General features: G+C 40.4%; 1 pseudogene; it reads left to right on the top strand.

Moving 5' to 3' along the window:
* Nucleotides 1-17,323: 17,323 nt before the first annotated feature.
* On the top strand, nt 17,324-65,060 carry LOC109049104 (annotated as a pseudogene).
* The last annotated feature ends 7,029 nt before the right edge of the window (nt 65,061-72,089 follow it).

The raw sequence follows: 72,089 nt of genomic DNA, 5'->3' as shown, positions 1-72,089 counted from the left end.
GGAGTGTTACTCATGTCAGTGAGACCGATCAGCTTTGAATCAAATCGTGCCTACATCGTAATGCAGCTCTCCCCTGATCTAATGTCACATTGCTTTTTAATTCATGTAGATTGATATGAAACGCACTCTTCTGGCATTTATAGTTACGACGTGATGTCCTCATATATTCGCTGATGTCCTCTTTTTAGTCAAAATGAGCTTTCCCACATACACAGTGTGTACACTGCATAATCTCTCCGTTTTCCATATTTATCAGCCTTTATAGCATATCAGATCACTGTTTAATATGAAGACAGGAAAAATATTTTTTTTTTCCATGTCCATTTGCATGTAGCCAAGAATTTAATATCTTTGTCAATTAAATCTACAGGTAAAAAGCAAGAACATGGCATACCTCTGCAAAGACAAAATTGCACGACCGGATAGCTGATCTCCCTCTTTGATTGCATTGACAGACTTTGGGACACATGATAAAGACTGTATATGGAACATTGTAAAATAACATATATATAAAACTTGAGTCAAAAGAGGGGGTTTGTAGTGTGGTGGCCATGTCGGTGCCTTTTATGGATGTGGAAAAGTACATGATACATCACTGGTATCTGAGGGGTTGCAGTCGATCAACTGCCAGCCAGAGAAATTATCAGGCAGAATCAGGCTCTTCATGTTACACCCTTCCAGCCGTGGAAAAGTTCCTGGTGAACTACAGAGAATGCTCTAAACATATGACTAAACCCAAGCTGGACAATGGTATTATATGGCTTCATAGAATATCCTTAATTTTTTTTTTTTTATAAATAGTAAAAAAGCCTCCATCTGTCTAAGTCTGCATTTACACTGGCACAAAAATATAAAAATAAATGCAGAGAATAAATCTGACGTATTTACTCTCACAAGGACAAGGATCAAATATTGCTGCACGTGTACATAAAAAACCCGCACACAGGATCTGGTTTTTTACATCCCGCTCTGAGCCGCTTTAATCAGATACATATCCAATATCTGGACATCTGGCCTATGTCTGAAACGCATAAACTGATTCCCATTTGAATTCCAAGCCATCACAAGGCGAGGGAGACGCATTTTGCCCACAAAATATAACTTCTTTATTTCTTTGTCAAATTATGAAGCAGATGTTGCCTGTATGCACTGGAACACAAAAACTCAGCTTCTTTATTAAGTGAGTTGATCAGGAGTGCAGAAACTTGTTTTGAGAGTATTTGACTATTTGATTAAAGTCAAAGAACCACCTGATGTGAACTAATATTTTCATTTACGACTGTTCAAAACTCAATGGTCTACTGAGTCTCTGAAAGTGATCACCAATGGAACTGGTCTAGTTTTGGAGGGATTCATGTAAACACAGATATCAGGTACTAGTTGTGCTCTAAGTGAATGTAAACAGATGGGACAAAATTAGAAATGGTCAAAAGATCAGATCTGTGCATTAAGCCTCGGTGAGTGTAAACACAGCTTGTTATTTCCAACCAAGGCACCGATTTTCTGCAATAAAGAATTGTGGACCTCTTGGATGTAACCTTGTTTAGGGAATCTCACCAGACTGAATCTTTTGTCCGGCTTCGGTCTAATTTCCCATCTTCATCCAGCACAATGTCTGTCTTCAAGTTGCCCGTGTTGTCAACAGCAGAGCGGAAAGTGGTGATGGCCCGTGTAGGGATCCAGAGACCACGATAACCTGGGTGGGCCATTGTACAGTTGTTGCAAAAAATGACGAAGAATTTTGATGTTCACATAATGTTTTAAATTATCATGAAGAAAATGTTTTAAAAGGACGCCCCACAGAACGTGTCATCGCCATACTCACAAGTGTTCATCACACCGGCAAACACCCAGCACTGCGCAAAGCGCACAGGCTCATAACCCTCATTGATATATTTGAGCAGGATTTCAGGGCTCCCGGTCCAGGCAGTGGGTGCTGTGCCGCGGAGTAGTCACCACTCCAGTTGCCAACCATGACACCTTTATCGTCTTGGGAGTTCAGCTGAAAATATACCACCAAATATAAAATGGTTACTTGTTCATGGAATTGTCCATACTTTAATTCTTTTTATGAAATCATACCAGAGCTGATGCTTGCCGAACTACTTGAGTGGCATTCCCACGGTACATTAGCGGTACTTTCCCAGCATCCATTATCATAAGACAGGCATCCAGAACCCCCTCTTCAAACTGTAGTAAACCACATAGGAAGTTAATTCAGGGGTGTCCAATCCTGTTCTTTGGGGGTTCACCTTCCTGCAGAGTTTAGCTTCAACACTAATTAAACACACTTGGAACAGCTAGTAAAGGTATTTCTTACTTCTCGTTGATTCGGGTGTACCTCATGGCCTATGTTGCATGAGTGCCATGCTACTGGCAGAACCCTTGCAAAGGGTTGTTCACTTGGAATATGCTATGGTGATGATTTGCTATTTACATGTTACTATTTACATTGAGGTGGGGGTCAAGTTAAGCACAATTTGCTGTGTCACTATCCTGTTGCATTGTGGTATATTGAGTTTCCTGAAGTGTACATATGAATAGTCTCCGCTCCCTCAGTCAAAGTCGAGGTGTTTAGGGTCTATCCATATAAATTTCCCTCCTCTTGATGAAGTGGAAAGTACCTCAAAATGTTAGCAGGGATTCCCCAAAGGGGAAGTGCTCCGGGAAGTTCGCATGTATGTCTAAGTGCGAAGTGGAACGCACTCCAGGATGTTTCTCAATTGGAAGGCTGCATCCTAGTGAGGCTGTGTCCTTCATAGACCAAGTCTTTCTCAGCTTCTAGGCTTGAGTCCTCCTCAGCACTGAACACTAGAATGAGATGGTCTAGTAAGTCCCCCATGGAAATGTCGTAAAGGTTAATGGTTATGGGTTCATTATGAAAACTCAGTATGCTATGATTTTCCATCTTGTGTGTGTGTGTGTGTGTGGTTTGGCATGTGTACAAAGGATTGTGGGTAATTGGAAGAGCAACAAGAGGTGTTGTAGCGAGTTGAAGGCATCTTGAACGCAAGGATCATTCTAAATTGAGAGGGGCTTTGACCGTCTTGATGATTGTAGGGCGACGCATGAGGTATGCAACCGTTACTAAGATGCAGCTTATGATTCAGAAAAACACCACCTATAAATTTCCAGGGAGGTGTGTTTGAAGGTAGGCGGGAGCTCTTACTGTAGGAAGGTGGCCCTCTAGGAGTCAAGATTGGAACACCGCCTAGGTTAGACAGTACATGCGGCCATGAGAACAGTGGGAGGGAATTTTTTATGCCTGAGAGAAGATGAAGGCAACTATCTCTAGATTGTGCTGAGGTTCCCAGCGAGCCCAGAAGCGTCTTACCATGAAAAGGATGGTTATGTTGTTGAATTTACATCGTAAATGTTCCCTACATCAGTCATCACCATAATCCTGTATGTGTTGCCTCTGTGTCCATGTACACTTTGATCCGAGGAGGTAAGCCACACATACAATCTGAATGGGTCATTACGTTGTAGTAAGCAAATACTGGTACAGTGTCCAAGCCAAATGTCACAGCACGTATCAAAGATTCGATTGTTTGATAAAATTTCAGGCTAAAAGACTATTTAAGTTTCGATTTCCAGTGTGTTGAGGTGTACTCAGCCAGAGGTGATAAATCAGTGAGGTTCAGGGTTAATCAGTGTATGGATCCTCGGATCCGTGTTTTTCTACACAGAATGCATGTCAATACTGGCTCCACATAAAAGATGTACGGAAGCGGCCAATGATGCAGCGGGCGTCAGGTGTTCATGCCACACTGTCATTCAGTAATCTTGCGTGCAAATGCACTTCGGGCGGGCGGTCCATTTTCTCACGAGTCGGTCCGCACGGTTTCTCTCCCCCAACACACCCACCGGAACCAACTGGGGGTAGAGTTTAGGTTGCCTTGTTTACAATAAGGTGAATTGCCTGTGATGGTGGACAATCAGCAGACTTTTAACCGGTCGGTTAAGGTTATGGGAGCTCATTTCACTATACTGCATCTTTATTACAGATGTTTATGTAGATGTTGATTATGCAACACAACGTGTGCGATGCATAGTAATCGCCCGAAGATCCCACAATCATGAACTCCCAGCTGCCCATTATCCTGAACGTAGCACTGAAGGCCCGGGTTTAGTTTGATGATGAGGGTGGAACAGACGTTATTCCTGCGCAAAAGGAGAGACTGGAAACTTCGTGGACTGGGCAACCATGGACTGGAACTTCTGTACTCGTGGTCCGCCACAAGTAGGTCAACACTCAACTTCCGAGAGAACGCCAGGTTTTTTGTTTGGGGTTTTGAAAGACAATTTGACTTACTTAACACAAATACTGTGGCAAATGTTTGAAGATTTTATGTGCAGAATGGCGACACATAAATGCAAACCCCAATGAGTAGGACTGTTACCCTGCACATCTTGGGGTCCCTTGGCCCCCCAGCACCCATTCAACGAGCCTTCATGAAGCAGGGGGGTTTGTAGACTCATACATGAGTTTGAGTTTGGGCAACAGGGAAATACGGGGGAGCGGGGGGGGGGACCGTGTTGGTGTTTTCACTTTTCTGGGGCAAGTGACATGAGTGGCACAAAATGTGTATTGACGAGTTTACCTAGGGATGACGATTAATGTTGTAGAAAAAATAAACCCATACACACAGTTTAGGTAGGGACTAGGAATCAACTCAATCTTGCTTTCCACGTGTTTTGGGGATCCAGGAATCAATTCTCGCAACATCCTCAAACACCTTGGAAGCAAGAAAGGGATTCCAAAACTTGGGGAAAGGGTTGCCTTTTTCCACGTCAATAGAGCTTGCTTTAAGTTAATGAGGTTTTGTAGTCAACTGTGTACTTCTGTGACATGTCAGCATTCGACTGACAAGTATTTAATGCGCCTACGACTTGGACAAGTTTCCTACACTGAGGTGTGGAACCTAAAATACACAATTTCAGACACCTGGTGCACAACTGTGAATAGGGATGATTTAGCTTAAAAAGGTGAAACTGTCCGACAATGGAAGGTTTTGAGCGACGCTTTGGACTACATAAAGAGATCATGCGGATAAGAATCAGTGAATTTTTTTTTACAAAGGGCATTGGAAACAGTTGATTCAAGAACCATAAATCGGAGTCATTTGCCAAAAATTTCTGAAACAAACATTCCTACACTTGTGAGAATGCATCAGCTAAGGCACGGCTGGGGGAAAAAAAAAAAACTGTGTGGTACTTATGTCACAAAAACTAAACCTGCCTATGTATATAAAATTGCTAAAAGTGTGCAGAAATACAGTTGAAAACTGTCATTAAAAAGGTGTGAACTCACCGGTCTGTGTAGAAGAGTAGAGGGTCTGCTGCAGAAGCTCCATGCAGATGTTCCAATGATGAGAGCCCCCAGGCTGATTTAATATACGCTCAGGACTTCCTCTTACACTGGAGGAAAAACACACGTCCAAACAACCAGAGCCTCCAAAGTCAAGAGCAATCCACGATTAGGGCAGTCTGACACACAAGTCTGTGGTACCTGGACTTTCTGATTCTTGATGACAACAGAATATTTCAGACCAATCACTGACGAACAGATGATATGATTACATAAGCATAATATATGATGGTCTTAAATTAAAGGCCATAATTTCATTAAAGTAAAAGATGTACTACTCCATAATTTCAAGTATTACCTGAATTGAAAAATAAAGGAAAAATACTCATAAACTGATTGGTAGAACTCACATTAACAATCATCAGCAGTTCACATAAAATGATAGATGTTAGTCTCGTCAGTCAAAATTTCAAATGATAGTGACAGTTCAAAGCAAGCATCATCATATAAAATGAAATACAGATGAATACATGTGGACCATTGTATTTGTGAACACCAGAATATGCGCATCACATATTCTTTCTTCCTTCAGAAGGAATTGTTTTATTGATTAGTAGTGCGCCGGTCCAAATCCACAGCATGAAGGATCGTTAAGCAGTGTTTTGGAACCAACAAACCACATGCCGGAATATGTGAAGTTAGTTCACAATCATTATGGATATGATGGATAGATCTGTGTATGCATATGCTGATCACTACTGACTCGAACTACTAAAGTCATTCTTTAAAACATCAACAGATGTTTAATTATTTTTATCATACTGTACTTCCAAAAGCCAGTTTTTAGTATACTCATGCTTTACATGTATTGTCTTATTAAATCTAATTTAATCTCCATTGTATATGGAGAGCTTAAATTGCAGTGTCAGCCAAACACAGTTTTACTGTAGCCTAACTTTGGTATTTTCTTGGGGGGGGGGTGTCATATTTTTAAGGCAAAACAACAAAAAACCTACTTATATCCGGATGATACCTCATAAATGTGTCCGGTCCCATAGCAAGCAAAGCCAAGACCATTACGTGGGATCCCCAAGGATGGATCAAATGCCAGGGCAGAACTTACTGGGGTTTTTTAATAGCAAAAATGCCCCCCAAATCTTTAAAAATGTTCATACGTAATCTCATAATTGTGTTTATTGCATTGTACTGTGATTGTAAATGGATAGATGCCGGGTCTGTCGAGATGCATTTTTACTGATGCTGATTTGTTTTTAACTGTATAGTGTATTATATTCATATTTATTGATCTTGAATTAGATTGAAATCAAATAAAAAGTAACACATTATCTGATATGGTTGTTAGAGAAAAAATTCTTTAGAAACGCTCTAATAAAATGACCCATAGAAATCAATTTAAAGTGGCAAATATTCCCCTTAATGGAAAAATATATATAATTTTTGGTATCTGAGCAAAATGTAGGACGATACCTTCAATGAACTCGAGGGTCAGATTAAAACCCTCAGGTGTTATGGGAGATGATGCATTGCGGGTTGGTGTTACATTTTTTATCCATATAAAGTTCAAACCTGTTTCCTATGGTTTTGCTCATCATACTCTCTTGATCCCTAAGAGTAATATATAAATTGATACGGATAGTTACCAGCATAAGCAGTCCGAAAACAATGACTGTATCTAAAAAAGAGAGAATGGCTAGAAAAAGTGCTTTTCTTACCTCCTATTCCCCACACTGAGTTAATGTCATAAATAAAAATAAATAAGTTTTGTACCTTAAATAATAAAATTCTTAGTTCTAAAACGAACAGACTAGCAAATAAAAATGACTGAAACTGAACTCGGAAATATTACAATATTGTTATTCATTATAGAAGGTACTGACATGAAAACAGAAGTTGGAAAAACGGTGAATGAATATATGATTTGATTGTGAGGCTTTTTTAAAGTGAAACTCTATACATGAAGGCCCATCAAAATAGAAGTTCAGGGTGGATGGAGATGCTGTTCTTACAGGAGTGGTCATAATTGAGGTACTATTACAAATGTATTTTACATAAATACATCTTGTTGTACGGGATATAAGGAAGTGGCCTCAAGGGCATGACAATAAATTTTGTAGTGACATGAAGATTCAGGGGAAGTGAAAACTTGTATGGTTTTGACCTTAATGAGAAGTGAAGAAGTTGCCCTGTTCCACGTATTTCACCTAAAACTCACGAGAAGGTTAGTCAGACTCGGGTTCGAAAGCAACCTGAATGCTATGAAGACACGACCGTGTGACAGTATGGTGTTGGTTCTGGTTCTGAGGCCTGGTTCAGATGAGTCGAGGTTCACTCTCAGGATCCTTCAATGGGCCGCTTCACACAGTCTGCGACTCTGAAAGAATCCACGGTGACCTACAGGAGCTGCGGTGAGATCGGGTGACTGCACTTCTGTTCAACCGTTTGGGGTCAGTAAGATATATATTTTAAGAAATTCAGCCATTTTGATTCTTAGAATGATTGCTGAAGGATCATGTGACACGGAAAGACTGGAGTTATGATGCTGGAAAATTCAGCTTTGATCAGTACATTTCACAATATAATACCATAGAAATTCAATGATATTAAATTGTAGTAAGTATTCCACAGTTTGACTGTATTTTTGATCAGAGAAAGGGCATGAAGAGGCTTCCTTTTTTTCTACCGACCCCAAGCTTTTTAAACAGTATAGTGGTATAAATATTTAGTTTTTTTTGGGTGTTTCCGCTTTGTTTGTGTTGTTGTGATTGAGAGATGTCAAGTGCATTTACAGGAACTGTGACCAATTGTCAGTTTAAATTTAATTCAGTCATTTAATCGATTTTTACCCTTCTTTTATTACCCTTCCTCCTAAAAATATATAGTGAATGCTTATTTTTCCCACTTTTCCTCGGTATCAGACCTTTACAGGATAGAGGTTCACTCTCTGCCTTGTCCTGAGAGGTTAACGATTTTATAAAAATTCAGATTGGCCTTGATTCTGAGTGAGTTTTCATCTTTCGCACATTCATATTACGTCGTTTCAGATAAATGACATGAAAAGCCGCAAGGCCAAATAAGATGTCTGTGTTTTACGCAGGGGCCATCCCCCCAGGACCATCGATTGAGCTTTATTCATCAGAGAGATGTGGCTACACCGGGCAAAACGGCCATCTTTGAATCGGGACGAGCCACTTCGTCTTCATCCTTTCCCACGTTTCAAGTTGGTGGAAGCAGGAGAGGAGGTGCGCACAGGAAGAGAAGGTTTATAATAAACAGATTGCAATTTTCCTGGGAATAAAACAATTCGAATGTTGATTTCTCACGAAATGATCCAACGTTGAAGAAGCATGGAGGTCAGAAACTAATAGTGCCTCTAAAGGGGTGGTTGGTGGTATTTCCATTTAAACAGCGAGGCTTTTGAGTCACGGTTGATCCGGATGTCTACCGTGTGATTTTGTCACAGGCTAATGTGTGATCTGAAACTACGGGCAATAAAGCACGATGGCTTCCTGATTGCCGGTGTGAATGCAACGCGCATCTTGTCATTGATCCTTGAAGAGTCAGAGGACAAGTGCTTGCAGCGGTAACTCCATTACAGGAGGTGCATTATAAACAGAGTGGGGGAACTCAGGGGTTGGGCGGAGGACACGAACTGGTTGTTGTTTTCGTCAAAGGTGAAATGTCGCAGGGGGGGAGGAGTTATTTTTGATGCTTGTGGATGAGGGTATAGGATCGGTAACACTTTGTCTAAAAGCTAGAAAAAGCCAATGCAAAAGAACGAAGGAAAACAAAGAAAGGAATAATTACATTGAAAAACTATATTTGAGGGTGCTTTGCCAGTAAACGCAAAAGTTAGGGAGCATGCAACTGAACAGAAAACCCGTGGATAGATGGGGTCCATTACAATTTATTGTCCATCTCCACATCCCTTACAGTATATTACATGTGATCTGTGAATACCATACCATATCTTTATTATGTTTTATTTTCAATCAAAGCTTTGTAATTTCCGCAAATGATGGAAAAAATTTGAAAAATATTATTAAATTATATCAGTCATTGCACAATGTTAAAAGTTTTTCATCACAGAATGCTGTTAATACCAACGCACAATTTGAGTTATGGTTGTGGGAAATGACACGGTGTTAGAAATTTTCCTGACTTTACAGAAAAGTAACAGCTAACAGAGTTAACTTGAGCCAATATAAAATTAATATTAAAAAACTTTGTCATCAGAAGCACTTTACCTTATATTGTTTTTTATTTTATATTTATTTATTGTATTATGGCATATTGTCTACAAATATCAACAGTTAAAGGTCATTTGGTCAGACTGGCTGGTTTTAGACGGGACTGATACTGAGACACAAAACGAAAACCATGAAAAAAAAAAAAATGTTGCTTGGTAATAAATGAGGGTTAGATCAAAGGGAGAGTTCACCCAAAAATTTAAATCCTGTCATAATTTACTCACACCTAAATTGCTTCCAAACCTGGATGAGTTTATGACAAGATACATGGTAACCAAACAGTGTGCTGGAAGCCATTGACATTTTTTCCACAGTAGTTTTTTCCTTCACTATGAAAGTCAATGGCTACCAGCACACTGGTTGGGTTACTAAGCATTCTTCATAATTCTTGTGTGTTCAACAGAATAGAAGAAATTCGATGCAGGGATTGGAACAACCTGAGGGTGAGTAAATTATGATATATTCATTGTGGAATTGAACTATAATTTAATATAAAATTAAATATAAAAGGTTTTATTCCCGCTATTTGCCAAGGCAAAATTTATGTTTTTAGTTCAGTTTAACTGTGATGTACTAAAATACAACCTAAATATAAATACAATTAAAACCAAAATAAAATTAATAAAAACCTAGAATAGATAAAATGAAAAACTACTACTTCTACTACTAAAAATTGCAAAAAACACATCACCAAAGTGGACGAACTTATAAATTAACTTTAGCTAGCTAAAATTAAAATAAAAACACGAAATTAATAAAAAAAAAAGATTTTCAGGGGAAAATAAACAGTATATTAGTATGGAAAATGAACACTGCTTCACACACAAGTCGGCTATGAATGTGGACACAGCGGGGGCATCCTGTCTGTCAGCAGTAGATGGCGGCATTAAAGTTTCTGCTACAGTCCGCTGGGCTTCACTCGCATCCGGCTCACACGCAGACGATGCACTGGATGCTCCCTTAAGAAAAACACACACACACAAAAAATCCATTTTTGAGTTCTATTGTTTTCGACGTTTTAGATTTTGCCGTAAGACCATATGCAAACAAAAAAAAAATTGATTGTATACTGAATGAAGAGGTTAAACTTTTTTAATTGTAGAAAATATCAGACACCATATTTAATTGCAAACAACACAAAGTACAAAGTTCTTTCCCATTCATAATGACAGCACATACATTTGTGTCACATAGCCTACCTTCCATTCACGAGCAGTGATGAGGCCTGATGATCTAGAGACAAACAGTCCCTAATGTACACAGGAAAATTCAACAGGCAGATCTGGTTGGAAGTGTCCGAAGTGTCTTCTCACGACCCTCCAGAGATTAGATCTGCCTCCTTCCGTATTTCAAATACATTTGGGGCTTACTCAATTTTCGCTTCATACGACCATACAACTTCGACCATGAACTTCCATCACGAAAGAATTGCATAATCATTCTGAGCTATACATCCACATGCTATATTACATCAGTGTTTCTATCAGGTAAACTGTTCACTTTTTTGAGAAAATGAAAGTCTAGTCCAGGCGGGGGGAATTGCACGTTTGGGGCGGTGCTTGAAAGGGTTTCAGCAACAGTTGTTCGGATTCGTAACACAAGGTGAGGCAGTTTAGTGTATGTGGTCAAACGGGAATCACAGAACATCAACATTAGAAAGATCAAAAAATAAGTTCTGAAGATCCCATTTAAAGACATCTAAGATGGAAAGTCTTTGTAGAAACAAGGGGTTTGTATTTTGTTTGTAAATGTTACGACTTGTTGTTCGGAACGTTCAGAGAACATTCAAAAGACCTACAGTCGCATAATACATTATGCCAATTGCTAAAAGGGAAGTTGGTGCAGGAAAGGGAAAGAAAAAATAAGCGCGCACGGGGAGGGCAGGAGGTGAAAAAGACCACGATTAAAACCCCAAGAAAAAAAAACAGTTGGTGTTCAAAAGTGGAAGAGAACAACGCAGAAAGACGGGGGCATAACGAGAACAGAACCAAACGGCCCGCAAGAAACACAGGGGGAGGAGGCGGGAGGAAAGGGAACAGCATTCGCATGTGGAGCAACGTGGTGCGTGTGGGGAACAGGAGGGTGGTCATACAAACGGACTCCCACGCTAAGATCGGTGTACAGCTCAATTAAATGACCCTTTGTGGAATGGAAAAACGGGTCAACACAGGCTGAGCAGGCATGTGATTTTACGGTAATAGTACAATGAGGAGAACCACAGATGAGTGAAGGGCGGAGAATTATTAAGGTGGTTTTTATTAAAACGGGAGGCAAATGTTCAGGCCGACACAGTAACCCAAAAGCAACAGAAAGGGAGCAGCAGCACTAAACACGTTTCGCCAGGAATCATCCATCACCAAGGGAAACCTGTGTGGGTGCACGTCTTCTTCAACCAGGGCCTATCGTTGAAGAAACGAACGAGTCTGCGGGAAGCAACAATGCTTAGCATGTCGTAGGGAAAAACGGCCGGGGGGGAACATGCGTTGGCCACAGTCAACAGGTTTGGGCCGCGAAGCCAGGCAGCGTGAGACGGTGCTCTAATTCCACTACATGAAATCATGAGAACCCTTGCATTAAGTCTATTACAATGATTAATTTTTAAAACTGACACGAGTGACTGGGTACGCGTGGTGGGTTGGGATGGAGCGGCTGCAGGGCAGGGGGGGATGGCAGAGGGATTCTGTCAGGCCGCGTTCACCGAGGATAAGACACCTGTTGTTGCCGTGAAGCGGGCGCCCTAGCACAGGGTGCCTTTGGAGCCGAGGTAACGGGCAATGAAATAACATCACTCCAAGGGTTGCGGGCGAGGGGGGAGAGGGAGGGCGCGCTGCATCTTGTCTTCACGTTGAGTAGATGTTGTAGGCCTTTCAGTACGCGCTTCCAACCTGTCAGCCGGTGTAGGTGTATTTACATCATAATGGAAGAAACAAACCATCACTTTAATTTTGCTAATTAGCATAGGTGACTCATAAAGTTACTTGCAAATGACTCTGTAAAGAGGCAGGACTTGAACGCCCAACAGCCATGCAGACTTTGAAATGATAAACTGCTCTACCAAGTTATTCATTGAGACCAAATAGTGAACTCCTCAAAGCTCCTGAAAAACCGTTTCAGCTAGAGGGAAACGAGTCAGTATGGAAATGCCACACTGTATGTTTTTGTTTGATACGGAGCAAGACACACAGCTGGGGTTTTGGTAGTAATTGATCAGAATCACAGAATGATAAAGTTCTCAGTGGTCAGGCTCGTAGCACGATGGAAACAGGCAGCGGGTGGCCGCGGGGGCCGGTGTTGGTCAGTCCAACCAGCCGGAGCGGGACCTGGGAGGTTCTAATTAGCCTGCGATCATGCAACCACGAGGAGCTTGCCGCGGGAAACACGGGACAACAGGCAAAACCGCACAAGCTGATAAACACTGCCAAAATTCAGCCATCAGTCAGCTCTCCGCCGCGCCTGACAGGTGTACGACTTTTGACCGACATTGGTTATTTCCTCAGGGCAGCCTGTTGCACACCAAAACAACCCTTTTATTAATGTCATATTCAAATTCAGTCCTTAAACGGTCTTTTATTTTTCGTTTCATTGTCCTCTCTACATTTTCTCTTTTTTAAAAGTTGTTTTGCACTACTTTGTGTGCAGCAAAGACGCTTTAGCAATATGAATCCGCAAATATTTGCCATGCCAATAAAACACTGAATTATAAAATCAATTAATACAAGTGTAACTAATAATAATCATTCGTATTTTTTTTAGATTTTATTTATTTACAGTATTTTAAATTGTACTGTTATTTAATGAATTATTTTTTGTGACTATTTTTTTCATTTTATATTAATAATAACAATTTGTATTCTATATATTTTATGTGGCTTTTTTATTGATGTTGTTTTTTAATTAATTATTTGTTCTTTTGTGTTTTCCTAACCATATAGTATAATGTTAATACAGATAATTTGCCAAAATTTACTATCTGGGCTTGTTTGAGCGTTCAGAGAACATTCAAAGGTACATCCTCATAATATTTAGCAAATTCTAAAATGGAATTTTCATAACTTTCAAGAGAAAAAAAGACTTTTGAGCATTATTGTAAAAAAAAACCATAAAAAAACACAAAAAAAACAGATTGTTTTCAAAGTGTATATAACACGTCAGAAAGTAAATGTTTTAATAACTAGGACACACGCAAACAGTCCTCAGAATACATTATTTTTATTAGCGTTTAGTGACCAGGGAACAGCTCGTCATTTTTTAGCCACGTTTGCTTATATTAAACAGTGATCACACACAGACTTACGCCCCGCTAAGTACCTGCGTTAGGGTTCGTTAGATAGCTAAAGTTAATTTACTTTTGTAAAGCTTAAAAACCTGTTCAATCAGGGTCGTAGCAGGCATGTTATCTCTACTTATCGATTTCCATGAGGAAGCACCACAGATGTTTAAATTGCTGATATTATTAATGTGGTTTATTAAAACTGTGCAGTCAAACTGTCAACCTACGACTGTAACCTCAGGAAGCAACATAAAGGTAGCAGCCGCACAAACGACCTGTTGACAAGAATCATCCTCACCAGGGAAACTGTTGTTCTCTGTCACGTTCTTCTCCAACCACCGTATCTTTGAAGAAACTAACAGTCTGCTGGGGAAGCAACAAATGCATTAGCATTGCTAATATTTTAAAAACCTGGTCCATGGTTATAACATGCTTTTGCCACATTCAGAACTAGTTATCTGCTCACCATTGGAAAATTCCATGCATGCGTTATCTTTTACTCCGTAATGATTCACTCAATCGGCTAACATGAGAATCGAATGAGAACTCCTTCCATTAAAGTCCTGAGTGTACAATGATTAATTTGTTACTGACAACTAATTGAATGTGACGGGTGTGTCTGTGAGAGCAGCGCCTGCAGTGCAAGTGTGTGGATGGCAGAGGGATTCTTTGCAGGCTCGTTCACGACGAGATAAAGGAAACCTTTTTTGATTCATCGTCCGTGCGTCTTGTTGTGAAGCGTTCTGCTACCCTCGCAACAGGTTTGCATTTGACGGAAGCCTATAGAGTCAGAGCGCGTCAATAAATATGCTCCACTCCAGATCTCCCATCAAGTGTTTTCCGTGCTCTAGTTTTGTAGAGAGGAGAGTCCGCGCAGCTCTTCGTCTACGTTTACGTAGAATTTGTAGGCTTTCAGTACGGTGGGGTACGCGCTGTCAATGCCTGTCATCCAGATGTAGGTGTAAGTTTACATCATAATGAAGAAACAAATCCATCACTTTACATTTGCTAATTTAGCATATTTGACTCTAAAGTGACTCTGGCAAATGAACTCTGTAAAGAGCAGGACTTGAACGCACCAACAGCCCCGTGCAGACTTTTGAAATGATAAACTGCGCTACCAGTTTATTCATGACCAATAGGTGAGGCTCCCTCAAAGCTCCTCACTTAAAACCGTTTGTCAGGCTAGAGGGAACGGTCAGTATGGAAATGCCAACACGTGTTAAATTGTTGTTTGTTGATAGCAGCAGACACACAGCTGGGTGTTTTGTGTAGTAATTTGATCAGAATCACACAGAATGATAAAGTTTCAGTGGTCAGGCTCGTATCACGCGTGGAAACGCAGCGGGTGTCGCAGGGGGCGCTTTGGTCAGTCCAACCAGCCTGAGCTGGACGGGAGGGTCTAATATCCTGCTATCAGCACCACGAGGAGCTTGCAGCTTTAACCACTGACAACAGTCAAAACCTCACAGCTGATAAAACCCCTGCCAATTTCAGCCATCATTCAGCTCTTTCCGCCGCGCCTGACATTTACGACTCTTAAAAAACCGACATTGTTATTTCTCAGGGCCGCCTGTTGCACACCCAAAAAAACCCTTTTATTAATGTTATATTCAAACTTCAGTTTCTTTAAAGGTGCTTTTTATTTTTCGTTGTCATTATTTACCTCACATTTTCTCTTTTTAAAGTTTGTTTTGCACTACTTTGTGTGCAAGCAAAGACGCTTTAGCAATATGAATCTTGCAAATATTTGCCATGCCACTAAAAACACGAATTATAAAATCATTAATACAAGTGTAACTAATAATAATCATTCATATATTTTTTTTTTTTTTTTATTTCACTAGTATTTTAAATTGTGCTGTTATATTTATGAAATATTTTTTGTGACTATTTTTTGTGTTTTATTTCATATATAATAATAACAATTTGTATTCTATATATTTTATGTGGCTTTTTTATTGATTCGTTTTTTTTTATAGTAATTATTTGTTTATTTTTGCGTTTTCCTAACCAATAGTATAATGTTAATACAGATAATTTGGCAAAAATTTACTATGCTTATATATATTATATATATATCTATATATAATATATATATATATGATATATATATATATATCTATAATATATGAGATATAATAAATATATGTTATTTTTTAAAATGTTTTTTTTTTATAATAATAATTTGAATAGTTTGGTTGTATTTTAAACAAACAAAAACAACAATAATAACAATTTGTATTGCTTATATTTTTATTTACGTTTTTATTAGTGTTATTTAAATATTTTACCTGGGATAATGATCATCAGATTTTTTTATCTTTATGTCTAACTCATTTTACATCCAATGGGCCTTTCTTTGTTAATGTTTTTGTCTTTTATTTTTTGAAACGGATCTTTTTGTGTGTGTCCACATGGCGCACAGATAAGAGTGCACTTCTCGGTGTTGTTTCAGAAGAGTTTGTGAAGTAGTTGTGTGCGGGATGCTTGTGTGTGTCTGCAGCTTCAGTAACGCGCGTCCCCTTGGAGACTAGAGCAGATCAACACGTGATACTCCGCCTTACTTATCAGCTTTAGAGGAGAGAGAGAGAGAGAGAGAGAGAGAGAGAGACGCAGTGGGAGGAAAACGAATGAGCGTTTTCCTCTCTCCTCCCTAAAGCATCTCGGCGTGGGTCGGTCGCAATCTGGGAGAGTGGGTGAACTCAAACGCAAAGTTGACGAACTTTGCCATCTTTTACAAACGCCATCTGATTCCTCGCCGGAACAACTTTTGCAGCTTCTTTCTTTCGTTCTTTTTTTTTCTTTCTCTCTCTCTCCTCAGCTCATCATCACCATCATCATCATGTCTCGGCGAAAGCAACCCAACCCCAACAAAGTCAAGCGTAAGTTACTCGGCCCTCCTGAACACTCTCGCGCGGGCCTGCTTGCTTTGGTTGGTGTGTTTTTTATTTTGATGCTTTCCACGTTACTACTCGGAGTTTAGTGAGTCAGTAAGAAGTTAACGCGGAGTAAGAGGTCACTTTTTTTTCCCAACTTCACTGCCCTCCTCGTTGCGCGAGGTCAGACCTGATGCTCGCAAACCTGCTCCAAACAGCAGCGTTTCTCGAGACATCGCGGCGATCGGCGTGTTTCTTGGGCATGTTTTATGTTGTCGCAACTGTGCGGTCATCTTTACTAACTTTTTAGAGCTGTGTGGGGAAGTTGTTGCATCGAATGATGGGGTTGAAAGTCGGTGGCTGTTAGCGCGTTAAGCTAACGCGCCGCTGTCGCGCGCGGAGCATCACATCTCGCGCGTGCACTTTGATCGCCTCGTCCTCGCGCTTCGGTCGGTGTAGATCAACGAAAGTGTCGTTTTTGATATATACATCGATCGCTTTGCATGCACTTTTGTTGTTGTTGTTGGTTTGTTTGTTATTTTTGTTTGGTAGTTCGACAACAACCTGTTGCGTCACAAAAGTTGTGTTTTATCTCTTTAAGGTTGGCCTGTTTTTGATCACGTTCAGGTAGCTGTCGAGGTAGTTTGAGTAAGTTACAGAAAATCCGGTCGGTTGTGATTCTGTCACAGTTTTAGTCGCTGGTTGAGAATTGGTTAAGATGTGCATCATCAAATCAAACGCGTTAGGTGTTTACATGTTGTTTTAAAGTGTTTGTGTAAGTTGTATTGAAGAAGTTTGTCGTTGTGAACTGAAGGAATGGATGAGTCCGCTCGGTCTCTCGGGAGACGCAGCAGAGCTCGAGAGCTGCTCAGATAATGGTTGCTAGGCACTTGTGTTCCGTCTTTTTTCCGCCCCTCCTCGGCGAGGAAGAAAACTTCAGGAGAGACGAAGGTAAACGTGGCAAGTTCACCTCGCTCGCCACATTTTGTGCATCCTCCGGTGTCTGTATGGTTTTTAAGGCTTTGTTGTGTATCTTAGTAGTACTTTAAAGCAAGGGGTAGGCCTCTGGCAACCTTTGATAAAAATACTGCAGCTGCATTATTTTGTGAGTGATATTGCTCGATCAATATCAAGTTACTTACCCAGACAGCACAGATACTCTGTTAAAGATCGCTTCATCTGGAAAGCCTCTGCTGTGCACAAACATCTGATAGACGTCTTTAAGATGTCAAATCATTATCATATAATATATCTGTGTCTGTATCAGTAAGCAAGAGCAAGTTTTGAAGCGAATTGGTGCTTATCGCTTAACTTTCAGTTTCTTCACATTTAGTTGTGGTACCATGGTTAAATAAGTTGGTAGAAATTAATAATTTTTTTATCATTTTTTTTTAATGTATCCTAGTTATTTGGGTTTATTGTTCACAATATAATTCCTTTTTTGTTTAGACTACTTCCAGGTTATGTTTCCATCTTGAATTTGTGACATGCCCTAGTAACAAGCACAGTATTCAGAGGAGCAAGTTTCCCAAGTGCCAAAATTAAGCCAAAGCATCAAGTTTTGAGTGTCACCAAGTAACACCCAAACAAAAAGACTGTCTGGAACAGCAACAGAGATTTCTCTAATCTCTTGCCTCCAGTTCCACTCCGGGTTTTCCATTGTGCACTCTTCCAGTGAAACATCTTTGACTTCCCAAAAACACCATTCCACGCTCCGCTCCGCTTCCACTTCACACTTCAACAACACCGCTTACATACTCCGGTTTTGGAGTGAACTGGTGCAAATAATACCCAGTCCCAGTACTGCTCGACCAGTTGCACTAGATGACAGGGTCATGGCAGATAAAGAAGTTTCCCCTTGCCTTTTTTTTTTTTTTTTTTTTCCAAGGCAGGGAGGAGAGGACGGATCCGGATGAGCAGTTCACATTCCATTACGAAATTCAACACTGGAGACGAGCAGAGTCTCATGCTGCAGCAATGCACTATCACTACACGCACCATCATGCCTCTCTCCATCTCTAAATATAAGATCTTATGTGATCTCTTAAAATAAAAGCCCAACCTGATGTATTTAGCTGGACCATAATGATGACAGTAAACACATTTGCTGTGCCTTTCCCTCAAATCAGTGATGTCAAAGTTTGGCAGAGACCTGCCATGTTTATGAGTAGGACCATACGCAGGCCTTGCGGCCAGTCTTAACGGATCAGCTTGATGGTGTTGTGGCTAAAGAAGGAGGATGTTTCCATGTAGTTTTGTTTGTTTCCTCTTTGGCTAAGGCTAATAGGAAAGTATGCTCTCATGTTTGTTATTTTTTTATTTTTAAAGGCGGTTCTAGTCTGCAGTCTAAAGTATGCACAAAGCACATATTTTGATCTTTGAGCTTCGCTTATGGAGTTTGTGAAGAGTCTAGTGTTTTCACATGTGAGATATAGTGAATTAAATCCCAAAGGAAATGAAGAATTGATGCTGAACTGTCAGGGAAGTTTTTCAGTGAATAGAAACCCATGCATACAGTACCAATCTGGTGTCCAGTCCCTCTAGGGATTTTTTTCCAGGGCTAATTAAAAGTATATCACCCTCCCTCGGGTCTCAGTGAGTGTCCGGGGTATTGACATTATCTAAATTCATTATAGTAATAATTCCCAAGATACCTACACAGCAGGCCACAGTTGTGGCTGCCAAATGATAAACACTTTACACTTCTGCTTTGCATCAGTGACCTTCTCAGATTTACATTTAATTTTATTTGATTTTCTGTCTTCGAATTACCATCTTCCTTGAAATGCATTGTAAATAATTGATCCCAGATTCAATTGCATGAGGTGCATTTGAAATACTGCATTTTGTTATACCTTTTTTAGCTACTGATGTTAGGCAGCTGTACCTGGTTTATGCATTCTTCATCCATTCATTCAAGATGTTTTGCTTAGTGGTCTTAATGGTTACTAATGCAGTTGAAGTCTAAATGAGACCTTGAAAATGTGCAACTTGATGGAGAGGGACCTGCTTTTGGCCCTAGGGCAAGATGGGTTGGCCCTTTGGCTCCCAGGCTATATTTATCCTGCCTTTTTTAGATAAGATTATATTCCATCCCTCCGTAAGGCATATAGCGGAGACAGGAACACAGCGGGGGAACAGCTTTGAGTGAGAGATGGAGGAAAATGAGGCCTAAGGTGTATTTGTTGGTTCCCCAAATTGGACGATAAAAAAAAATTAAGATGATGATGTACAACAACACAAAACAATAAACTGACCAACTCATTCAAGAATGGCAACAGTTAGTTGGAGATGCAGAGTTGTGGGTTTAATTGTTGTAGGGGTTTGTTAATTTTATTAGCGCACAGATTATCTGGTGTTTTATTAAACCTTTGGTATATTTCAGTGACACAGGCATGCTTCTGTCTGGACGTCCGTACTAGAATAGTGTTGGGTGCTGACACTTTAGCCTCAGCTATATTTGTGGTTGTCCTGGTTGAAGTCTCTCATTGCCTACTGTTTGTTAACGCAGTAAGAAGAATGCAGACGTTTCATGAATGCTGCTTTACCTCCGTGGCTCATTATTGTTAACAGACTAGATGTGTCATTCATATATGGGATTGAAGCCTTAACCTCAAAAATTCAGCCAGTCCTCTCTGTGATTGCATGGCCCACACAGGCAGCACTTATCTTTGGCTGTGAAAACACGAAAAACATGTTTGGTTCAGAAACATGAAGCTGCTGGAGAACTAGCAGTTGCAAAAGATGTAGTTCAAAACAATTCTGATGCTTTACTGATCTATCCGTGAATCATTTGCAGGTTGCTTTGGATAAAAGTGTACGATAAATTCACAAATGTAACTGTTTTGGCTTTTCAAAACCTTACTTATTGAACTTTGTGTGCTTTGTATGATGCATTAGATCATGGCCTGATGAGGGTGAGAAGTTAACTTTTCAAAGGGTTTATCTAACTCACAAATAAAATAAAGAAATAAAAATCCCATAGACTTGCAATAAAGGATGGACTCAAGTCATATCTAGAGACCAATTCTGTGTGAAAACCCTGGACTTGGCAACCACATAATAATGTGTTCAGTAAGTGTAATCTGAATCTGGTTTTATAGTTGAACAGCTTTTATTTTAAACCGTTTCATTGTAAGGATTGTCTTGCTTTTAAAGTCTGCAGCTATAGGATTGTTGAGAACCTTTCATCAGAGTGCTGACCCAATCATCTGCCCTGATGATCAGGATAATGGCTAATTTCGACTTTTGACGATGCCTAACAAACACGTCTGAAGCCCTGTTACCGCGGCCCGTCTTATCACCTTTCCCCGCTTCTCCCCCGAGCCGCTCCAACCAGCAAATAATGTTGGTATTTGCTAAGAGTTCAAAGTCTAACCCAACGGCTATCACCGATGTGAAAGAATGCCACAAAGGAGGAGAGGACAGGAGGGAGGCAGGGCAGGGAAGGAAAAAAATGGAGCTCTAGCAAGCCGAGATGAGAGGAAATACAGGAAGCGAAACTTGCCTCTTCTCTGAGGTGGAGGGGGAAGAGATGAAGGAAGTGTTCGAACAATAGCGAGTTAGTCGCACGACTGTTTTCCCTCTCTGAGATTCAGACAGCTCGACAGACAGACCCACTAGTGCTTTTGACACCACATGCCCCATTTTTATTACTTTTTTCTTTTCTTTTTTTTTTTTTAGAACTCTCACTTCTTGTTTCCTCAAGATAAGTGTCAAGGCTGAACCTAAAGCGTTATTATTTTTTATTTTTTTTAGTGTGGGCCCACTATGCATGGCTCTCGTTTGCTCTCTCAAGCCTGAAGCTCGCTCTCTCCCTCCCTGCTTGCCCTGCCTCTCTCTTGCTGACTAAACAGTTTTGTCAGCTGGCAGTTGCTCGCAGGATTTGCGATAGCTTCTGGAGGCTGGGACGAGGGGGAGGGGTGGTACTCACAGGCAGCACTTGTTGCTCAGTGGAGCTGGCCGAGAGAGAATAAGAGGGAGGGAGGGAAGAAAGGGTGGAACAGACAAGACGCGAATGGTTGCAGAAAGAAAAAAAGAGGCCAACAGCATCGCACAACTAGAGAGAGAGCACGCTGGAACTGGAGAGAGCGTGCAAATGATACAGTTGCACTAATCGTCGTCTTGAGCTGGAGTTGGGACACCAGAAAGGGTATTTTGTCGTTGCATGTTCTGCATCTGACACGTTTGAGGACATGCAGACAGGCCTTCGTGTAAACGGCACAAATCTGGTCGTCTTATGTCTGGCGCTAATCGAAAGCCGAGAGGTGGCCTTTTGCTTCCGTCTGCTCCGCTGGTCTGCCACTCGACGGATAACAAATATAGCCCGCGAGGATGAGCTGCCTTAATGACATGCTACCTGGCGGCTGCAGTGCATGCTGGGAAAAGATGTAATCCTGGCTGGGATGCAGCTCAGTAAATATGAGATGTTGACCGCAGCAGATCTGTTTATGGTCTTTATTGTGTCATTTTTGGGTTGCTCCTTTATACTGTGGAAGATAAATATTGAGTGTGATTATCATTAAGTCAATATGTTGTTTACCAAATTAAATGTTAATTTATATTGTCACTGTACTAAAGTAAATTATGAAAATATTATCTTGAAAAAAATTTAATATTGTGTAAAATCAACATATTTGTTTTTCATTAAACATTAAATCAATATCTTAAGTTAACATTAACTTAAAAATTCTTAAAAAATGTTTTACTCACATTGATTCACCCTTTTTGTTTTTTACCCTCATTTAGCCCTGGTTTAAAAAACCCTTCTTTAAATCATGTGGCTTGAGATGTGGAATTACTGGCAGACAGTAATATAGTGATGCATCTAAATTTTGTGGCCGAAATAGCAAAAAAATAAAAGGAATTTTTGGTTTCATTCTAAATAGTGAGGTTTAATTATCGCTTCTCTGAAGATGCATTTTGACCGTGTCATTGACTATTTTGTGCATGCTACAATTATTCAAATTACCCTATTACTCAATTACCCCAACTTTATTTTCTTTTTTGGCTAAATGAAAACTTCAGTTTTGGTTTCAGTACAACATTTGTTTTAGTGCCTCACAACTAGCAGTCTTCCATGTTGAACTTAAGTTATCAAGCTTCCCTGTAGCTGTTTATGCATTTTAAGTTGTGCTTTGTTTTCAGTCCATCCCTCGTTCTTATTTGAAGTCCCTCCATGTTGAACTTAAGTTATCAAGCTTCCCTGTAGCTGTTTATGCAGTGATGGATAAGAAGCAGATAATTCAAGTGCATAACAACCTTCACAGTCAGTCATCCAGTTCTTCAAAACCGAACCATACACATACCCATCCGCATCCACACACACACACACAATGTCCAGTCATCTCATGAGCTGAAAAGGTATTGTTGTTTGTTCTGCAAACACAGGACACACCTCGTATCCACAGAGACTGGAGAACATGCCCCTAGTCCTGCTGAACCTCAGGCTCGTAAAGAAGTGAGACACACACACCTTGCAACCTCTTGTGCAAACATACGGGCCTCCACCTGAGAGCATCCCATTGCACAGCTGCTATGAGTGTAGGGGGGAAGGGAGGATGGGATTACTGGACTGGCCTTGGGATGGAGGCGGAGACACAAGGAGTGAATGAAGTCAAGGAAGGGAGGAAGAACTCAAGGCTTTAAAACGCCACCAGCATTCCTGGTTCACAATTTGTTTAAGAAACTGGTCTTGCATCCGCAAGTTCAGACAAAACGATTGGTCACATTTGACATTTCCACCAGACGCTTTCCAGTCAGGACGGTCTGACTAAGATGTGTATCAGTGTTACTAAGATGAAAAACTCTTCCTGAAAGCCACACCCGGTCCACTCAGAAAAATCTCCCAGAGTCGTCACACCGGGAGAAGAATCACACTCCTCGACAACATGAAATAGCACCAGGCCACGCTCCGTCTGTTTAGGGATATCAGCATTAAAAAAGATAGGAGATGCTGATATGCTGGCTGCTGTTTCCAAAATAAATGCATCTTTGTGATGGAGCCGGCTGAAATGATGTGGGAGGGGGGTTGGGTTAGAGAGGTCTAGGGCTCCAAAGTGGGCGTTCAAGCACGATTTTTGGGCTGCGAATTCGAATGGTCAGGTGAAAGGTAAAGGTGTGTCTGTCTCACTGGTCTGGGGTTAATGGTACACCGTCTAGCTCCCTTGGGAAACAAGGAGTCAATGGGGCAGGCTCTGCTGACGCACCCCTGAGTAGACGCCACAAAAGACAACGAGCAAGGTTCTTTCTTTCCCTGAAACCTGGCCTTTCCCCATCAGGGGCTGTGTACACAATGAGCAGACCGATACGCTGCCCTCCTTCAACACCTACTTCACAGCAAGACTACACGCTTGGATATTTCTGAGTGACCCACCCAGAACACATGTGGAAAACCATGAGGTCTAATCAGTAATGTAAAAGTTACAGTGGATTACCCAAATTACCCAAAAAAAAAAAAAAAAAAAAAAAAAAAAAATATATATATATATATATATATATATATATATATATATTATATATATATAAATATATATATATAAATATAAAATATGTATATATATATATATATATATTATATATATATTGGCCAAAAAAAAATGTTCGTGAACTGTTTTAGGACTAGGGCTGGGCAATATGGCCAAAAAACCAAATGCGATATGCAGTATATACAGTGTATATATATATATATATATATATATATCGGTATTTTCTATTTGGATTTTAAAAAAATTGTTTAAATAAGTATTTATTTATTTAACATCCTGCCCAATATTGTCCAGTTAAACAATGTTCATATTAAAGGCAAAGAAATGTAGTGAAAGTAGGCTATGCTTTTCATTATGTGCAAAAAAGGGGCTAACATCACATTCCATTCTAACATTGTAACGTTAAAAATAATGCTTTTTAAAGCAGTAGTTCAGTTCGCTAAACTAAAAATGAATGTGGACAAACACAAGATGAATTGCATTACATTTTGATTACCCCATTACTGCTATCTGCTATCATAAAATACACTTGTTGTAGGTTTGAAATTCTACATAGGACACAATTATTGCACTCCGTCTGTTTGGCGTGCATGTGTCGAGCCTCTTTAAACTATACGTATTAACTATATCAAGTTTAATACCAGTTATTTTAAAGCCCTTAGTTAATATAAAGCATGTCTCATGTTTAGGACAAACTGGATTATGCACTTGCCCCGCAGCATCTCACTCTGTGTCCTCTGCTGTTATTCAGATGCACTACTGTATATCCATATAAACGGTATTGCCTCAAATTAAAGATATAGTGATATATCGTACAAACTCAATATACCACCCAGCCCTGTTTAGGACCATCAAGTTTTCAGCATTTTCTGCAAAAGAGGCTTAATTTTCAATTATTTTGCTTTGAGGCTGAAATTGACCATTTCCGTGGACAAACCTGAAACCATATCTCACAATTTGTGTACCCGACCTATTGCCGTTTATTTTTTCTCCTGGGCAATAGCTGGTTGGATCTCGCTGTGTGGCTCAAAACAACTGTTTGTCTGAATACACTATAATCCAACCTGTCTGTGCCTGTCAATGAGAGTATAAGCGGGGATGAGCGGTAACTGCCACATTGCAAAACATCTTCATCAGTGTTAGTCATCAGAAAACCATTCGGATTCATCTACTTCCTTCATCTAGTTTCCATCCATCCGGAGCATCCCACAAAACATGACTATCGGAGGAGTGTTATCATTAACCAGGGAGTTAGGACTTCACTTTTGAACTTTGTTACCAAGTGCTTGAGGAAAGTAGAGCAGAGGTAATAATAAACTAAATCAGAGAGCAAAGAAGATAACCAGGCTGTTGATTGGCACACGAAGACCAGATCAAGGGTCTGTCTGAAAGTACAGACTTTACAAAATGCACGTCAAGTGGCTGCTTCGCTCATCCTTGTGGGTTATGGTTACTACTAGCCTAAGATCAGTTTAGAAATTGAATAAATCTTTTGAAACTCATGCAGATCATTACATACAAACTTCAGCACGTCAAGCTCAAAAACTTGAAACATCCTCATTTGAATGAAGAGTCCATCTTGTGCCCTTGGTGTTTGATGTGCAAAACGGCTTGTTTTGTCTCAATCAGTGTTGCGTAACTAGTCATAAAGTGGCTTCTCCTAGATTGCGCTCATTTCATTCTGCCGTAATCTTTGAACAAGGTCAGTGGGCTGCTGATAAGTTATAAAGAAAGTTACAAAGAAATTGACAGTCCTACAGTGCATGCAGAAAACTTTACTAATGTCACGAGATTTGTTGCACTTTTGTGTTGTTCGGGCTTTTAGACTCATCATAGAATCGTTGTTTAAATCCTCTCCTGATGATGTCAGGATGGTGATTGGTCACTTTCGAGCCGCACGTCTGTGTTTGTGACTATGGCTTGCTAAGGAAATGGCCTATCCCACAAGGCTGTGTGTGAGTCTGCTGAACAGGAAATGGTGGATACTGGATGTTTTTTTTCAGGTTCTCGTAATTATGATAACTATTGTGCTACTTTTAAGGAATTGTTCATCAGAGCTACTGAAGTAAATGGTTTCAGCAATTGGCAAGGGGAACGCAGGCAGGCAAAGTACTCCTCAGTTCTGCTAATCTGGCTCTTTTGTTAGAGGTGAACATTAAATACTTAATCAGGTCATGCTCTAAGAACCTCTCGCCAAAAGAAAAAAAAATGTTTATAGCTCAAAATCAGTGGAGGAAACCAGAACTTTTCCCTTTGAGTCATGTGACCGTTTCGGCTAAGCCTGCTTGCCTTTGTTTGAAGGTTGTAATTGTCCCTTTCTGTGTGTTTTAACCCCCTTTATCCATTCAGGATCTCACAATGTTGGGGGCTGTCACCCACCCACCAATCTGTACCCACTCTGGTGCCGCCTTGCATCAGATGGGACCCTCTTTATCAATGTGTGGGCAAACATTTAGGGGCCTGTAGAGATGGAAATGAGGCCTTTGCGGCCGTGCAGCCGAAATGCTGGTGCCCTTACGCCTCTACAGACTGTCATGGAATTACAAAAGAGATTGGTCTGTAATGACCACTCGTCCTTTGACTGCTGCTGGGCTTGTGTACTTTCTTTAATTTCTGTACCAGCTGATGTCATTGAGATTCATCATGTAAAGGAGGTTTCAAACTAATTGACACTTAAAGGACAATGCAAGCATGAATAACAGCATGGTTATTGCAACATAGAAGGGTTGGAGCTCCAAATAACATGATATTTAATTGTTGTTTTCACCAGCATTACATTAAAAATCTAATTAAGTCTGATTGTGATGTCTTTTCATGATGGCTAAACCACAGAAGGCTGTGTAAAATAGAGGCGTCCGCAGTACAAGATAAATGTGTTTATACCGCTGATACATTTTCAGTGTTATGCTAAATATATAGGTGTAAAAACAAAGCTTTTAATTTATTTCAATCTTGTCACATATACGGTCAGTACGGTGAAACAGAAAGAAATTAACTCTTGCCAAATTTGGTCACCAAATTCACCAAAAAGTTTTTTTTCTCATGTGGAATGGCATTTGGTGATTTACAGCAAAATACACTGAATGAATTCAATTCTAAACTCCCATCAAGTTCTCGCTTTTGGCCTGTTCTTTCTTTGTAGACTGCCTCTACAGCCTTTTGCAGGATGTTTAACCTGATGCTAAACACCAAGCTGGCACATTTAGGGAAAGAATCGTGACTTAACGCTCTCAGCCTGCAAATTGTCCAATGAAGTTCCAGCCCCCCCCCCAATTCTAGATGAATCACTCCCTTGTAGGAGCATGTCCTCAGGCAGCCGCCTATGTAGAGAGAGCCCTGCACAGCAACTAAAGGGAAAAAAACAATGTGACTCTTATTTCAGGCAGGGGAGGGGGGGCTGTACGTGATGTGATGCTAGGGAGTCGCTTCAGCACAGCCGAGAAGCCCTGCGCGTCAGCACACACTGGAGTGTGATGGATGACCCCTTCTGCAACCGCCGGCCTGGTTGTCACTCAGGCAAACGGCAATAGCAAACAGCTGGCAGACCGGGAGCAATTGGCCGAAGCGAGTCACATGGGTTGGCTTTTAGGGGCGGAGCCATAAAAGTGGGTGGCTGACGGCCGTCACAGCACCAGTTGGTTGATGTTTTGGCCTTGTACTTTAGCTTGCATCCTTGCTCTGGAGTTTAAGCCATGTAACGTTGTAACAGAAGCCAAAATGGGGCCGGAGGGGAGGTGCAGAAATGATAGAGTGATTGAGTGAAAGAAGAGGGAGTGAGGTAATGCGCATTGACTGACGATAACATCGCCATCAGAACTAGGTCCAATAAGAGCATTCACAAATCTTGCTTTAGATTTTCTCACCCAACAAGCTTCTTTTTCAAGGGAGGGGAAAAAGCGGCCACAACTCATGCATGGTCACTGCATGTGTGTTTATGTGTGCACGTATGAGCCACAGAGAGATGTTCTCAGCATCAGCTCGATGAAGGCTGTATTCTTCTTGGCTTCACAAAGAGCTCCATTATAGCATGCTGTAAGAGGAATATCTGCCTAGTTCTGTCAAACACCCCTCCAGTGGTTTTCCTTTTCTTAGTCTTCCAAATAAATGATGGAGAACCCACCGTGGCAGCTCGCCAGCCTCAAAACCTGACTGGCTAGCACATTATTTACAGTGAATCAGGTTGTTCTAGCTTTGGTAAAAATTGACTAAAAGTTTCTACAGAATAGGTATGTTAATCTTTTTTTTTTTTTTTTGCACAACTTTTTTGTAATGATCATCTACGTTTTTGCTGGGTTTTTTTTCCACTTAGAACACAATTTCATGCAATTTGCAAGGGAATCCCTTTGCAGTAATGGTGCATTCACTCGGATCAGTTTCAGGATGTGTGTGCACAGCATCGTGGGCCTCTTTTTCAGGATGGCTTGTAGGAGCTTGCCGGTTTAACAGGGCTGAAAAGGCCTGGAGGTACCCCCACGCACCTCCTCCTCTTCCTACTCCTTGTCTCTTTGTGTTCTCAGGTGTACAGTGAATTTAGAGTCTACTTCATGAAACAAGCGGCCACACCTATACCTCAACGGTGCATGAAAGAGAGATGGTTATCAGAAGCATCTCTATACTTTTATTGCAAAGCACATTTTTGCTATCACCATCTTATAAGCCAAACCTTAAGTTATTATGCTGCTTTTTAGATTCATTGAAAAACATTACTTGCATTTATTGTGCGCACAATACCCTAAATAAGGTTTTTACTTGATGGTTACGCCACTTGATATTAAATTTCTAACTTGGTTGACAATAGTATAAATGTTTCTCAAAACTTTAAAGGACTGGCATTTTAAAAAAAAAAACCAAAAAAAAAAAAGATTTTTCTAACTCTTTATCTGGGACCCTCTGATTTCATTGAACTCAAAGTCAGCTTTGAACATGCTGAACATTTCTCTTTTTTTGCCTCCAGTTGTTGATGCATCCTTTATTATCACCAATAATGTTCAAACAAAAGTTGTCCAATGGTAGTAGAAGTGAGTTGCACATCTACAGGATCCATGCATTATTCAGTTGTTCTAGATGCTGATGTGAGCCATGTACACAGTGAGGTTTGGAGAGCCTTCTGTGTGCCTATGGATTTATGGAGCCGAACTGTCACTGCTGCCCCTCGATGAATGTTCTATTTGTTTCACAGATAGACAGCTGTCAAAGGAGAACAGCATTAGCCCACTGCGTCCTTTCTGCCATAAAATCTGCCACCCTGACCAGCTCTGACGAGAGAGAGGGAATGGGGGAAAGTGGGAGGGAGATGGGAAGAATTCCCATGTGACTTCTTCCCAAGAGGATTTTTTTTTCCACGGATGAGTTAAAAGTTTCAGTTTTGCACATAAAACATATAAAACAAAATTGAAAAAGAACCTTGTACTGTTGAGTACAAACCAGACCTTTAATCGCTCAAATTAAACAATCTCAGTAAACAGTTGCGGATGTCTCCATATCCACAGATCGCAGTCAAAGCGTATCAGAGAGAATGGCATCTTAGCAAGTCGGACGGGGGAAAGATCTCTTGGGCTTCCTGCAGGAACATGTCTGCTAAATAAAGGAGCGATCACAACAACAAGAACAACAGGAGGGAAGGAGATTAGATGTTCAGATCCTCCTTTTCATCCAGTCCTCTACACCTCACGCACTGTTTAACCAGAGTAAGCCCGGGATGCAGTCTCGCATCATTGTGATTCTTTTCATTCACGGCTCTTGTTTCTATCTCGAGGAAGCGTTCTAAAATGGCTGCCCTATTTTGGACGGATTGGTAGGGACAGCGAAATTCTTTGAGAGAGCTTGTGCGCACACACACCCACACCATCTGTAATGAGGGTGGACAGTGTATGCTTTTTCCAGGCAGCTGTCAGTGGCACACTGATCTGTCAGCATGGACCCTGCATCTGCACTCCTCTGTAACACTACGGCTCTCCACAGAAACCGGGCACGAGCCAATGTCTGTCTACGCTTACAAGAACTCTGTCTTAGCAGAACCAGCCTCTCTTTTGTGAGAGAATGCAGTTCTTTCTGTTTCCGCCCATGCATATTTGCATGGATATGGAGATGAGCTTGAATACGAGGCCGTCCTGTCCTTAAACCTAAGCCATGTGACCAGTCAACCGCTCTCTTGCAGTATCCCACTGAGAAGTCTGGCCAATCTGAGGCACCATATGTGTCCTTTAGACCAAAATAAAGGCCTGCCATCTGCAAGAAAGAAGGGTCTAAGACTTGTCCCTGTCGCAAGCACCTGTGAGGTTTGACAGCTGAGTCGTCCGTTGCCAGGGACCCCTCAATTTGCATGCTTGTTTACATCATCTCTTAACCTCTGAAGAGCCAGGAACTACCGAGCCTGCACCACAGCTGGGGCTAGATGTCCCCATCCCCCTTAAAACACATGTGCACCAAATATTCCAGCGCATCCTTGCAACCCTGCTGTACTTCAAGGATCCATCTTAAAGCCATTTACTGTAGCAAGAAGCAGCAACGTGTTTTCAAAGTGACTATGATTTTGAGGCTTTGAAACATTTTTTACTGCATCTGAGATGCTCGCACAGATACAGAGCTTGTTTGCATGAAGGCGTAGCAACCCAAGGTGAAGCAGCCAGGGTTGATTTGGAAATGAAAGCCACTTCCTGCGCAGCACAGTTTAGCATGTTGCCTGTTATGATGTAGGCTTGACTCAGGTGTTAAACGATGTTTATGGGTAGATCACACAGTCGAACACAGACTGATGCCACAAATTCATTGCAGAAGCACAAATTTTATTCAAAGCTGAAGCGAAAGTTGCTCCTTCAATGTAGTCACATCTTACATTCATAGTTACTTATTTCCTGTTGTTAGTCATATTACCATGAAAAATCAGTCAGCAGACAAAACTGGATGTGCTGTCTTGTCAGTGGTTGAGGCCAGCATCTTTGAAAATTTGTCTAGGAAGCAGAAAATCATGAATAAGGAGAAAATAACTGGGGCTGGTGACGTGTCTGCTTTTGCCTTCTTTGGTTTGATGGGCAAATGCTATTCTCTGTTCTACTCTAATATAAACCATCATCTGTAAAAGGAACTCAAGCCTCACTGGAGTTTCCACATGTTGCCACACAATGGCTGGTCAGATGATTTCAATTTGCTATGTCTTTGCTTTTGATTGCATTGCCGGCACTTCTGCAGATTGATTGAGAAACATACTGAGGGGTGCTGTACTAAAAATATACAATATTTTTGGTTTTACCATATTTCTTTGGACGTGGCAACCACATAGTACCATTATGTTTTGCATACTTTATGATGGTAATACCATTGGCATTCTTCGAAGCAAGTATGTGGTGCATTCTCAACGTTGTCACAAGGGGCGCTGTAACAAACATTAACACAAAATGTCTTCTTCTGTGGTCATTTTTGCTTTTCAAGTCATGGTTTAACAACCATTTGAAGATAACTTTAATAATAAACGCTTATTATTCAGGAAGCTTAATATAAACATGTCGACACTAGGGCTGGGAAATAAAACGATGCATTGCAAATTGAGAAATGATTCTGCATCGATTCTTAGATTTTCGGAATGCATCGCGATTCTCTCTTGAAGTGATTCTGAGCTTAGTTTTTAATAGCAGATGGCACTGCGTGCTTTAGAAATGGCCATTTTCTGCTTGCTTCCGGTTCCTTACACACACACCACTTGAACCTAAAATAATCATTCATAAAGTTCGAAAAGGTTGAAGCGAATTACAAGTATGGTCATAGTGGGCTGTTTACATTAATCTCGCATCATAAAAGCATAAAAGCCGATGTGCAAGTACATTTAAACATTTTCATTACTCAGCCGAACGCACAAGCGCTCTTCTTCGTGAGCATTTGAGTGTGCGGTTAAAAACTAGCCTAGAGTGCCATCTGCTGGTAAAGGTGCTGTATGTAGGATTGACACCAAGTGGTTGAACTGGGTATTGCAGTCCAAATTCTGAATATTGGAGAGGGTTTTTATTCACCCAGCCCCCTCCTCCTCAGACTTGATGCACATGCAGATTGCCAGATTGATGACACCAACAGGAACGAGCGCACTTGACAATGAATGAAATGAAATGCGGTATGTTTTCCGCTTAGTGGCAACCTGGGGTGCTGAAATACAATTGGATAAACTGGCAGTGGGCAGGTTTCACAAACGAAAACAGAGACCGACATTCAGGCCCGGAACGCACATTTTCAAACGAGAATAACTGACTATAGCATTGTTTTTCAGATAAACAAGTTTGTTATCTTAATATGTTTGCAGATATTTAAGAAACATGCTAAGGTATGTTTATGCATCAAAAACTTGAGAGAGAATCATGATGCATTCTGAAAGTCTCAGAATCCATCCAATGAATCTCGATGCACCGATTTATTGTCCCAGCCCTAGTCGGCACAGTCACAGTCAGTTTAATGGGATAGACTGCCCCCTTGAGTACCGGAGGTCAATTACGTAGAGTTAAAATGCATGTAAAGTATAAAATGGGACAGTGTTATTTCACTGGCTTATGCATTTACATCTCCATCTGGCTGTGTTTCTCGCTCAAGGCCCACTTCTGATAGGAATGCTTGCAAAAAAAAAAAAAAAATCTACTGTAGAATGTAGGTTTTGTTCAAGTAGGACTTGGTATCAAATGATTTTGTAGCATAGTCTAACTGAAGTAATTAGTATCAGCCTTTCTGTGTGTTTATGTCTTGTAGGGTGTACGGTTTGCATTGATAAGGATACGAGACCTCAGGGTGGTGCAGATTCTGGTAACTCCCTTCACCCATCCTCCGGCCCCCCTTTCTCCCCCTCAGTGTCTCTGGTGTTTAGTAGAAACAAAGCAAACAAGCCAGGGAGTGAGCAGTTAACTCGGTGCGCTCTTTCAAGCAGCAAACGAGCAAACTGGCTTGTCCCGTTTGTCCAGATTCTCACCTCGCTCTTTATCTGCGCCACCTTGCCTGCTCGTCTCATTCATCAGTTATTTTTCCCAACCCTTTCTTTTAAACTCTACACCTTCCTCTCTTTGCATCAGGTCCCATCTCCTGTCTGTCTTTCACAGGTTTTTATCTTGGCCTCTTGCTATTGAAACTGATATTGAGGGGTGATGTGCTAGGCAGAAAGCAGCGCTATCTCAGCGCGCCAACTGCTCTCAAACACGTCGGTTCCTGCACTTGTCCGTGCCTGTCATCCACCCCTGAAACAGAGCAGTAGCATTCTTTCACACACACACACACACACACACACACACACAGAGTGAAGTGCTCATGCTCACACACGGAGGCGGAGGTAATCACATAGTATGCGTACACAAAACAGGTTTAACCCAAAAATGGATGTAGCCAATACCTGCACTCATTAAAGATAAATTTAGCTTGAATTAAACTGTTTCCTGGCACAGAGGAAATGTAACGTGTAGCAGTTAATTGTGGTTCATCGCCAGGCATCTCTCTATTTTTTTGCAACTGCTTTAATTTTTTTTCAACAAACTATTTGTTGAAGTCTGAATCTAGTGACTCATGTAATTAGCTGTATTCGCAAAGGAAGTCTCACTATTACTTGTGCTTATACTTAGGGTTATAGATTTGAACAAACTCTATAACAACAGCATTAAACTTAGTGGCATAACTTCTGCACTTGTGCTTCAGTAATTAATGGCAATGATAGCAAATTAAGCCTCAATAAGTCAGACAAAATCACATGACTATTTTCACGTGTATATATGAATCGTTAGAAGATTTTTCATGTTTTAAAAGAAGTCTCTTCTGCTCACCAAGGCTGCATTAATTTGATCAGCAAGAACAGTAATTTTGTGAAATATTATTACAATTTAGAACAACTGTTTCTATCTTAATTTATTCCTATGATGAAGTCAAAGCTGAATCTTCCCATGACTTTTTTTTTTTTACAGAAGTCATTTTAATATGCTAATTAGCCACTCAAGAAACATTTATTATTATCGATGTTGAAAACAGTGTGTGCTGCTTCATGTTTTTGTGATACAGGTTTGCAGGATTCTTTGAATATACAGTTCAAAATAAGAGCATATATTTAAAATGTTTTTTTTTGTAAACTCGTAAAATAATTCACTGTGACTTTTGATCAGTTTAATGCATCCTTGCTTGAAATAATAATGTGTGCTTTTTTGTTTTTAATTGTACTCACCCTAAACTTTTCAACGGTAGTGCATTTGGTAAATGCGTTATGTGCAATTTTGCAATTTTATCCTAAATGTGCATTAAAATATGTGAAGGGAAACTTAATTACAGAGATTTATATAGGCAATATGGATGCACTTGCTAAAAAAGTATAAATATATATTTTTTTTTTTTTGCATATTAATGTTCTTTTTTTATCTTTATAAAATACACTTTTTAAATCACACTGGTAATGCAACAGGGATGCTGGCTGTGTGAAACCAATCTGGCCCGCTCATTCGCTGATGTAATCCCCACTTTGTCTCTCCTTTTGTTTTATCCTTTTCTCTGACTGTTGTGCAATTCACACCAAAGCCAATAACCGTCGCTGAATACAGTCAGTATCCTGTCATCATCATCAGAGCAGTGTAACGTGGGAGAAGACATGCAGGCTGGGTGTGTTTGACGGGGGCAGTGCTTAAAATCCATCCATCCACACACACACACACACTGGCGTGGCTAAAGACCACAGCAGCCTAAAATGTCTCCTCCACCCAGGCCATTATACCTGCCTCTTTGCCTGTCAATTAGACAGTCTTACCAGCCACTAATCTGATAATCTGTGTCCTATCTCTCTCATCCCATCCTCCGTCTCTCTCACATCTCTCCTCTCACGACTCCTTCGCTCGTCTCTCCATCCCCCACCACCAACGGCAGAGTTTCCTGTGAACTTTTTATGGTCATCTGTCTTCAGTCAGTTACGTGCCCCTCTCCCTCTCTCGCGCTCCATCACCCCCTCTGCACGTCTCCTCTCTTTTGAAAAGCTCCTGCACAAAGAGGATAAAGCTACGTAAGTCTCTCCTCCTCTTCGTCTGTGCATCTCTGTATCCCTCCATCATGTGTGCGGACGGCTAACAGACGTTAAACGGGCCAATCACTGATTAGTGATGCAACAAAAGATGCTGAAAAAATTCTTACTGTGTTTATTAGAAGCAGGCCTAGACAGAATGTGCTAAGTTTTCCTATGCTGATTTTGCCACAATAAGCACAATTTATTTAAACATTAGGTAATGTCAGAAATATTATAACTGTACTATTGTAAAATATTAGTAATAAAATACTAGTCTTCTAACAAACAAGTAATTTAGCATGGTTTTTTTCTGTTTATGTTTTTAGCAATAGTCTACTCTTAATACCGACAGTGTTGTCACATAAAGCGAAATAGAAATAGGCTGTATAAGCAAAAATGTAATATGGCAATATTCTTAATTCTAGATAACAATATAAACTATCATTCAAAAGCTGGGGGTCAAACTTTAAAAAAATGTGTTGACTCTTTTTTTTTTTTTAATAGTTATTAATCATGTGTCTTCATATACTGTGAAATATTAAAATATAAAATAATTTTTTAAAATAAAAATTATATTTGATAAAAACATATATATATTTGCTGTTCAAAAAGAAATGTATGATCAATTTCATACCAGTTTGAATTATTCTGACAAACCCTTCACCGAATCATCCTGAGTCTTTGAGTCTTTTGGATGAATCATTTTAATAATCCCTTGGTGAGAATCCCTTGGTGAGAATCAGGTGTTTGTGAATCGGACCAAAGTAAAAGTGATACTCAAACATTTATAGCAACTGACAAACAGACGTTCAAGGGAACTGTGATTTCTAGAGCTTGCACTACTAACGTGTCTTTGATTCAAAGCAGCCTTTTTGATGTGAGTTATATTGTACCATGACTGCAGGTCAAACTCCAGCCACTGAGATCGAGATCGTCTGTAAGAACGGGTCGTTTCATAGGGCTATGATTCAACACAGGAGGTTTTGCAATGCTTTTATTACTTTATAACAGATTTCAAGGTCAAAAGTCTCATCCCGAAAGAAAGTGCATGTGTGTGTGTGTGTGTGTGTTCATAGGCATGCATATTAAAACTCCCTGCGTTTGTGGTCTCCCTGCAGTGTGAGCAGTGGTTGCTGACACACGAGGTGCACTGCAGTCCCTCTTCAAGCCCCGAACGGCAGAAGAATAACACAACCTCGTCTGAGGACGGGTAAATATACCTCACCGTCCGGTCCGAGCCGAGCCGAGGCTGCCTGTCCGCGTGAGCATCCTCACTGTTTGCACATGCAGCATGGATGACTGGCCTGCTTGTCAAATCCCGTACACAAGTTTCACTTGAAACTTTGAGTTTTATCTCTCCTTCTATTATTTCATCCACATGTCTGTTCATCTTCGCTGTTTAACAGTCACAGCACAGCTCATACTCCATAGTATGCCACACATCCTTTGCTCTGTCTGTCATCAAATTCAGCTCTTCCATCTTTTATTTTGCAGTGTGCATGCGGCCCATTACTGCAAAAACAGTGAAGCTAGCCATTGCTTAATAGGTTTTGGATCCTTTGAAATTGAGTTAGGTAAACAAAACGATGTGCAAATCTACTATTTGTCAAGTCACGGTTTATTATTTTGCTTTATAGAAGCGCAGAAAGCTTTAAGCATGAACTTTGTAATCTGCTTTCGGCTCTTCAGATGTCGCATGCACTTCATATACATGCTAACGTGCACTGCATGAAGCTGGGATCTATCAGTGTTGCGTTGTCTTGTTTTAAGACTCCTGTGCTGAAAGCATGAGATGGTTTTCGGTTCAGGTAGAGCGGTTATGGACATGGCTTCGCATCAAGATGCAAAAAGGAATCTGAAAAATGTATTTGTGTTTGTTGCGTTGAAGAAAAAGAATGCAAGTAGATGTAAAGACAAAATACCAGACAAAGGCCAGACTTAAAACTAAATGTATGACTAATTGTGTCATCAGTACAGCGCTGATAATGAAAAAATGTCAAAAAGATAAAAATAGAGACTACCATTGCAGTGACCATTTTTTTATTTTAAAAAACTTAAAATTAAGTTTTATTTGTTCACATTAAGAAATGCACTGTGAACAAACATGAGCAAACAATGCACACTTGTATTTTTATTAAATATCATTGTCATTATGTTCTATCATTGTACAAAATATATTGCTCATGTTAGTTAATACATTAACTGAAGTTAACAAAAGATTCCTTATAGTAAAGCATTAACAAAATTTACTTAAAATTAGTTAATACATGAGGTATACACTCTTTATTGCATTTATTAATGTAGGTTAATGTTAATTTATTATATAATGTTGTAAATTATGCTGGTAGTAATTAATGTTTGTCCATAGTATATTAAGTGATTAATTTGATTTATTTTGTACAACTTATAATTGAAAAAAAATTACCTTATTTGCTGAGAAATTCAATAAAAAAAAAATATTGTTCATTGTTATTTTGTGTTAACTAATGCATTAACTAATTTTAAAGAGGAAAGATAGTATAAAGTATCTTATAAATAATTGTGCCCGGTATATTTGTTATTCGTCTAGATTGTTCATTGAACAGTTTGTTCAAGTTGTTAGCTTCATTTTCCTTTGCTCGTTCTGAAGTGTTCTCAGGTAGCAGGGTCAAAGGTCAGCATTCTCGTCTGTAGAACAGCTGTGTTATCTGGGTGGAAGAATGATGCTCCTGAAAGACAGACATTCTTTTCTACAAAATACAGCAGAATTACTGAATTATAATTCGGAACAAGCGGCCTCTGACCTAGGGCTGCACAATTAATCGAATTTCGAATTGAGATTACAATTATAGATGCCACAATTACGTAATCGTTCAAAGCGGCAATTAATAGTTCAGAGTCCACGTATGTTATTCTGCGTGCTTAAGATGTGTTTTTTTTTCTTTCTACATGTTATCTTAAGGGTTTTTCCCATTTTTTTTTATTTTAGTTTTAGTATAACATTGTAATACCATTCATATTTTTACTTTTTTATAATTTAAAGAAGAAACCAATCTGACGTATAGTTGACATTTGAGGCTTAATACTGTAGAAAAGCACAAAGTTTTTCAGTTAGTGTTTTCAGCTTGTTTATTTTCATATAAAAATACAGCATGCAGCTGCATCAGACAATGGTATAAACATCATTCAATGTCAATTGCGATAATCGTAATTAATAATCGCAATTACAGTTTCAAGGAAATAATCGACAGTTATGATTTTTTTCATAATCGTGCAGCCCTACTCTGACTGCCATTTCTCAGGTCATACGCATTTCATATGGTATGAAATTCTTAGGGCTGTTAGATTGTTACTTTGGATGTGCTCAAACTGGAACAGGACCATACTGTTTATCACATACTGGCAGGGCATGTAACAGTGATAACGAAATGCATTAGATGTCACCAAGATAACGTTAGTAACACACTCAAATCAAACAAAAGAAGTCACCTTTTCTGCTCTGTGAGACTGTTCCATCATGGTACAATACGGTGTTTTATTCAGGTGTTCAGTAGGACGTTGAGCTGCTCCATCGAAAACCTGTTTGAGTGTCTGCAGAGATGAAGAAGATACCGCGATTTCACCGTAAACAACAGCCGCACAAAAAGACTTCAGCTTGTGGTAAACATTGCATTAAAACAACTGAGATTTACAGTGTTGGAGAATCATTCTGAGTGTTTTATACGACAATAAAACGCTTGTTTTGTCAAGGTTAAAACCAGACTAAATCGATTAAAAAATGTCAACAACTACTGATGCTGAAAGGTCTGTGTGTTTGTGCTCAGCTGCCCGTTTTTTGCTTAGCATATCTGTTTCTGTTCTGCTCTTGGTGCACTGAACTGATTTTATAGAGGAAGTATTTAATAAGAGGTCTGTTTTTCTCACACTACTAGATTAGGCTGTTTAGGTCACAAGGAAACAATTGCAGAATCATGATGGTTTAAATATGTTGTCCGGTAGTTCTTTGGTTAGTTGATTTCAAGTTTACTCTCTGTAACACCCTCACATATCTGAAAAATGACAGAAACTCATCCTCTCTAAACCGGAACATGTCCTCCAAACAGCTCACTTCCAAAATGTAGACTCATCACAACATACTGCCATGAAGCACACATGAGCTGAGGTCTGCACACTTCCTGTCATTTATCAGCTTTTATCAGTAAATGATGGAAAAGGCTTTGCAAAATGCTACTTTAAAAAACAATGCATTACCAAATTAGTCTTAAGGGATTCATATTGAACCAGAAGGTAAGAAAATATAAGTCTTATTTATCTTAATTGGAAAACTGGTGACAAACTTGGGTACTAAAACATGTCTAGAGACCCTATGTTCTGCATCGTTGCATGGCAGTCCATCTAACGGTTTATGAATTTCCCTAAAAGTGCATCTAAATTTGTTGACTTGCAGTGTTGGATCAATAATTGGATCAGCTTAAAGTAACCATGAAACGATTGTAGCAGTTACCAAATAACACTTTCTACAATCCAATCGTAATTTCCATTCATGCAAACTTTAACAGGACACATCTCACATTTGTCACTTAATTCGTACTTTTAATTGTCTTGGAAACTCACTGTCTTTGTGGATCGGGATTTGCCTGATTGTGGTGATTTTCATAGTGGATGGCCACACAGAGGAGAATGTTGACATTTCTTTTGACTTTAGATGGGGTTTGTAACATCCCGTTGTGTTTTGCCTCTAGCACTCTAGCAATGTTAGTTCAGTAGGCCATTACGTAAAGTTCAGAGGCTGATTCGCCTTTGAGCCAATGCTTTTGTAATACCCAACAGTCACCTCAAGGGCGAATGACTTTCAAATGAGTGATTTACGTGAGTAAGAGAGGGAGTACTAGTAATATTCCTTCCACTCTGTCCTAGTTTGGCCCCAGACCAACCCCCTGTCTCCTGGTCTCTGTAAACACTGTGCTCTACTGATACCCTGATCTTTGCCCTCACAGAGTAAGAGAGACTGAACGTGAAAGCTGCACACAAGTCCATAAACTGGTTGACAAATTTTGTGTGTGAGGTTTTGTGTAGCTCAGTCTGGCAAGTCAGGACAGGATATCTGCTCATGGAAGGGTGGAGCAAGGCCCCAGTCACTCGGAGTCACTGATTGGGAGGAAGGATAGATGCGAACGGCTACTAGGAATCTCTTCTTTTACACCAAGAGCTTTGGGCAGTTAGTTCCCTGTAAGAGTATGGGAGAGTAGCTTCATTCCTCTACCGCCTCATCTAATGCTTATTTCACACATGAGACTAGATTTCTCCTGTTTCCTTTTGAGCGCTGTGATGTCAAGGAAGACACTGGAGGATGTAATAGACAGCCAACATATGGCCACTGCATTTACTGCTGTCACAACCCCCTCGCCTTGACCTATTCTCAGTTTAACCACAAAGCAAACTACTCCCTTGTTCAACCTTCTCCCACAAAGGGAGAACATTTATATCTTTATCCTCTGCTTTCCCTTTATAAGAGCCATTCAAGACCTCTTCCCACCAGGTAACTAAACTAGGGAACTAGGGACTTTGGGCTGGTACTCGGTGTGTTTCCACCGCAGGAACCAGGATCTAAATAAAGTTCCGGGTAAAAAAATGCCCCTCAGAAAGTCCCTGCTCACGAGGTAGTACTTTTTCAAAGTTCCGGAACTTTCGGGGGCGGGACTTGGGCGCTAAACATGCTGATTGGTTGAGTTCACGCAGCATCGTGATTACAACCACCATTTATTCGGATAATTTTCAAAATATTACTGTTACTGTGTCATGAAATGTAGTTTTAAAAGTATTTCAGGCGAGAATGTAGTTGTTTAAAACTCAAATCTGCGGTTTATTTATAAAGACCGCACCTATTTAAAAATATGTTTCGCCGATTTCGGAGATGATCAGCTCCACGCGATCAGCGAGAGCTCAGAGCTCATGTATCCGCCGAGAGCAGTCTCAACTCGGCTAGTCCTTCTGACATTTGCCACTGGCTCTGATGTCTCTTTAGTGGTTAAACATAAAATATAATTCGTTATGGGTAAATCTAACTGGTAATCTTTGTTCTTTATTCAATTTATCTATATGTTAAAATGAAAATAAAAAGAGGCAATTGATATAATATTTTGTTTCATTGTAATGTAGGCTGTATATAAACACATTTCCCTGAAGTAAGTACATTTCTGCGGCTATTATTATGTATAAATGAAAACGAAAGGAGGCAGTGGTGTTTAATATCATATTTCATCTTATTGTAACGATACAGTGAGGAAAATTGCAGTAGCCAAGGCGAGCTGACTGATGTTATCAAGTACGCTGCTGTTTGCAGAATTACCGGAGAACTCCGAAATTTGCGTTGTATTGAGAAACGTGCGCAGACCTACGTCACCAGACTATTTGCCTAATCTTAACGGTACTTTAGACCGCGGTGGAAACGCTGAAAGCAACAGGTCTGGGGGGAAAATAGTTCATGGGGGGAAAAGTTCCTGGTACAATTGTTCCGGGTATTTTCGGTGGAAACGCGGCATAAGAATCAGCGCTGTGGTCGCTCCAGATCTGTTTGCTTTTGAAGTGCATGTGTCACTTTTGGCAGTTTGGCTTGGAGCTATTGTGTGAGAGCCATCCTCGCGTGCCCAACCCACTCGACTCTGTCATTTGCATCCCAGAAGGCAAGCCAATTGCTTTAATAAGAACTCCTACTGAATGTAAGCTAGAGCTATCGGCATCATACAAGGAAGTAAAAGGTCTCGTCTGCCAAGGTTTTTGACTAAATCTTACATTGGCAGCTTTGTGGCTTGAGTGGATACTTTGGCTTCAGGCCCAAGTTTTGTGGTAAATTTAGATTAGGAATGCTTCTCAAATGAATAGTCAGGTGCTATTTGGACTTGGCAGCATCATATGTGTGTCTCATGGTAAAGTAGACAGAAGGACGAGCCGCTGATCATTTCAAAATAATGTCGAGCTCAAACCAACTTTTTGTTTGAACTGATTGCTCATTTGTGTTGCATCACGAATGTGTTGGCCATAAATGCTAAACTAGTGGTTCTCAAAAAATATTTGGTCTCAGTTTAAGGTCCAGGTCTCACTATTAACTATGACTTTTGCCATAATTAACTCCTAATTTGCTGCTTATTAATAGTTAGTAAGGTAGTTGTTCAGTTAAGGTATGGAAAAGGATCTAAAGTATGGTCATGCAGAATAAGACAATAATATGTGCATTATACATACTAATAAACAGACAAGATGCAAGTAATATGCATGCATATAAAAAGTAAAACTAAAATAAAGTGTAGAATGACAGAAGTTTGGGGGTGAATTAAAATAAGACATACCTTGATTTTTAGTTGGTTTAGCTTTTTTATAGCTTTTGTTTTAAAAATCTGGTTTAAGACTTGAATTTACTAGTGTCAAAAATGTATTGGCTAGCATCTATGCAATGCAAGGCCTGCACAAATGCACATGCAGAAATAGTCATTTGAATCCATAGCGTATTAGTTTAGTAATTATTTTATCTAATTTTGTAATGCCTCATTTAAGATTTTCCAGTGGTTTATTCCACTAAGCTTATTCCAACCCACACCCTGTTGTGAAAGTTTTTTTGGTCGTCAAGAAATGCTGTCAGTTTAGTCTGTGTCTTAATATTAATAATTTTGAATAGCATTTTTTGAATATTTTATACCATTTAAAGTAGTTTTGTTTGTTTTCTGTAACTTTTAAAAGGTAAGCATTCACATTTCAGAATAGCTTAGAAGATATTTGAAGACATTTTTGTAGGATGAGTGAGAAAAAGCAGTGAGGGACAGATGGAAGACGAAACAAGATGGAGAGACATAGAGAGAGGGAGCAGCAGAGGCATTCTTGCTTGCTCGGTTTGGCACCATATGAGGACTTTTCCACTCTTGTGTGCTTCTGACTGACACACAAACGCTTAAAAACCTCACATATGGTCATACACGAATGCACACGCCAGTGCGACCATAACATATTCTCTCCTCATAGTCTCCCAAAATCACCTCTGCTTTCCCACAGTTTGTCTTTTGTTTGGCTTGTTTTAACAAGGATGTGCAAGAAGCTCTTTCTGTCGTGTGTGAGTGTGTGTGTGCAAGAAAGTGAGAGTGATGGGTGGGAACAGATGTAGTAACAGCAGCCCCCCAACTCCCTCCACCCGCACTATCTCTCCCGGGAAGAGAGCGAGAATCTTATGACAAGTACAGCTCTCTCTCACTCACTCTCGCCCCAAACCCCCACCCCAAATCCTTGCACAACTCGAAACCTGCCCTGCTGTTGTGTAATCCCTGGTCTTTCTACCTCTAATCATCAACAGAACCCAACAGTATCGTGCTTGACTTTCCACACCCATCTCTACGAATACAGGTTTTCCCTCCTCTCCCTTTTCTCAACGTCCTCTTCTTATGTTCAGCATCTTTCTGGTTTTCTCAGTTAGGCTTTCTCAGTTCTTTCTTTAATCAAACATGATTAAAGACAAGTAAAAGTAAAATCTTGTAAAAGACGAGTAAAATCTAAGGCTAATGTTAGACATCATTTAGTTGCCCAGAGTAATGATTTAGTCACATATGCAAATGATTTACTCGCATTGTAGAGGGTTGTTAAATTTTGCAATTAATCCACAGATCTCATGCATGCCAAACCGTTGGGGCCTGGTCCGTACGGATCACGGATCAACTACGATCCGTTCAACCCTGTGTAAATATCATGAATTAATCCATAAATATCACCATATTAGATTTTACAACCGTAACTAAATGGCTTTGTCATGAAAAGGCTGAATTAGCTGTTACTTACTTAATGACACGGATTAAATCTAGATGTACTACATCCGCCATGTTGGCATTGGGCCTATTTTACACTTTTTGCGCATTTATGATCTTTATTTTTCGCAGTTGGATAGCTATCTGATCAAAGAAAATGCTTGAAGTGGCCAAGTGTAAACAGGCCCATTGTCATGTGACCTATCAACATTAGTTGTGTCACTTCACTGCCATTCACAAATCCTCTCCTGTGGCTTCATGGGATAGTTAAGTGTTAATCAGATGCACACTTCAGAAATACTTCTGTTTTTGCAGAAAACTACAAATTCTGACACATGCAGAGGTCTTTTCGATGATATCATTGCAATTTTGTTTTCTATTTGTTGTCCCTTCAGTGGATTTTGGTTGATGAATGTGCTTGTCAGCCCTCTCTTTAAAGGGATCATATGATGCGATTTCAAATTTTCCTTTCTCTTTGGAGTGTTACAAGCTCTTGGTGAATAAAGAATATCTGTGAAGTTGCAAAGACTAAAGTCTCAAATCCAAAGAGATATTCTTTATAAAAGTTAACACTCGTCCACGCCCCTCTGAAACGACTCGTTCTAACACGCCCCCACATCTCTACATCATGATGTGGGAAGATTTGCATAACGCCGCCCAGATGTTCACACAAAGAAAGAAGGCGTACCTTTTATTCCCGTTGTAGTATTGTTGTTGCCGTCGCCGTCATGTCGTATAGACGCTGTGTGTTTCACTGTGAAAGCGAAACTACTTTGTTTGGTCTTCCAAAAGAGGACGATATCCGCTTCGTCATGTCTGGAGCTGATCCGTGCTGGTCGCTGAGGAAATACATCAACTTTGCACTGTGGATTGCCGAATCGGCTTTCACCGTGGACAAAGCGGCGTCCAGCCCGGGGTCGTCACATGTGGTAGCTAAGAGACCAAGGTACACTCCTTCGTAGAATCCGCCTGCCGCAACGTTCTCAAGCTGCCCGCCTCTGCTCATTCAAGCCGGCCACGGCTCACTCTAGACCGCAGCTCACTCTAAGGCTGCGGTGTGTGATGTTGTTCCGTTGAGAAAGCGAAACTACTTTGTTTTTGCCTTACAAAAGAAAACAAGACTAGAAATCATGTTTATATCACGTTTATAATGGGTTCTATGTTTCTGTCTCGTCGCTCCAGCCGGACAAGGCTTCACAGTATGTTAAGAGGCGTAACGTTTCCATTTCACGCTTGATGTATTCGGCCAATCACAACACGCTGGATAGCTGGCCAATCACAACACACCTCGCTTTTCAGAGAGATGAGCCTTGTGAAAATCAACGTGTTTCAGAAGACGGGTCATAGAGGAGAAACAATAATGTACAGTATGTGGAAAATAATGTGTTTTTTTAACTTTAAACCGCATAAACATTTCATTACACCAAATACACAAATTAATGTTCTTTTTAGCAGCATCATATGGCCCCTTTAATTATTTCGAGGAGTAAGGATTCAGAAGAAGGGCGCTATCGGTATTTAGCTGTAGTTGTATGTTTCTAATCGAGTGCATTCAGTACTTGGCTATAGCAGGCTGTTTTATGGAGAATTTGGTTTACCTCCATTTGGCTTCAAGGCATATGTGAAGTTTCTCCTATTAGTGCAGAGTTTGTCCCCCTGATCATATCTACCATGTTTTGGTCCAGCCAACAGCAGACCTGTTGTCCAACTGCCTCATCACACATGCTTGCATTCCCTTATCCTCTCTCCAAAAGATGAAGCAACCCAGACCGCAGAGGAGCTTCCTGTGTGGCTGTGGATGGGAAAAGAGAGAATCTCTTTCTTTACTCCATCTTTTTTCCCTCCCAAATCTTTGCCGTCATTCCTCTTGACAACTGTTCCAACTCTCCCTCCCTCATGTTAACACATTATCAATCTCTTTTAGTCATTAGCACACTTATTAAATCATAACCGCCACTTAGAGTGCTGCTTTTTGGTCAGTGTACCTCTAAGCATCTCCCTCAGGAATGAACCCCTCATGACCTTCCCCTCTTAAAAGTAGCTCTTAGACCCCCCTGTTCATCCAGATTAGCATCTACAGCCATCTGCCATGCCGGCGCCCACCAAAGCAGAGATTTTCCTGTGTGGTCGTCTGTAGTTGTCCAAAAATCGGATGAAACCAATCATGGTTTCATAGGCCACATCTATGATATTGCCAGTTGTTTCAGCCAATCAGATCTCTGTTTTTTATTAAACTTCGGTAGAACTTCATAGTCCTATGGCATCACACGATGACTCTTACACACTTGCGCTGGGCAGACGCATGTGGTCATGAGCCGGGCAAGCGCTCTCCAGACAGGTGCTGGAGCCATAAAGCACAAAGGGAATGTGTGTACTGTGCCTCATCTAGAGAACACACATTATGTTCCACTGACTGTATCAAGTATTCTGTGTAGTGTACTCGCTGAACAATTTCCCATTCTTCCAGTCGTTTTTACCCCCAGATGCCCCCTGTTCTCTATCTAGGTTTTTTTTTAATGTAAAATTTACTGTAATATATAAGCTGTTCTTCCAGTGCACTCAGCACCTGTGCTTTATTTGCATATGTTTTTCTTTTTCTTCATAGTTATGGAAAATTCAACGGAGGAGACAAGAACAGAATCTGCAAATTGCACCCTCACTAGGGAGGATGCGGAGCAAAGCGATGAGCGCCAGAGCCCCGCCCCCACAGGAACACAAAAAACACACACAGGTAGAAATCTGTCAGTCCCTCTATCTATTGATCCATCATACATACCTTCTATCCATCATCGTTCATTCTCTTTCGATCGCTTGTTCGATCACTCTATCTATAGCTCTATCCATTCATCTTTCTATCCATTGTTCGTTCTATCATCTATCAATCCATAAGTTGTGTTCTATTGTTTGTTGTGTCACTCAATCTGTTACTCTTTCACTCTATCCGTGTATCTTTTTATCCATCCATGCCTCGTTCTATTGCTTTTATCTTTCTATCCATCGTTCCTTCTATTTGTCATTCTATCTATAGTACTATCTGTTGATCTATCAATCCATCGTTCTTTCTTTCCATCGTTGCTTCTGTCTATCGCTCTATCATCTATCCCAACTCTATCCATCCATTGTTTTATCCTTCTATCTATCGTTCTGCCTACTGATCCGTCTATAATTCCATCGATCGATCCATCATTCTTTCTATCATCTATCTTCCATTCTATGACTCTTTTACTCTATTGTCTATCTTTCTATCTGTCCATTGTTCATTCTTCTGCTCTATCTTTCTATCCATTGTTCCTTCTGTCCATCTTTCTTCTCTCTATCCATCATTCCTTCTATCCATCGTTCCATTCTATCATTGATCCTCACATTCCTCTATCTTTCCATTGTTTCATTTGTCTTTCTAGCCATCATTCCATCTATCAAATGTTTTATCGTCTTTTTATTCATTGTTCATTCTATCCATCCATTATGATATCATTTTATCAACTGATCCATCATTCTTTCTATTCCATCTATTGCTCATTCTATGACTCAGTCCAGCCATATTTCATTCTATCGCCCGATCGATCTTTCCTTCCATTGTTCCTTCCATCTATCGCTCTATCCATCTGTTCCTTCTATCATTCTATAATATCATTGCTTCATCATCTCTTTCTGTTTATCATTCATTGTCTATCATTCTATCTATTGATCTATAGATCCATCATTCTGTCTATCCATCATTATGTCTATTGCTTTCTAAAAATGTCTATAGAGCCCGACCGATATATCGGTTTGCCGATTTTATCGGCCGATATGAGTCTGCTGCAGATATATCGGTTTCGGCGAATATGCCGGCGATATGCCACCGATATAAAAAATTTTTTTTACAGAACATAAAACGCAGATAAAATGCTTGTAAATGGTGAAATTACGTAGTATGTCCAGTAGAGCGCGCTCCATTGTTTGCTACTGGTGACATGGATGAAATGCTTTTAAGCTTAATTACCATTGAAACATTGAACGGCCATATCTCATGTAATGACGTGGCGGATCTGCACCAAATTCAGGGGATCCCTTTAGCTTGAGGAAACTTATCGAACTGAACCGAATCGAGTGTACGTCTTGAGGCCCCCTTTCGAGTCCTTTTGATATTCCGCCATGATTCCAGTTCCAAGGGGAACGTACACGTTACATTCAAAGGCCATTAAAGTGCACGAGACATGAACTTAAATTGTATTTATTTACAGAGGTATATTATGTATTATATAGTGTTCTTGTAGCTCAAGTGGTAGAGCATTGCGTTAACAAGCGCAAGGTTGGGGGTTCGATTCCCCGGGAGCACATGATAGGTAAAAATTGATAGCCTGAATGTACTGTAGGTCGCTTTGGATAAAAGCGTCTGCTAAATGCATAAGTTTAATTATGTCACACTTCACACTTCTCTGGTAAGTTTCGTCTGTGTGTGAAAACAGTAGCGCAAATCCACCATTACATATCTTTGTCACATCATTATAAGAACTTTACTGTTCAGTGCACTGAAGTCAGACTCATTTTGGATAATAAAGTTTATTGTTAAATTGTTAAATGCCCAGCCTCCATTACATATCTTTGTCACGTCATTATAAGTGTTTGATCACTACATTTGAGTGATCATTGCAAAAAATGTGTTTATTTAGGCCTATGTATATTCTGTTTATGTATTTACGATTTTCTTTATATAGTACCAGTCAAAAGTTTGGACACAAGAATGGGAAAGTGTCCAAACTTTTGAGTGGTACTGTACTATAATATACACAAAGAATATCAGCCGATATATCGATTTAGGCGTTTTTTTACTCCCTAATATCGGTATCGGCCCCCAAAAACCCTATTGGTCGGGCTCTAATTTCTATATCTTTCTATCTATCATTCATTAAAATAATACAAAGAAATTAAACATCCACAGGGGGTTCTGCCGGTGTAGAGGAGGAAACAAACAAATGGGAGAATGGACAGAATGGAGTAGACGGAGAGATGGAGGAAGTCGATGGAGTGGACTTGTCTTCCATTAACTCCATGATGAGCACTGTGATGAAAGCAGCTCGGCTTAATGGCAGCGTAGACTCCGCCCACACCACGCCCAGTAAGGTGTCCGTCAAAAGCCCCAGCACCAGCCGCAGTGGAAGAAAGATCCAGGTAAGAGGTTACGAAGAATAAGAGTGAAAGTCTCATACATACTTGATAACTGTGATATAAGCGAATATACATGTTTTTACATGCATAAAAAAAAAAAAAAAAACTATATAGTTATTATATAGTCACGAACAAATAGTTCTTGTTTCTGAAAATAACTTTGTTTCTGAAAATAACTATGTTTATTAAACACAAAATATATTTATGATCCAAGCTCAACACTGAATGTCTCACACTGATTCATAATCTCAAAACAAACTCATACTGACTCATTCCCCAACTTAACCAATCAGACGAGCCATGGCAATGTCCTTGGCTTCATCCCAGTTCACATACTTCTATTATACAAAAGTTTGTCCTTTGCTGCTGATGAGAAAGTTGGTAGTTTTAAATATGTAACCAGAGAGTCCGCCATTGTGGCTTTTTACCACATCATTTTAGGTTAATGCATTTAAAAACACTGTGATCTACAGCAGGCACATTTTGCATACTATTTTTAATGTACTATGATGATATAACATGCTAATTTTAATCTTGCACTCTTTAGAATTATAGTTAACTGGGATGCAGCATTAAATAATGAATAGCTGCTGCTTATATACGTGTGTTTTTGTGGTTCGAAAGAAGTACAGGTGGGAAGGACTTTATAGAAGCTGCATCCTGCTTTTAAACGGAAAGTGACAAATGGTCTTCTGGCATCTCAATCCACCTTTTGTCCACCCGGCTGCATCACATGGCTCCCATTAGAGCATGCAGTTCATGCCTTAACACCCCGGTGTGGGGCAACAGGTGTCACTTTTAACCCCTTAACACTCCTGTGGAACTGTGGGGGGAAGTTTAGTCTCTGAAGTTTTGGATCTAAATCGCCCACCCCCCTTAAATGTGTTCCTTTCACTTTTGAAAAAGCGCGGTTCTTATTTGCATTCTGCAATTTTGGCTGTAGGACAGTAGGTATAAAACCTCATAGACTTGCATTGAAGGATGTGAGTCAAATCTGGAGACCTGTATAGAAATTGATATGTGTGTGTCTTTTAGTCAGTAAGCAGTGTTTCACCTGAGGAGGCTATAGTCTAGTTCTCAGGCCTCTTTCACTCCTTTTGAGGAAAAGTAAAGAAGCTTACAGTGCGTTGTGTAATTTACCGGATTAACTGAGAATAAAGAGGCGTGCCAAAGCACAGAACACCCCAGACAGGTACTGTTAAACACAAACTGGCTCGGACAAAAACTGGTAAAAAAGAAAATGTTGCTAACAGGTGCACCTCATGAATTGTAACCAGTAAAAAAAAAAAAAAAAAAAATTGCATTACAGCAAATAAATTACATCCTCTTTTTTTTTAATCATCCATTGATAACTACTTTTCAGAAGTTCAAAAGGTTGGGGTCTTTTTTAATGTTCATCAAGGCTACATTTATTTGGTCAAATATACAATAAAAACAGTAATATTGTGAAATATTATTACAATTTGAAATAATAATTTTCTTTTGAAATGTATTTTAAGTTGTCATTTATTCTTGTGATGCGCAGCTGAATTTTCTTCATCACCTTCAGTCTCAAGTGTCACATGATCTTCAGAAATCACTCTAATGTGCTGATTTGCTGCTCAAGAAACATTTATTATTATGAGTATTGAGATTGTTTTGGATGTTTTTGTGGAAAATGTGATATATAGGAAGAATAGCAAAGAACGGTATTTATTTGAACATTATTTTGTAACATTATAAAAGTCTTTACCATGATTTTTGATAAATTTAATATATCCTTACTGAATAAAAGTCTTAATTTATTTAAAAAAATCCAAAACCTTTGAATGGCACTAGCGTGTAGTGAGCATTATGACCTGTGGAGTTTTACGCAGGTCAGTATGACTCAGTGAATTGTGGCGATGAAATGAATGGACTTCCTTATATGACGAAACTATCACTGCCAGATAAGGTCAAAAAGCACACGCTGTCTGTGAATGACACTTCCCCTCATAACATGCTGAATGGTAAATACGGTCAGCTTGAGCAGTTGGCGCTCGCTGGTCCTGAACTGAAGCCAAGAGAGTCACAGAAGGAAAACAAGCCCTATGCCAGCGTGCCACCAGAGGAAGAGGAAGTGCTCTTCTCTTCCTAGAGATGTTTTTGAAGATTCCACTCGTGTTTGTAGATCACGTGGGTGTCTGTTTAGAGCTGGATTTGTGATGACTCATGCCTTCTCTTTTTCTCTTTATATATATATATATATATAGTATGAGACAGCAACGCATTTATTTTATGAGAACACATACAATGCATTCTGTCTTACAAACAGAACAGCAACAGGAACTGGTTGTCTCACTCACTCGATGTTCGCAGTTAAAGGGATAGTCTCCCCAAAATGAAAGATCGGTCATCATTTACTCACCCTGAGTTGTTCCAAACCTGTTTTTTTTTTTTTTTTCTTCTGTTGAACATAGAAGATATTTTGAGGATTGTGGCTAACCAAACATTTGTTTGTCCCCAGTGGGGACCATAAACTGAAGAAAGAAACTCGTACAGGTTTGGAACAATTTTAGGGTGAGTAAATCATGATAGAATTTTTATTTGTGGGTGAAATATCCATTTAATGATCTGCCGTATTATCAACAGCAGAGAGAGGAAGGCAGTGTGTGTGTGTGTGTGGTGTCGGTTTACACAGATTTCCACACAAGGAGAAAGAGGAAACGGTTCTTTAAGATGCTCTTCATGAAATGCACAAACTCCGAAACATACTTGCAGGAGAAGAGAATTTAACTGATTTAAAAAAAAAACTCACAGTTGCTACACAGAAGATGTTCAGATTAACGATCGGTGTGTGTATTTTAAAACAACTGCACTCATGCACATGAATGTGAACTGTATCGCTGTGGTTTATGTAGAGCAGTAGAGTTTGTGCTCCGTGGTCGTGCAGCCGTGACTGATGTAGTTTCTGGAGTTGAGCAAGTGTTTACTTAACAGTGAATTTAGCTCAGTATCTCACACATACAACATGTTCTGACAAGACATTCAAGGTCGGAAGACAAGGCCTCATTCCCTGCCTCCTGCATATGGGTTTTTACCCACGCTGCTCAAATTATTTCTGAGTGTGCACAGTGATGACCATAAGAATTAATACAAAAAACTAGCTTTTGTTCAATACTGTAATATCACAGCTGAGTTTTATTATTTAATTTTTCTAATATGTTTTGTGGCTTTTATTCCATTAGCTCTGAGGCTAATCTACACTACTGTTCAAAAGTTTGGGGTCAGTATGATTTTTTTTTTTTTTTTTTTAAGAAATTACACTTTTATTCAGCAAAGAAGCATTAAATTGTGTGACAATAAAATGTGACCGTAAAGACAAAGGATTTATATTTTAACTTCATTTGAACTATTCATCAGAGAATCATGAAAAACGTATCACCATTTCCACAAAAATATTGTGCAGCACAACTGTTTTCAACACTGATAATAATCAGAAATGTTTCTTGAGCAGCAAATCAGCATATTAGAATGATTTCTGAAGATCATGTGACACTGAAGACTGGAGTAATGATGCTGAAAATACAGCTGCGCATCACAGAAATAAATTACATGTTAAAATATATTCACATAGAAAACAGTCATTTTAAATTGTAATAATATTACTGTTTTTATTGAATTTTCGATCAAATAAACGCAAGCTTGGTGCGCAGAAGAGGCTTTCAAAAGCGTTAAAAAATTAGTTGACAAAATTAAAAATAAGTTGGCAAAATAAGTGAATAAAGTTGAGTAAAATAAATAAGTTGAAAAAATAAATTTACACATATACACTTTAAAACATTTGCATATCCAAGTCCCAAAAACAGCTTTTGTGCCAGCAAGATGTCAAATTTGCGTCCTCGCCAAATCTCGTGCTTTGAAACACAAGCTCTTGTCACATAGTATAAAAAAATGCTCTGTGCATGCTGTAGAGATTTATAACTACAAACACTTCATCTTGTATTTGTTTCAGGAAGCCAAAGATGACAGCGGGTGTATCGTCTGTCCACTGTGCGATAAGAGCTTTCAGACCCAACACCAGCTCACCATGCACATCCGCCAGGTGACATGCACTTGTAATTAAAGTCTGTGTACAAAGTCAGCAAAGATGGCACAGAGTCAAGTGCCATCTGTCCGAGCATTTTCAGAAGCCACTTAGACAGGACAATATATTGAAGAGCCTGTAATGTTAATTAACTTATCGAGCTCGCTGACCCAAATGTCTTTTCTCCAGCACAACATTGATAGTGGGGCTTCGGACCACTCTTGCAGTATCTGCGGGAAGTCTCTGAGCTCGGCTAGCTCTCTGGATCGTCACATGCTTGTGCACAGTGGAGAGAGACCCTACGAATGCTCTGTGTGCCATCAGACTTTCACCACCAATGGCAACATGCACAGGTCAGTCAGGGTTTTTCAAACTAAAAATGATTTGCAATCTGGAGCAAAAATGTGTCACTTAGGTTAAAGATTTTGATTTGCGCAACATAACTGATTCTCAAGACAACATGGACACATTTAACTTCCATAATGTGACAAATTACTATGGAAAATGAAAGATTAAGTGGGACCTTATGCATTGGGATATAATTAGATTTCGAGAGAATTACATTTTTTGGTTAAGATACTAACTTTTTTTAAAATAACATTTATGAAGCTTCTTTTTGTTTAATCCATATTGATGAATTGTGCATTGATTTATTAAGTCAGTTCTGATTTCATGTTCTCTTTCAGCTAATAAAGTGTAATTATCAAATTATTATTTTGACTAAGGATTGAGTGTATGATTTCATACACGCACACCTTTGTGAACTGTTGAGTATTCAAACTCAACTTGTCTTAAATTCAGTGATAAACAGCAGTGAGTAACTGTACGTGTGATTTAATGGAAGGGAGATGTGTGGGAGTAGCATGACCATCCGCCCTAATGTGTCGTCATATCTTCTGTTTAACTACTGAATGAGCTGTAATCCTAAACTTAGCGCTGTCTTGGTGGATTTAATAAATGTTTGTTTGTAGCAAAATGAGTCATATGCAGTCATTTCACTGCAGCTTTCATGCTGATCTGATTTAAGCAGAACAGATTTGTCACTAGATATTAATTTTATGAAGAAATGTGAGTGATGCAAAATTTGCCACCATGGGTGTTCTGGGTGATTGCCAGGATGTTGATGTGGGGTTGCTACAGTGTTCAAGTGGTTGCTAATCCATTTCTATGCAGTTGCAAGAGTGTTCTGAGTGGTTGCTATGTGGTTGCTAGGGTGTCCTAGAGTTGCTAAGGTCTTTGAAGTGGTTGCGTTGCTACAGTCTGTTGCTAAGATGTTTTAAGTGGTTGCTGTGGTGTTTTACCTGGTTGTCAGTGCATTGCTATACAGCTTGCTAGGGTGTTCTAGAGTTGCTAAGGTGTTTTAAGTGGTAGATATGGTGTTCTAGAGTTGCTACAGTCTTTTATCTGGTTGTTAATGCATTGCTATACAGCTTGCTAAGGTGTTTTGAATGGTTGCTAGGGTGTTCTAGAGTTGCTAAGGTGTTATGAGTGGTTGCTATGGTGTTCTAGAGTTGCTACAGTATTTTTATCTGGTTGTTAATGCATTGCTATACAGCTTGCTAAGCGTTTTGAGTGGTTGCTGTGTGGTTGCTAGGGTGTTCTAGAGTTGCTAAGGTCTTTGAAGTGGTTGCTATGGTGTTCTAGGGTTGCTAAGGTGTTTTAAGTGGTTGGTAGTCCATTGCTATGCAGGTGCAAGAGTGTTCTGAATGGTTGCTATGTGGTTGCTAGGGTGTTTTAGAGTTGCTAAGGTATTTTAAGTGGTTGCTAGGGTGTTCTAGAGTTGCTACAGTATTTTACATGGTAGTCAATGCATTGCTATACAGCTTGCTAGGGTGTTTTGAGTGGATGCTATGTTGTTGCTATGGTGTTCTAGAGCTGCTAAGGTATTTTAAGTGGTTGATATGGTGTTCTAGAGTTGCTACGGTGATTTATCTGGTTGTTAATGCATTGCTATACAGGTTGCTAGGGTGTTTTGAGTGGTTGCTGTGTGGTTGCTAGGGTGTTCTAGAGTTGCTAAGGTGTTTTAAATGGTTGCTATGGTGTTCTTTGGTTGCTATGGTGTTTTAAGTGGTTGCTGTGGCGTGTAGAGTTGCTATGGTGTTTAACCTGGTTGTTAATGTATTGCTATTCAGCTTGCTAGGGTGTTCTAGAGTTGCTAAGGTGTGTTTAAGTGGTTGCTATGGGGTTCTAGAGTTGCTACAGTGTTTTAAATGGTTTTCAGTGCATTGCTATACAGCTTGCTAGGGTGTTTTGAGTGGTTGCTAAGGTCTTCTAAATATTTGCTAGGGTGTTCTGGGTGGTTGCCAAAAAAAGTTCACCCCCAAGATTTTGTGAGTACATTAGAGGTTTCTTTTACATCTCTAGCATAGATAGTGCAAGTTCCATGACATCTGATGTCCACATCCATTTGTAAAAGCATCATCTGGGAAGTTGAATTGTTCAGAGATGTGTGTTGGGCTTTTTTTGAGAAGTGAAAGCTTGTTGGTTGATTACATCCCTCAGGCCTCACCCTGCCTTTGCCTGCGTTGAAGAGTTGCCCAGAGGATGAGTGCGCCACTAAGATAAATGAAAAGGCGTTGTTTTATTTATGTATGTTGGTGTTCGTGTAACGTGTGCTACCGCTGGGCTTCGTCAGCTCTGTAGCCTTGCTTTTGTTTAAGGAGAGAGAGCTTTGCAGGAAGTGAAGAGTGACTTTAAAACACCTCCCCCACCCGTCGCTTCCCTCCAGTTTTGGTCATGGTATCTTCTCCCAGCAGACCTTGCTGATGGAGGGGGTAAACATGAACTTCCTCCCAAGGTTGCGAAGGTTGATGGTGATGTGCATATGGGGGATCAGTGTGTGTGTATTTGTGTGGACGGCTCTTAGCAGTTGTTAAAGGGCTCCAGGGTAAGATGGCTTGAATAAGCGCTCTGTAAATTGCAGAAGTACAGTGAGATTGCAGGCCGCAATTGGAAATACTTTGCTAAGTTTGATTTGCATGTAATGTGCGGCTGTGACGGATGTGAAGGGAATCTGGTTTTTCTACATCTGCTGTTACTGTCCTGATAATATCTCATCTTTTCCATGGTACTTTATGAGTATGATTTTACTAATAATGGTTACTAGGGTGCTCTTGAATCATATGTAATTTTCAAAACTGTTTTATGGTGTTCTAGAAAGATGTTTTGTCCACTGAACAATCGGTAGCCTATGTTTTTAAACAACAGTACAATCCATTGTACTATCCTTCACAGTCTTGTTTTCGTTCCTATCAAATATGACTAACTATTGGCCTTACTAAAGTCTTGTTGGACCAAGCTGAGCCCAGCCCAGCTATTTATTTCCCCACCCATTTTTGTCAGCTGATGTCTTCTCGTCAATCATGTCTTGAGGATGTACATGCCAAAGTTTAATTCAGTTCGTTCATAGGTTTTCCTAAAAACGTCAAGATGCTTTCCATTCTAGACATGAAACCTGCTGAAAATATTTGAGCAGTTTTTCAGTTGTGAATGATAGTTTTGAGGCCTCATGCATGTCCAGGGAAGCTGTCCATGTAGTTGACAAGGAGACAGCCATCTTGTGCCAAAGCATCACATGGTTAGATCATAGTCACTGTTGCCATGGAGAAAGATCACAGCTTCACAGAGGAGAGTCAGAGTGCGTTCTGATTGGCTGCTTTTATTTACTTGAACTCTTTCGCTCAGTTACAGCACTGAACAGCCACAGGTTTGCAGGGGGTGCCCTTGCTCTGACATTGCAACTCTCTGACACCACAGTGCCCTCTGTCTGTGCTCTGTGGGAGTGCAATGGAATGCTTGGATTGGATGGAATGGACCTGTTTATGCATCAACAAGTTTTATGATCCTTTACAGATTAGCCAGCCTGCTCATGAAATGTCCATGTTGACATCCTTCATTCAAGGACAGGAAACTTCAGTCTAGTGCAGTTAGAACAGTGTTACAGCTTCATTACTCATTACATTTTAAATGAATTGAAACTCGGATTCAGATAAGCTGTCATCCTATATGAGGTTACTGTGGTGATGATTTCCATCCAATCAGAGTTTGCTGACTTGGCAGTGCTGGTTTTCTGTGATTGGTCAGAGGCAAGGTCAGAGTCCAGAGCAGAGAGATATAACAGACTGTCAGGTCCTCACACCAGTGTCCAACATACTGCTGGCTATTAATAAACCACTGACTGCAGAGTGAAAACTGAGACCTGCAAGACCATGGGCTGTCTGACCTTTTTTACACTTGCACATGCATGTACACTTCCAAAGTACTTTTATGAGATAAACTTTTATAGGTACACAGATATAAACCTTGGTTAGAGCCCTTCCTGGATATTTGCTTCATTTGAAATTTGACCTTTGATTGTACAATAAATATAAATCTTTCTGTCATATATAGTTATAAATATATAGTGGGCTTGAAACTTTTACTTGAGTCTGACATCCTTTTTATTTATCTTTATTGGACCTCCAATTTCTCACTGGTTTCCTCAAGATCTCTCTGGATAATAGAGGATCAACTTCTGGCGCTCTCCATGTAACATTTCCTCTCTCTTTTCCGTTGATCTCTACCCGCCATCTTGGACTCACAAATGCACATATAGAGGCTGAGGGATAATTGCATGAGTTTCCAGACCATTAGTATCTTCCCATTACAGTCCTTTCTGTTGGCTCCCAATGGGATGAATAGGGGTTCCTCTACACTAATTTCTAGAATATTATTCACAAGCTACTCATCCATCAAACAAGTTGGAGGCATCCGCAAATGTCCCTTCCAAGAAATTGTTCCACAATCATTAACCCTGTAGTGCCCAGGTATTTTTCAGAGAGCAGAATCATTTGTGATGCTCGCTGTGACAGCTGGTTTGTAAATGCACAAAATGCAGTTTTAAAGCACACTCTTTTGTCTATTTTCAGACACATGAAGATCCACGAGAAGGACTCTGTCAGCTCCATCCCCAACAGTCCGACTCTGTCTCCACCTAAGCGACGACGTCATTCTGCAGCCAAACGCAAACTAAGCCACGATGAAGACAGTGAGAAGACAGAGGAGACCGCCAGCAAAAAGGTAAGTGTAGCTCCATCATCTTACCTGCGCCCCACGATGGTGCTCTCAGATTGGGCTACAAATAGCTGATGGTGGCCTGTGTTTTGCAGGTCAAGGAGGATAGCTTGGTAGATGAGCAGAGTTTGAACAAAGGACAGGAAGAAGTCTTGACCTGTCCTATCTGCTTCAAGACCCTCACCTGCAGAAACGACTTTGATACCCACATGGAGACCCATCCTGACACTACACTGAGGTACAAACCCATACATCAGTAGATTCAATTCATTGAAAAGTGCTTCCAAAAACAATGTGATTATATAACACCAACACAAACACAATGAGAGGCATGAGTTTAACTCAGGACTGACAGGCTTAGTAACAAAATACTGTTTAGGGTTTGATAATGGAACAGTTCTGGCCCTTCCTACACTCAGTTTTCCGTTCAGTATATTATAGCTGTCCATTAAGGCCAGAACGGAATGTTATCCCTTTGTTCGAGGTGAGAGTTGTATTGCAGGGGGACGCCAGTAGCTGGGGCTTTAGGCTGGATCCCTGCAGTTGCCGGGAGATATAGTGGCATGCTTTGTGCTGGAACACTCATAATTTAACACATCTGAATTCAGACGGGGCTTGCTTACAGACTATGCAAAGGGATTTTGTTTCAGTGAGATTTGCCTTTTATATCGTGGTGCATGTTAAAAACACATTTGTTTATCTTGTTGAATAGTTCGACCTTGAGTTTGGAACTTTAATTGTTTTGCTTACTGAAATGTTATTCTGAAACATTATTGGCTGAGAATGAGCATACCTACATGACTGTCATCCTGTTGACGTGTCCCCCTCCCACTCGTGAGAGGCCTAAGAGGTCCTTCCCTTCTCCCCCGCATGTGGCCCCCAGGCTTAGGGAAAGGGAGTGGCACGGGGGAAACAGGAGGAGACTTCAGGAAGATGCATTCTGCAGGACATCTCTGTAGTAGTGTGCGCATGCATGCATGCATGTGTGTAAGGTTGCAGCTGTATCTCTGGAGATGTCAGATTGCAGAATATTCCTCCAAACTCACCCAACCAATGGGTATCTCCTCTAGTTAATGGATTGCTGTACGGCATGGCTGTGGGAGAAGGAAGTTGGCAGGGCCTGTCTGATTGTGTTTCAGAGCAGCGTTATTGTTGTATGGAAGTACTGCAAATTTAGCACTAATCCTGTGTAATCACTAAGAGTGCTAGTTAAGAGGATCTAGACTGCTGTGAATTGGGTTCCACTCTGAAGAGTTCTAAATACAGCAAAGTAACTACACTCACATACAAACAGACCCAAGAATGCTTTTCAAGATACAGACGAGTTATCTGTCTTACCCAAACAGCCCTTCCAAGTAAGACAGACACTCCCATACATGCATGCTATAATAAAACGAACAGTTCTGACTCTGAAATCTGATTGGATGAACCACATTTGAAGCCACTGCAGAACAGCCAATAGAAACAACAGCATCCTGGACAGGGAATGGTTAGTGCTTAGTGTAATAATAGGTAACAGTGCTTGAACTCTTTGTAACAGGCAAGCTAAATTTTGCTTCTCATGGCTTTCTCACGCAAAACTGACAATTTATTAAACCATTCTCAAGCATTGGTCCTTAACCTGTTATCACTTTAAGGTATTATGCTTCTCAGGTGGATGCGCTGCTATTCTCTGCCTTACGTTGCAATGTGTATGTCTACTGAGGAAAAAAAGCAGCTTACAGTCCCTATGGACACGTCGTCACCATGATCAGGAGCAGGGCATGTGACAAGACAAGTGCACAGTGTCACAGACATTAGCCAGCTGTCTTATGCAGCACCTTACAAACACAGAAAGAGTGCCATTGTAGGCAAGGGTGTGGTTAGCATCGACTTTCCAGCTCATAGTTAATTCACTTAGGAAATCCCAGCTCTATGTTTCTACAGCACACTGTAGACTGGCCTCTGTATTTATTAAAGATTTTGGGCAATGAATAAATATATAATTTATATTTATTTAATATATGGGTGTGTGATTGTCTGTGTGTGTATGAATTTAGTATGGATATATGCTTATATAAAACATTGATCCTTTGATATCAGCACCTCACATTAGTATTCTTATTCCTAGATGTGATTTATGCTGCATCTCGTTCCGGACACACCGAGGTTTGTTCCGCCACAATGCAGCTACCCATAAGCAGCTACCCACAGACCCCAACGGACGACCCTTTATTCAGAACAACCCATCCATCCCTCTTGGCTTTAATGATCTGGCTTTCATTGACTTTTCATGCCTGAAGTTCCCTCAGATTGCACAGGTAACAGCCACGTTCGATTTTTTTGTGGTTGATCTGCACAGTATGTAAAATTCCTTTATCTTGTCTGTAATATCTGAGAGTTTTGTTAAGTCTCGATTTTATTTGAACCCACAGATTTGGTGTGAAACCAACCTTCGGCGATGTACTGGCAAATTCCATCGTTTTGTATGTGACACATGTGATAAAGCATTTCCTCTTAGCTCAGCTCTGGACTTGCACAAAACCTCACATGAGACTTCACATGAGACTTCCAGTGGCTCCAATGAGACAACTTCACCCTTAATTATGAAAGATGTGCTTCCCACTCCTGAGAAAAACAGCTTCATGGACTCCCTGGGCTTGCAGCACATCTCTCAGGTTAAGCCTGCCCCCTCAGAAGACGATGTCCAGCAGGCCAAGCTAGATAGCATTCGGGTTATCCATGTGGACCAGAATCAGTCCACTGTACCTCAGGAGGATGGCCTTAGTGGAGAGGTTAACCTGTCTCTTGTAGACCCAACAACTCTTCATGGTCTGTCCCATCAAGAAGCTCTCAATCTGCTGTCCTTTCAGCCCTTCCAGACTGGTTTTCTGGTGCAACCAGATGGTGGTATGGTAGTGAAGCCTGTTTGTGGTGAAACCAGCATGGAACTTGCTGATATACAGCAAATAATCAAAGTAGCTTCTGCTGCTCCTAACCAGATCACTCTCCCACCCTTATCCAAGGCGCCTTGTAGTGCTGTGCAGTCGGGATACAAGCAGATGCCTCCACTCAAGCCAAAGCCATTGGTGGCTCCCAGAACCAGCATGGTAGCTTCAACTCCACCACCCCTATTGAACACCCAGCAAGCTTCCTTGGGCTGTATCAGCCCTAGCCTCCCACCCCCTGTCAGCCATCCTCTCAAGACAGTTTGGGACCTTTCCCCATCTTCCTCATCTAATTCTGCCAACAGCCAGGCTTCTGCAGAGAGGATACAAATGGAGGCCGAGTGCATGGGAGACGCCCATACCCCAATGGACATGGATGAAAGGCATATCAAACAGGAGAATGGCAAGGTAGAAGAGACCACTGGAAAGAAGAGAACATCTCAAAAGGCTTGTTTTCAGGTGTGCTGCAGGCACATATGCAATATCATTTGGGCATCCCACACCACCAATGCAATAACTGCGACTACATTGCCCCAGATAAGGCAACGCTGATCCGTCATTTCAGAACACACAGTGGTGAGCGTCCCTATGTCTGCCGGCTCTGTCATTACCCATTTACTGTCAAGGCTAACTGTGAGCGCCACCTTCGCAAAAAGCACATGAAAAACAATCGCAAGGAGATTGAGAAAAACATTAAGTATGTTACCTCGTCCACAACGACAGCAGATGTAATGGAGCAGGCTGCAACTAGTGAAACTACCTGCCACTTCTGTGGGGAGGACCTAAAGACCTTCCGGGCCCTGCAGATTCACTTGCGCACACACAATGGCTGCCAGCGAAAGCCATTTGAGTGCAAGCGTTGTGGAGCAGCCTTCCTTGCCAAGCGTAACTGTATCCATCATCTTCTGAAACAACATCCAGAAGTCCAAGAGCAGGATATTGAAGAGCACATAATCACTCTTCTAGCTGCATCAACCCCAAATAGCCCAAACCCCTCTCCTCTCAATGGGGTTTCTCCTAGCACTGTTGTGCAGCCTATCAAAGTTGAGGACCTTAGCTTTTACAGCGTAGATATGGATCAACCTCTGGACTTCTCTAACAAAAGTTGTGGGGGCAGCAGTGCTGGAAGTGTGAGTGGATCTCCTGGGATCAAAATCGAATCTGTCTCTTACGACTCTAACATGGAACCCATTGGACCTCTCTTTTCCTAAGAATCCTGTAAAGAAGCTTAAACAAGACATTGAGGCCACATTGCCAAGAGAGGTTAAGAAAGAACAGTCATCCATTAGCATACTTGCACAGGCTCTTCAGGCAGAGAAGTCCATTGACGAGAAGTCCCAAACCCTTGGATGCTACCAGGTCCCTGTTGCTTTGTCCTCTCTTACTGGTAGCACTAATGCTGCAGGAAGGCTCTTGCGTTTAAAGCCACTGCTTCCTAAACCTTCCTCTGCTGCTGTGAAGGAGCTTCCACCACTAGCATCTATTGCTCAGATCATTTCCTCTGTTTCCGAGTGCCCCTGACCTTCTTAAACGGACAACACTAATAATCTTCAGGCTGATTCTGATACAAATGGCAAGCAAGAATCACCAGATATTTTGACACAAGAGTTTTCTCTAGAGAGCTCAAAGAAGAGGTCTAGGAAAAGGCCTTCCAACAGAACAGCAAAAGAGAAACCTGTGATGAATGCCACAGACCCAAGTATTGATTTGGAGTCTAGTGGGGAGTTTGCTAGTGTTGAGAGGATGTTGGCAACCACTGATGCCAACAAGTTCAGCGCCTATCTTCAGACCAACACAATTGAGTTGGCAAGAAAAGGAGGGCGGCATACAGGTGCTAGTGACGTGAAAGAGGTGAAAGATGAGAAACACTTGCCGGCCCAACAGACAGTTCAATCCCAACAGTCCAAAGGAAAAAAGAATGCATACTCAAATTCTGTGCAAAAGATGACTTGCCCCTTTTGTCCCAGAGTTTTCCCTTGGGCCAGCTCGCTTCAGCGCCACATGTTAACACACACAGGTCAGTCTTGTATGTAAAGTTTCACAGGATTTACAGTGTTGATGTACAACTTCTGTTTTACCCCTCATATATGTGTGATTTATTTTCTTGATATTATTTTGTATTCCTTAAAAAGGTCAGAAGCCATATCCTTGTCCCCAGTGTGATGCCTTCTTCTCAACCAAGTCCAACTGTGAACGACATCTTTTACGCAAGCATGCGGTTTCCAACAGAGTGCTTAGACGTAATGGTGCAATACCCAAGTCTAAGGAAGCAGAGGAAGGCTCACCAGAGAGTGCAGGTATCAAAATAATATATAATAGAACCTTTGAATTGCTTATGTACTTTAGACAAAGTGATTTTTTTTTATCCGTTGATAGAAGTTAAAACTGCACTTTTTACCTGAAGTGTAATGGGTCAATGTATATTTCAGAGAGTGCATCTGAGACTGAGCTTCTTTTGATAAGTGAGGCAATGGATCTCACAAGATCAGACCCAGAGAAGCCTGTAGCATCTGACGCTGAGAAACCTTCACCAGCTAAGCCGACTGAGGCCGCCATGGTTGAGCCTCTTCCTCACAAAGAAGACGAGGACCCAACAGCCCTCGAATCTTTGAAGCACAATGACCAAGAAAAGAGGATGGCGTTTCCCATAGCAATAAGACTCTTGACTTGACCTTTGTTTCCAAGTCTAAGGACCTCAAGATCCCTGAAAAAGACCAGCCACAGTACTCTCCTGCAGCAGATGGTGACATGTCTGACAAAGCAACACCTCAGGAGGAATCCAAATTGACCTGCAAGAGTTGCAAGAAGAGCTTCCGCTATGCTGCTACCTTGACCAGACATGAGAAAGTTCACCAGCTGGATGTAGCATCAGACTCAACAAATGGACCTGAACAAAGCCTCATGAAATCAGACGATCAGATTGTGCCTTGTGAAAATAAGAAAGAGGTTACAGAGGAAGAGGTGGAGAGTATAAGAAAGGGCACAGCAGAGAATGAGGGAATGGGAAGTGTGGTGGAGAGTGGGGTCCGAGGAGGATAAAGAGGAGAGGAGTGATGAAGAGGGAGCTGCAACTGAACCAAAGAGTGCTGAGGAGAGACTGAAGAACCTGGCAGCAAGCCGACAGAGGAAAAGGTGTGCAGTATATGCAACAAACGTTTCTGGAGCCTTCAGGACCTCACCAGACACATGCGCTCTCACACAGGTATTGGCAATACTAAAAACGTACTAGATTGGTATAGATTGTTCATCAAAACAGAGCTCTTTTTTCTTAATAAAATGAAGCTGAATGTTTTTAATGGCTTGTTTCTAATAGGTGAGAGGCCTTTACAAGTGCCAGACATGTGAGCGCACTTTCACCCTCAAGCACAGTTTGGTCCGACATCAGCGAATCCACCAGAAACTACGTGGAGCGGATAGCGATGGCTCGACTTGTGGGGTCCCAGGTGGACCAGACGAGGACGGCTTCAGTGGGCGTTCGGCTAGCGAAAGCGAGTGCACACCCACCAGCACCAATCCACCCTCTGAGAACGAAAGCGAATCAACGGACACTGTGAAGGGGGAGCCAACCTCACAGGGAAAAAGAGGAGGATTGTGGACCCTCTGCGGAAACTGAAGAGTTTAAAACTAACCTCCAAGACAGAACCTGCATCAGCAACGGAGACAGCCAAAGACCCCACCAGAGGAACAAGCATCGGATTCACCCAGCACATCTGACTCGGAGCCGTCGGAGGGATTCATCCAAGGTTTACTGGAGATCCACACCAAGCCCACTACTGACACATTTTGCCCACCCCCGAGCCGCCACTGCTTGGCGTGGAGTGAAGAGCTACTCGTTCCTAGTTTATCTTACCTTGTGGTGAAACGTGCTGCAACAAGAAGCAGTGCCATATAACAAAAGTACATTGCAATGAGAAAAAAAAAAGAAGCAATGACTGTTTCCAAGTGCTACTTTTTTACTTTTTTGCTATATCTTTATCAGCATTTTTCATGATTTAAAGTTGATTTTTATAGTATTTTACAATGATCATTATGATTTTTTTGTGTGTAATCCTGAGAGAACTACTTTAAGCAATATATGAACAAATTTGTGTATCATATTGAAGAGTTCAGCGACAGTGCAATCTGTCTTATGAAAAGCAAGTTTATACCCTTATCAAACGACGGCTGAGATTAACAAGAGGACATGTTTTCTACTGAAAGGCTTGTACTCAAGTGCATAACTGGAATACGCAAAGACGACTTGTTCACCATAGGGCTTCTTCGTTGCTGTTTGTCCTCTTTAACTTGCCAGTAGTTTCCCCTTTTAACGAGAGAGGTTTCCAGAGTAATTGTTTCATCACAGAGCTCTGTTGTTCTTGGTGCTGTGTCGACTAATGATGTTTTGGGGAAAGAGCCGAGGGTCATCCTCGGAAAGAAGCTCAGAAGCTGTCACGTTAAGTATATGGGCAATGTTTTGCTCAAAACAGGTGATGAATGTCCAGCTGTGCTGATTGTGTCAATGTCTTGAGTTTTAGCATTAACGTTCCATTTTTTTGGCACAAAAAGATGGTTTTTAATGAGGGATGGCAACGTTTTTAACTTAAGGGCTCTTGAATTACTGTCCCTCAAAGCCCTGTCTCAGCTACTTAAGAATACAAACATTTAAAAAAAAGCAAACGCAAAAAGGAATTACAGGAAGCCCGTGAGTTATGAATCTGATGTACTTGATGAAATGTGTAACTGTGTCCAGTGTTACAGTCTTCCAAAAACATAAATTTCTAAGCCTTACTCTTTCGTCTTAGCTTTAGGCAAGTGTCTCGCTTTCTGCCGGGCTCACAAACTCGATTTCACAGTGTACTTGAACCCTGTCGCCCTGCTGCCTCCTGTCAGGATGTCGTCCTGTAGCGCTCCTCAACTAGGAGGACCCCATGTCAATCACACGTTCTTTTGTAGTGTTGGATCTCTTCGACCTCTCAGTTTTATGAACTCGTGTTGTAAAGAAACCTCAGACACAAACAAAGCAAACCTCAAAGGCATGGAGACTGGGTTGAAATCTTGTGGACATGTAAGCATCTTCGAATATAGGTCTCCCGATTTCCTGAAGAAGCCGTCTACCGAACGGATGCCTGTTGATCAGCACGCCGCTAAAGTGCGATGACAGGAGGTGAAAAGAAAGCAAAGCGATGAAAAGGAATCGTGGGGAAGGTGAGAGAGTTTGCCCCTGATTGGATATCAGTTATGCGCGCCCCCTAGTGGTGAAGAACTAACATCTCTGCTCAGGCACGAGACTTGTAGTATTTGATGAACTTGAATGCAATTGCAATCGCTTTCTCTATCTGTGTATTCTGGGACTTCTGCTTCTCCCGATGCCTTTTCCTGGGTTCGTGTGAGTGTGTTTTCGTGTTGGTTGTGTGCAGAAGTGATTAGTTTCCTGGTAAGAATGCTCACAGACTGTTTTTAATGTATTTATTATGACCCAGTGCGGGTGAAGAAGTAAATGTGGAGAAGCCATGTATTAACACAATTATGCTGCATAAAAAAATTATTCAAATCCAATACTTAGCATCCCAGCTTTGATCTGGGTCCTTGATGATGATGATGATAATAATCACTTTTGATCTGAAAGCTTTATGTAGATCTTTGTATGCATTTTTTTTTTAGAATGTGTGGACTGTTTTCTGTTATCTTTATTATATTATTATGATGGTGATTATTTCAGTTTGACAGAGAGATAAATTTGTTTTCATTGATATATTCTTTTGCGTATTAAACTGTGAAATTTACTGTTAATGTTCTGCTATGGGTGAATCTGTAGGGTAGGTTTGCATGATAACCTTTTATGTTGTTCAAGTTATAATTCTTTTTTTTGTTTGTTTGTTTTTTTGCCCCTGCCTGCCGCCCCGCTCTGTCTCACTCTCAGGGTTCATACAAAAGTCTTTCTCAAATCATAATTTTCCCTGCAAAACAAAAGTTTCTCTTCACCTATGATTCCTAAATATGTTGAATCGTCAATCACTACTTTTTTAGCACTTGACTGTGAATTCAAATGAACAGAGTGGAGTTATCAAATCCACATTCCACTCATGGGTTTTTCTACAAGATATGTTTTCTTTTTCCCTATTTTTTTTTTTATTTTATCTTATCCTCCCCGTGTCTTTAGAAAAAAAATGCAGAGGAATGGAGATCCTGTCACTGTTTGACGTGCTGACTGATGTAAAAGGGAGCTTTGTGTCGCTGCTACATCCCCAAAAATAATTCTACTGGACTTGAATGGAACCAGAATCACCAGAACATTTTTGGTACACTACTCTTGTTCATCGAATGAGTGCTTCAGAATCAGAAATGTAAGCTGTTCTGTATCAAAATTATTCAAGCAATAAAGATATTTTAAAGGAAAGGTGTGGCACGATTTTTTTCTTCTCTCCTCCCAAAAGGCAATCTGACATTTTAATGCACAAGTCTGTGTTCTGCAATTATAATGGGCTTGGTTATGTTTTTGGCAAGCGGTGAAGGTTTATGAATTTTTATCAACTGATAACACATACTGTCTGTGTAGGCAGTTAATTTGGGTGTTTTATAAATACTGTGAATTCGGACATTTCAGTTCTGTTTTTTTCACATAGTAGAGGATTGGCATATTCAGACACGTGCTGATTTCATAACAGCATACTAACACAATTTTCCCATATCTTTCTATGGCTGAAATGGTTTGAGTGGTATGCGAGTATGAGTTTTTTTAATTATTGGGACTGTTCCCAGTATTTTGTGTGATGCTGAATCCACACCAACAGTTAGCTTAGGGGTTAAGGATTGGTTGGTTGGTTTGCTTTAGTGTTTTAGCCCCTGCTGGAAGATGCTGTAACTGCTGCCATTATGTACTGTAAATAACCCTGACTTAGACATAAAAACAGGCAAAATAATAGCTTTTTCAGACTAAACATTTAAGCCATTTAATTAACATCTATTGTGAAATGTCATGTATACAAGAAATAAAATGATTACAAAAACTTTGGTGGTTGAAGTAACAACATAATATTAGTGAAATGATTTGGTGGATGTATATATGCATGGCTTCTAAGTAGATCCAGGATCTGCAGACTTTACATGCAGAACAAAATGCAGCTGGGAGCTTAAATATTTAACTGATGAAAATGCAAAGGGCAGGAGCATAATATAAGAAACCTCTACTATATCAATGTCCTTTCTCTATGTTAACTCCATTGCACACTTCCTGAGACACAACAAAGTTCAAACTATGAAAATTACCAGCCAGGTGAGTTTTGATGAAAGTCTGTAGGAAGTGGAGACCCTCCAAAGTCTAAAATTTCTCATATGTAGGTCAACATGCCATCATGAAAGGCTATTCTAAAATATGTAGAATTTGAAGGATACAAAGTCAGTCTTCGCACTGGATAGTTCTGATCAGGAACACTGATCGGTACCGTTTTCTTTAAAAAAAAAAACACCTAAAGCACTGGTGTTTTGCGGTTCCCGGCTCACAGAAACCCCACACTCCATCTTGTCTCTATACCACCTTTCTAATTAAGGAGGCTGGAGTCTTCATGGATGGAGACCAGCTTCTGGAGTAAGTGTAGAAATGCAATTCTACTTTAAAATGTTTTTTTGGCTTCGGTAAACTAGTTGATGCTGCAGATTCTTCAATTCAGTCTGCAGTTTAGCAGACTGTTGGTGACAACCCTTGTTTCCATCCACATTCATTTTTCATCTTTCAAAGTCACAGATGATATTGGACTGGAAGGAGCTGAAGTGACTGTTACAGCCTTCACGTCATCCATTAAAGCAGAGCAGCTTTCTTCAGATTTCACTTGACATTCTGCAAAAACATACCAGTGCAGTTATATTGCAAGAAGGCAATAAATTAATTTGACGTGTTCTGTATGTGTTTTTTGTATGTGAAGGTAGATTTCCCACATGCAATTTAATTTTTTGTTTTTTATTTTTTTCATACTGTGAATGTGAGTGCAAATTGTCAGATACAAGTTGAATACAAAAAAGCGGTCACTGCAACTGGTTATGTGTCAACCCTGTTACCATCATCACTCACCCTGTTACCATACTGTCATATCATTAAAAAAGATATCTGTTGTAAAACTACTTTATCCTTTAAGTGAAACTCTCCAAATACAAATATTATTCATCATCATTAAAAAAAAAAACAAAAAAAGTCAACCCTGTTACCAGGATTTTGTATAGTACACAAATGATTTTTGAAAAGTGGATATTCGTAGGTGCATGATGTAGCACTTATTTTTCAAAGGACAAAGGAAAACATTATTGTATTATTTATCATGTCAGTCCTGTTTATAGACATAAATACAAGAAGACTATTCTTTTACCTGAAAAGTACAACAATAACTTGTTTATATGGAAATATAAAAAGCTGAAAAGGGTGACTTTTCTTGCAATACACAGATGTTTTGTGCCATCTTTACGATGACACGTTTCTTTGGTTTTGAAGGAGAAGCTGGTAGCTATTCTCCCTCACCTATTCAAGATGTAAGAAAAGGCTTCAAGATACACATTATATCCTTATGAACATTTGGTGTTAAAAATAACCTCAGTCATACTTACCGTATTCATCACCAGACTCTGGTTCTTGCTTAACTTCTACAGTTGTGTTAGACGGGCCTACGCCAACAGTGACCTTCACAACTTCCTTTGATACGGGTAAATCCTTTCCCTCTGTAAAACATTCATCTTAAATTAGACAGAAAACAGAAAGTCGTATGGATGGAACTTTCATATCTGGATGAACTATCCCGTACCTGCATGCATTACACGGAGGTGTTTTTTCATGGATGATGAATGAGCAAAGAATTTGAGACATATGGGGCACTGATACGGCTTCTCCCCCGTTGACCTCACATACACACACAAAAACGCAAACTGCCGATAGCTCTTCTTGCACTGAGGGCAGCACTGGTACGGCTTTTCTCCGGTGTGAACCCTCTGATGAACCACCAAATCTTTAGCTTGGCCAAAACTCTTGCCACATTCAGGGCACTCGAATTTGGGTTTATTTTCTTTGGTGTGAGTACGCATGTGCACCTTCAGGTGTCCCGCCTGACTGAAAATCTTATCGCACTGAGGGCACTCGTGCTTTTCTTCGGTGTGTGTGGTCCTTCGGTGCAAAACCAGACTGCTGGGATGACTGAAGCTTCGCTCACACTGCGAGCACTGAAAGAGTTGGTCGCCCCGGTCGTAATGATAGCGGCGCTGGTGACGCGCGAGATCGGAAAGTTTGACGAATCCTCTCCCGCACTCGGAGCACTTGTGCGGTCGCTCTCCTTCGTGAACATACCGCACGTGTTTCCTGAGGCCAGCTGCTTGAGTAAATGTCTTCAAACACAAACTGCATGTATGAGAGACCCCTGAAATGATCAATATAAAAACATTATTAATTACAAATATGAATCATTTAATGATTAAATCTAATAAAAAAATGATATAATTGATAGTTTTATGAAATTAAAAAAAAAAGACCACCACTGATACCACATATTGTCAAAAACTTGATTCTGAAATTGCATGTGATGGATTATGGCCTGTGATTGTGATTCCATTTCATTAAATCTTTTGCCAAGGGTCCAAAATTAACACGTTCAAAGCCTCAAATCCGATAAAAACTGGCTTTGCCAAACAAGATAATCTGGAAAGTTATGAAACATAATACATTAAGGAACCCCTAAATGGAAATACATGAATTACAGTCTGCATTTTATCTTCTCCTTTTTTTTTTTTTTTTTTTTTTTTTTTTTTTTTTTATAGAAGAAACCAATTATCTACTAAAGAAAATGGTAACTTCAATCAGAAATGTACCATCAGGCATTCATTCTATTTTTTCCTGGCCTCAACTTAACAGAAAAAAAAATAGATATTGCAGATATTTAAGAAACATGCCAAGTTAACATACTTGTTGAAAAACAATGCTACAGTCAGTTATTCTCCTTTGAAAATGTGCGTTCCGGGCCTGAATGTCGGTGTTAGTTTTGGTTTGTGAAACCCGCCCACTGCCAGTTTACCCAATCGTATTTCAGCACCCCGGGTTGCCACTAAGCGGAAAAAACACAGCGCATTTCATTTAATTCATCGTTAAGTGCGCTCGTTCCTGTTTGTGTCATCAATCTGGGAACCTGCGTGTGCATCAAGTCTGAGGAGGAGGGGGCCGGGTGAAAAAACCCTCTCCAATATTTAGAATTTGGACTGCAATACCCAGTTCAACCACACGGCGTCGATCCTACATACAGCACCTTTAAAATGTGAAAACAAATGCTTTTTCATGGTATACATCTCATAATTTCTTACCCGAATGAAACGCATCTTGATGTTTTTTTTTCAGACTTGCTTCGGAAGCAAATGTTTCATCACACATCGAACACTGGAGAGGGTTCTCGCCTGGGTGGCCGCTCTGGTGGGCTATCAGGTTCTCCTCCTCCCAGCGAAAACTCAGGCCACACTGAGAGCACTTGTAAGGTTTCTCTCCTGTGTGAATCCGCTGGTGAATTTTTAACATACAATGCTGACTGAATCTCTTGCCACAGTGAGCGCATTCAAATGGCTTGTCCTGCAAGTCGACTTTCGGACCACCTGTAGGCTTCTCTGTTCCACTTTGCTTCTTTGTGGAAACTTCTGGAAAGGAAAATGAAAATAATCTGTAAAATTAAACTGATATATGTATATATATATATATACATATATAAAAGAAAGATAAGTAAAAACAGCATACTCTCATGTATTCGCATGTGAGCTCGGAGGAAACTGGGACACCCAAACCTCTTGAAGCATACAGGGCAGTTGTGAATTTCCACATGTTTCTTCAAGTCTCCTGGGGTATAAAAGCTCCTATTGCACACAAAGCACAGGAATGACCTCTCTACCGTGTGTGTTTTAATATGCACAACCAGAACCGATCTCTGACGAAAGCTTTTGTTACAGGTGGGACAG

Source organism: Cyprinus carpio, chromosome A24 (genome assembly GCF_018340385.1).
Source record: "Cyprinus carpio isolate SPL01 chromosome A24, ASM1834038v1, whole genome shotgun sequence".
Classification (NCBI taxonomy): Eukaryota; Metazoa; Chordata; class Actinopteri; order Cypriniformes; family Cyprinidae; genus Cyprinus; species Cyprinus carpio.
The sequence above is the reverse complement of the archived record's forward strand: the minus strand, read 5'-3'. Positions and strand labels throughout refer to the sequence as shown.